The sequence below is a fragment of the Corvus hawaiiensis genome, chromosome 26 (assembly GCF_020740725.1).
Source record: "Corvus hawaiiensis isolate bCorHaw1 chromosome 26, bCorHaw1.pri.cur, whole genome shotgun sequence".
Taxonomy (NCBI): Eukaryota; Metazoa; Chordata; class Aves; order Passeriformes; family Corvidae; genus Corvus; species Corvus hawaiiensis.
Window position 1 is genome coordinate 36,609,558 of NC_063238.1, and position 72,089 is coordinate 36,681,646.

The following is a 72,089-nucleotide window of genomic DNA, read 5'->3' on the forward strand; positions in this document are numbered from 1 at the left end:
CTAACACTCCAGTCTAAGTGAGAAAGACTTTTAATTTAAGAAGAGACATTTAATCTGAAAGAACAGGCAATAATAATGAATTGTTAGTCTGCTGTAAATAATGGTGAAAATAAAATTTCTGTTAAAGCCTTGAACCAGCAGGTATTATGTCCATAGTTAATGTGATCCTGTGTATATGCTTAGTGGTGCCAGTACTCAAAGTTATTTTGGGTAATTAATAATAGGCATGGATGTTACATTTCGATTACCTTTTCTCAGCTATACAGTGTGTAGTCTTATTATGGTTGTGTGTATTTTGGGATTGTCTGCTGTTTGCCATCTTTATTTTATGGCATGATATCTATTTCTATGATGTAACAATTCAGTGTAACATTTCTTACTCAAATGGTCTTGTTAAAAAAGAGATTGTTTAAGAAATGAATAATTATTATTATGGGCAGCAAAATAAAATAAATTGGCTGCAGGAAGTGCTCTCTGTGAAAGAAAATTAGCTTGGTGTCTTTCCATTAAGTGTTTTTCACAGCCAGTGGATGGCTAAGTACCCATTTGTCCTTGGAAATAAGTGTGACAAAAGAGGTTAGAACACAGCAGTTCTTTGAGGAAGTTTTTGCCTAATAAGAACGCCTAATGAGAAAAATCAGGAATACATTTGAGATGGTAATGGCACCCTATAAAAATATGTCACTTAAAAATCTCAAGTTCATGAAAGTAGTTACTAATTTTCTAGAAGATCAAGGAAAAGCTTGCTTTCAGAGACCTGCTTCCCCAGCCTTCACCTCATTTTTTCTTTTAAAAGTAAGTCTACCTTACACAAAAGAGATCCTAAAAGAGGACCTTTTATAAAGTTTATAGACAGATGAATTATGGAACTATGAGCCTTGCTTTACATGTGAAAATTTACAGCTTTGTTAAATGAAAATAAGACTGTAAATGACAAAAAAAAAAAAAAAGTCATTGGTGATCTGTCTTTTCCTCTCATTGTATAAATATGGCTGGGTTCTGTGGGATAGGAATGTGTGTATCCACACACAAATAGAAAATGTGTATGTCAGAAAAATGCATCAAATAACTTGTGCTGCACAGAAATGCTGGTGGGGAAATTTATTTTCTTGGTTAGTCACTTAATTATTCCCTGGTTCACAGACATGAGCATTCCTGTCACAGACCTTCAATCAACATCTCCTTATGAATCCATCGTTGTGTCTTCAAATGAACAGAGGAAGAAAGATAAACACATCAGCTGAAGGTAGCAAAAGTACCTGACCAGTTTATGGAAAATGCAAGATGAAAACATGAAGAAAAACAATTTACAGAGAGGTTGCATAATTTGCCAAATTGCTTCCAGCTGCCAGCAGCTACATAGGGACCACTGGGCTGTGTTGCTCCACAGCAGACCTCTTTTACTTTTCCTTTTCAGAAACTGTAGTTAATCTTCTTGTCTCCTTGCTTATTTTCTGTTACCTCATGTTTTAAGTCTATGGCTTCTAATATTTCTTTCACTCCTTTAATAAGATCTTCAATACAGCTAAGATTTATTCTTTAATGTTAAATATGTTTCAGAAAGGAAAATTATTTATATAGGTCACTGTACATTTTTTCAAAAGAAGCTTTTCAAAATACCTCTTAAATGGCCATCTGTCTCACATAGTTGGTCCTGCTTTATTTAAACTCCTTGCCTGTAACTGAACAAGTAGAGATTTGAATACAAAACATACCAGAAGAGAACAAAGTGGTGCATCAAATTTGGTAAACAAAATATAAAAACTTGAAAGCCAAGTGAGTTGTTTAAGTGTTGTAGCAGAGTTATATTTTTATGATCCCGAAAATATGTCTACAAAATTGAGACCTAAATAAATGACAGAGCAATAAATCATAATCTGCCATTCTGCCTAAATTCATTTCAGTGAAATTACTGTGCAGAGTCATGGGATTGGTCAGGCCCATGAAGAAATTCAGTAAGTTACTACTTTTTTGGACATGTTGGATACATTCATTAAGATTAGCAATTGCTTTTAATTATGGAAGTTGAATTCTTCAAGGGAAGTCATTGATTTATATTGTAGAAATTGCTTTAACTTCTACTAAAATGAGGCTATATAGGATATCTATAGAAAAGAAAAACGCAAAACATCTGAATATGTATTTATATCCCAGTTGTATGTAAGATTATCATTTGAGGGGTGAAAAAAGTTATTTTTCATTAGACTTCTTCAGATATTTAATATTCAACAAAGTTGGCTGATGGTTACTTTAAGTATATAAACTAACATAACTTTATTTTTTGTGGATTTGAAAAGAAAAGGAAGCAATGGGCATGAGGTACAGTATGGGAAAATTTGCTTTAATGTAAGGAAAAAATCCCCACAATTATTGTGTTCTCTATACACATAGAAAGCAAGTTTTGAATCAACAACAAATTAGCAGAAAATTTGGTGGGTTTACAAAACCCTTAACTTGTCAGGCTTTGATTTTCACACTAAATATTTGTGTTCTTCCATGAGATTCAATAAGAGAACCAACACTACCATAACAAAAACAATGTCAATGGCCGTGTTGTCTGAGCAGTTCCCCATTCATAATTTGCCTACTGCCATTCAGAGCTCATCTATAAGTATGACCAGTCATTCCCATGTTATAAAACAATTGAGTGTCTGAAATACGAGTGAAACAGAGATGCTTTGATTAAAACTTGCAGCTTGTAGTATACTCCTAAGAATGTGGTCTGGAAAAGATATGGATTCATATATATATGGATATACCCATATACAAGCTGGCAAAATGGTCAGACAGGAACCTCATGAAGTTTAATGAAGGAAAACATAAATCCTACATCTGGAAAGAAACCTCATGCACCAGTATATGCTGGGATGGCCCAGCTATAAAGCAGCTGTGCAGAAAAGGACCTGGGGATCCTGGTGGACACCAAGGTGAACATGAGCCAGCAGTGTGTCCTTGCGGCTCTAATAGAATCCTCAGCTGCCTTAGGCAAAGCACTGCCAGCGGGTCAAGGGAGATGATCCTTCCTCTCTATTCAGCACTGGTGAGAGGACATCTGGAGTAGTGTGCCCTTCTCAGGAGGGACATGAACACAATGAAGGAAGTTCAGTCTCCAGGGAGAAAGATATAGGGACTGGAGTATCTCTCTTATGAGCAAAGCCTGGTAGATTTGGGATCTGGGTTCAGCCCAGAGAACAGAAGGTTCAAAGGAACATAAATACACAATAAATCTATATAAGGTATTTAACATGATGCAAATAATGGAACATTAATATAAATGTAGATAATATGTAATGAATTTATATAAGTATCTGAAGGGAGGATGTAAAGAAGACAGAGGCAGGCTCTTTTCAGTGGTGCTCAGTGGCAGAACCAGAGGCACAAAATGGGAGCAAAATGAAACACAGGAGGTTTCCTCTGACCACACCTTTTTATTTTGAGGCTGACTGGGCACTGGCACAAACTGCCCAGAGGTGTCATGGACTGTTAATCCTTGGAGATATTCCAAAGCCATCTAGACATGGTCCTGGACAATCAGTCTTAGATGGCCATGCTTGAGCAGGGGTATTGGAGCAGATGACCTCTGGAGGGCCCTTTGAGCCTCAGCTGTCCTGTGATTCTGCAGTTCTGTGAAATGAGAGGGATGGCACAGTAGAAACTTGTTCCCTGGCTACAGGTTAGGAAACCACTCTTTTCACAGAAGTCATTAACATGCACCTAATGGGAGACAAGAACAAGGAAATCAGTTTAAATTAGAATGATTTTTTTCCCAGATGCTATCCTCCATTTTCATATTCTCTAAGTCTTTCTGAAAGGGATGGTATTATCTTTCCTCTTTCTAGTAGGTTCTGAGATATGTTGACATTGATACTTTTTCCTTTCTGATTTTCTTCCCCTTAAAACTGGTGATGCAATGGCTATGGGCAAATGTTTAGGCAATAAACTCACATTTTTTCTGTAGATGGATCCACAGTTCTGGGAGAGAACTATAAGAAATTAATGTGTTGCAACGTTCTTTGTTCTTGGTTTTTTTTTTCATTCTATTTTAAATAATAGAATTTTTTTAGATTGGAAAAAACATGCAAGATTATCGAGTCCAACCATTAACCCACCACTGCCAATCCACTACTAAATCATTTCCCCAAGTGCCACATCTACACATCTTTTAAACACCTCCAGAAATGGTGACTCAACCACTTCCCTAGGCATCCTCTTCCAATGCTTGACAACTCTTTCTGTGAAGGAATTGCTCCTAATATCCAATCTAAACCTCCCCTGGCACAAGCTGAGGCTGTTTCCTCCTGTCATGTATTGAGGTTCCCTTCCAACCTGATATTCCATGAGTTCATGATTATTCTATCATAATTTCTTTGGGGCTGACAACAGTGAGAGAAAGTCATGATGGATCAGTACTGCTTCCCCATTTTCTCCCTCCCTGCCATCAGCCATCAGCCATAGATAATCTGATCACTTGAGACTATCTAACAGGTATTTGTGCATCTCAGCAAACGAGGATTGACTCTTTTTGTCCTCTGCCAGCATGGGCAATATGTTTACTGAAGAGGCACCCCGGGTATTCCCGACGATGACTTCATCAAAACACCACGAAGATGTAGAAAGTTTTAGGATGATTCACAAATCTTGGTCTCCACCAATGCATAACCATGATGTCTGTGTGCATCTACCATTTTGTTATCATCATAAATTAACTTCAAAAGGTCAAATAAAAGTGGTTGTTTACCATTTGTTTACCAAAGTGGAAGGTTTGCTATTTTAAGTTTGGAAACAAAATGCACCAAATCCTTTAGCTTGATATTTCACCTCTGGTCACTGTTTAAATAATAATGCAAAGCAGCACATAATAAGATGCAGTTAGCAATATTTTGGAACAGGAAGTCCAAAATTAATTTCCTAATAATTACAATCTATTTTAGAGTATCTGTTATTTACTTTAATGTCAACAGTAAGAGGTTTCTTTGTCAGACTGACAATAATCAATGCATCTGGCTTTCTCAATACATTCACAGTGTGTGCTGTATTGACTGCAGTGAGAGAAAGTGTTTGGAGTATTATAATTCTGTTTGATGTGCTGTTCAATTTTTTTGTTATCAGATAAACATTCTACTTTGTCTTGACATCACTGAAATATCAGTAAAACTGGATGATTTGATGTGGTATTGAAAAAGGCAGGAGGTATGTTTTATGTTAGATTTGTTGTTGTTGTTGTTGTCATTACAAAGAGAATTAGTGAGGGAATATTTATTTGTGAATGTCTCTCTGTATTGCTAAGAAAGAAGATTAAGTGCAGCCATGCTGTCTGCTATTGATTCCTGTTCCATCTTTGATAGCTCATTTTGTTTCCAGAAGGAAGTCCCTGAGGGGAGGGTTAAACTGGCCAATAGCAGACCATGCCAACTGATTCTTGAAGTTTGAATAATTGGCCAGTTAGGAAATACTGTGTTTTGGTGGTTGGTTAATAAAAGTGGACATGTGGAGGAGAGTGAGGGGGCGTTGACTATTACTCAATGGCTTCCATTGCTAGCTGTGCTACACAGCTTGAAATCTCCTATATTTGGGGGGAGATTTATCTCGTAAAATCTGTCAAAAAATACCACATAACCCTCTGAGCAGGTCTTCACTCTAATCACCCTTTACAATCAATGAGCAGCCTGTTTTCAGTAAAAAAAAAGTGTCTAAAAAAACACAGTAATCTAATCTTAAAGTAGATGTTAACAAGAGATCAGATTAATTGATTCCTTAATTCTATTGACAATGTCGACCCCATCTTCATTAGCTACAATAAAAGCCCCAACAGCAAACTCTGATATAGCCAGGTCTGCTAAAGGGAGTCTGATGCTTCAGTTTGCCAGGAGAAGCCGGGGATGTGACAGACGTATGGAGGTCAGGCCAGGCCAAGCCAGAACTTGATTTCATTCCATTATCTTGTTTTTCCTCAGCAACAAGCATATGTCATAAGTCCAAGTCAGTTACCATCAAATTTATTTCATACCATGGCATAAGGGAGATGAAACCTAATTTATGATCACCTTTTCATTGGACCTTGGCTTGCGTTGCACGTGAACTTTTGCTGATTGGACGACCAGAGCCAATGTCCCTTATAAAACCAAAATATCTGCACAGGTGATATCTCTGCTTGGAACAATTGAAATAAAAGGAGCAGTAAAACTGTCACACAGAAACAGCCCACATTCCTCGATAGAAGATATATTTGGAAAGCTTTTGAGTAAGGTTTACAATTTAATTAAGGCAGAGATTAAATGAAAGGAGAAGTATAAGAAAACACCAGCTACAATGTGTATATACTCCTACTTCCTAATCACACTGCCATGTTTGAAACACCACAATGCAACAGGGTTAAGAAGTGAAGCAATGCTAATGGTGGAAGATGGAGGAATTCATGCTGCAATAATTAATATCTAGATAGATCAAAATGATATATCTTCATGGCACTTCTGAACAAGTAGACTGTAATATTCTAGTTTGCTTAGAAACTACTCAGAATCATCTGAGCCTACCTACTCAGCATTAATTAAAGATTAATTAAAGATTTATGGAAGATTTTGTCTGGCTGGTAAAGGTTCATAGCAATGAAAAATGTAGTTACACAAAACCTAGTTTTGAGGGCTGTATTGAACTAGTTAATGCCTTTTTCTTCTCCATCTTCTTTGTAAGTACAACTCTTTTGCAAAGTCCTTCTCAGAGGGTGAGCAGAAGGCAGAGGTTTTCCCCTGAATTGCTCTGATAAACAAGTAATGCTCACCAGTGTTGTCAGAACTCCTGCACACACTCATTTGATACTTTTGATAGCTGCAGTTCATATAATAACAGACTCATGGAGTACCAGGTTGGAAGGATCATCAAGGGTCATCTGGTTGAGCCTTTCCTGGCAAAAGCACAGTCTAAACAAGGTGGTCCAGCACCCTGTCCAGGCAAATTCTAAAGGCGTCCAATGTCAGGGAATCCACCACTTCCCTGGGGAGATTATTCTCATTGCAAAAGTTTTTCATCTTATGTTCAATAGGAATCTCCCAAAGAGTTACTGGTACCCATCACCTCTCATCTTTTCCACGTGACTCCTTGTAAAAAAAGGAGTCTGATCTTCTTTGTTGCCAGCCTTTAAATACTGGAACATGGTGAGGCTGTCTCTCCCAGGCCTTTTTTTCTCTAGGCTGAACGCACCCAATTCTCCCAGCCTTTTCCCATATGTCAGGCTTTCCCCTCCTTTTTCTCATCTTTGTGGCCTCTCTTTGGGCTCTGTCCAGCCAGTCCACACCCTTTTTGTGTAGCAGGGACCAAACCTGAACACAGTATTCCAGGCCTGGCATTCATAGTATTGCATACTAGGGCTGTTCCTTAGTATTCCATTCTACTGGCTGAATAGAGTGGGATGATGAATTCCTGATCTCTGCTGGGGATGCCCTGGTTGATGCAGCCCGGCCTCCTGCTGGCTTTCTCTGTCCCAGCTGCACACTCGTCACTCCTTCTGAGCTTGTTGTTCACCAGGACCTCCAGGTCCTTTTCCACAAAACTGCTCCCATCCATGCAGATTCCAGCTCATACTGCAATCCTGGATTACGTTTTCCCAAGTGCAAGACCTTGCATTTGTCTTTGTTGAACTTCATATGTTCCTGCTAACCCACTCTTTCATCTAACCCAGGTCTTTCTGGAAATTATCAGAAGTTATACACAAGCAGTGTAAACAACATAATTACAGCACATTTAATGTCATCCAACACAGCTAGAACTGGATAAAAGATATATTTAAATTATTACACATTTGTTTTCAGCTTTAATTGAGCCAGCAGTAATTAATAGATTCATGTGTGTGTGTGTATTAAAGAACATGCCATTAAAATATGCTTTGGAAATGTCAAAACATGTTGTTCCAGCATGGTCCAACACTGATCAGCTTCCTTGACAGCTGGAGAGCTTCACAGGAGTTTCAGTTTGAATGCTTCAGGCCCCTCATCTCTCCTGTATATTTGATTTTCCAGATGGACAACTGTTCCAGGATATGCTGTAATCTTACTGCCCCAGGGTTCGAACAAAACAGGTCAGTGTACTTTAGTGTATTCTGAATTTCATTCAGGCCAAGATTCTGACCTACAGTACAAATCCAGGATGAGAGGCAGTGACCTTCAACTTGCATGAAGGTGGATGCCCAGAGGGCTGCAGATTAATACTGAGCTGGCACAGAATATTTCAGCTCAGTGTGATGAGCCAAATGTGTCAATTCAGGTTGACACAACCCAAAATGAAGACAGGACAAACATACCAAAATTCTCATTGTTAGTGAGTAGACAATGTTTTCTATCAAAAACCAACCAAATAATCTCCACAAAACTCCCCAGCATCACTTTTTACAAATCCACTTTCTCAAATGTTGCTTTTTTAGATGTTCATTTCCATGGCATCTGGACAGCTGGCAGAAAAAGGCAGCAATCAGTAGAACTCAGTGAGTCTTTCAGACCTTGAACCAATCTTGCAAGGGTAGCAGCTTTAAAATTTGTAGCTGTGAATGTTTATACATTTTTGTGATCTTTTCCTGCTTTTCTAGTTTCCTCACTCTCTCTCAGTGACACACACATTCACACACACTTATACTCCCACCTTTGCATGTTGGAGAACCTCTTGTGCACTCTCCAGTCTCACCCTCTCTTTCAAGCACAGGTTCACGCACACAGTCCTCTACAGAGTAAAGCTTCTTTACTTTCTTTACTTTTCCTTAATCTCTTTCTTTTAATGACAGCTAAATCCTGTGAGGTAAAAGATGATCTCTCTGGGAACAACTGAAGTGGAGAACAACATGCAGCTCACATCTCTTCATTCTTTACTGGAGATTAGTATTGTGGTAATTGTGCTGTTCCCATTGGAAGCATAAAGGAGTTATAAAGCTGTAACTGCTTGCTCTTTTCCTTCAAACTTGGTTTCACAAGGTTGAACACAATCCAAATGGGATGCCTTATAAAGCATTCTAGTGCTTTTTTTGCACCTCTTCATGCCTCCAATGCAGACTTCTTGGGATGTAAGGATTTTTTTTTTTTTTTTTTGAGGTCTCTTCTCCTGTTTTGTTTATGTTTGCAAGTGTCAACTGAACATGAAGTACACCAATTCATTCAAAACCAAACTCTATTACATCTATAATTCCAAGAGAGCAAACAAGGTCAGTATCCTCCCTGTCTGGTCTCTGGGATGCTCCTGCAAACATACTGGTTGGTATCTTAGGAATACTTGGCTCACAATGTGCTCACCAAAGCTCTCACTGATGGCGTGGCAGGAAATGACACATCCTTCCTGGTCTTGTAAATCCTACTTCAATAAGCAGAGCTCAAATTGCTGTTTTCATATGACACATCTGGGCTCTCCTAAATGTTCATGACAGCAAGGTTCTAATCCATTGTCTCCTTGTATGGCAGTACCAGCCTGCTACTCAGGATGACTGTCATCTCCACCATCCAAAGCACCACATTGCACTCTCACTATGGCAACGCTGGTCATGGGATTTATAGCAGATGCTGACTGATGTAATGAGCAAGCCCACAACACCTGTAGCCTGTGTCATTCACATCTACTGACACTGCTGCGGCATCCAGCTTGGCAGGACAGTGCCATCTCTCCCAGTGGGCTCCAACCCCAGAACTGCAGTCTGGTTAGAAAAGTGTGTGTTGTAAGATATAGGGCAAGGAAGGCAAGAGATCATGGCTGAGTTGAGACCTGCTGGTCAAATTAAAGGGCAGGAAGGAAATTCACAGGCAGTGGAAGAAGGGACATATATCCTGGGAAGAGTATACGGATGTTGTCTGATTGTGTAGGGTTGGGGTCAGGAAGGCCAAGGTGCTGGAGCTGAACTTGGCAAGGGATGCAAAGAATAACAAACATTTCTAGCCAGGAAAGGAAGAGGATGCAGGGGTTGAGAGGAGCCCTGAAGAGAAGGACTTGGGAGTGCTGGTGGGTTAGAGGCTGGACATGACCCAACAATGTGCACTTGCATCCCAGAAAGCCAAACACGTCCTAGGCTGCATCCAAAGCAGTGGGGACAGCAGAGGAGGCAGGGGATTCTGCCCCTCTGCTCTGCTCTGGTGAGACCCCACCTGCAGTGCTGCCTCCAGCTCTGGGGCCTCAGCACAGAAAAGACATAGACCATGTTCAGAGGAAGGCCTCAAAGACAGTCAGAGAGCTGGATCACCTCTCCTATGAAGACAGGCTGAGAGAGCTGGGTTTGTTCAGCCTGGGGAAGAGTAGGCTCCAGGGAGAGCTATGGCATCCTTTCAGTACATGAAGAGGGCCTGTATTAAAGACTGGAAGAAAGTTTTTAGCAGGGCTGTAATGACAACACAAGGGGTAATAGCTTTAAATTAAAAGAGAGTGTATGTATACTAGATATAAGGGAGAAATTTTGTTATGAAGAGGCTGAGGAAACACTGGCACGGGTTGCCCAGACAGGTGGTAGATGCTCCATCCCTGGAAGTGTTCAAGGTCAGGTTGGATGGGGCTCTGAGAAACTTGATCTAGATGAAGTTTCCCTGTCCATGGCAGGGGGGTGGAACCAGATGATCTTCAAAGTCTCTCACAACCCAAGCCATTCTATGATTCTACGTGCAAGTGGGATGACACCAAAAATTCAGTACTTTTTTTCTTCCCAGGGATGCACATTTACTTCTGATAGCCATAGGTCTGTCCTTCCCTTGTTTCAGAGAATGTCCCCTCCCTTCTTCTTCCAGGCAGCCAGTATTTGCCTGGCTCAGCACTATATTAAAACATTATATTAAAAAAAAAAATCACTTCATAAATTCAGTCCCTTGTGAAATTTTAGAAGTGATTTCTAGAGCATCGTGTATCACGAGGCCTTGGGAGTACTTAAGTTTTATCTTTTGTTCAATTGCCTGTGGAGGTCCTGCCCTTGGCACTGTGGTTAATGGTTAAAAGTGTTTTGTACTGCATTATAATTTGGTCATCTGTGGTCAACAGAAATAAAGTTCATTGTACCTGTCAATAAGAATCTTGTCTCCTGTCTCATTATTCTTTAAGTAGATCAAATTCCAACCTCTGTCACTCAATACAAATACACAAAACCCAGTTGATTTCTTTTTCTTTAGACTGGATGCTGAAGAGCCTTGGTGATTTAGGGAATAACCTAAAAGCTCCTTCAGTGGAGAAGCTGAGCCATGTCAAGGAAATCACAAAGTTTACAAAGTATACCCCTGTGCCCTGGTCCCCAACTTGTGCAATGAAGTAGGAGGCATTATAAAAAAGATAAAACAGGTTTTAAAATTAGTAATTTACAGAAAGAGCACATGGGTATTTGGAATATATAAGAGTTCAGAGGGAAAATTAGTTGCTAAGCAAGATTACTGAAATATCCTCCACTGTTTTTTTACAAGAAGGCAAAAGGTGTCTTCTAGCCAGGTTGAGCGGACTGACAGTTTTCTGTTCTTTGGAAATCCACCTTTTTCTCTACCACAAAATATGGATTTTAGCATGGGTTCAGTTTTGCCCATTTCTAGTGGGGCAATGGGGGAAAGGCAGGGGTTGGGGTTTCGGATTGAGTTTTTTGTTTATTTCTGCATTTTGCATACTTCATTTTCTGCTTGAGGCTCTTTGTTGGAACAGTGCCATGAAATACTGACACACTGCAGAGGCACCAGCTCTGATGAGACACAGACTTGGAGCCATTCTGTTGCCCACTGGTGGGTGTTCCTTGGTGCCAAGCTCAGAACAGAGCCATCCTTGAAGCTATTTTTTCCCTGAATAAAAGCTGCCAAGTTTCTAGCCCATGGAAAACCTCAGCATATCAGCATCATACAGTCTGTATGCTCACTGCTGGAAAAGACAGCTCTTCTCACAGTGTGAAGGAAATTTCTTTCTCTTCTTCCTACTCTGTTCCATCCTTGAATAATGCACCAAATGTACAATTTCTCCTGTTTCGTAGTAGGAATCACTGCCCCAGTAGGATGTAAATTGCAAATCCCAACTCACTTCAGATAGTTTCCCAGTATTGATTGATAGATGATCACAGAGCTAAAGATAAAAACTCGAGAGCACTTTATACCACTCCAAAGACCTCCCTTTTCTCCTTTTACTGTTGTAAACATCTGTAGAATTGTTTATTAATTTTTTTTGCATAACTTACTCATTGTTTAGCTTAACTTTTGTTCTCCAAATATGCTAAACTTGTCTTACTTCTTCCATTTATGTATCTTTTTTGTAGCCTTGCAGGCTGCTTTACACAGAAGAAATAACCATAAAGCAATGATATTCAGAGGTTTACCAGCAACACATAAATATTTATATGCACTCCATACTGAAGACTTTCCATTGAGTCAAATACATGTATAATGCAGACATTTATATATAATTTTCATATGAAAGGCACAAAACAGAGGAGACAGTTTTGTGCTTGCTTTCATTTAATACACTGATCTTGAGGCCAATGCTCTTTTATTTTTCCTTTGAAGATTTGCAGTTGTGTAGGCTTTTTGTCATTGCTTACAGGACTCAGTAATGAAGATGCTTCAGAGCACCAGCCTTCCACCTCAGGAGACCTGGTTCCAGCTATGATCTAGATCACACCCAGGGAGGTTAGTTGGTCTTGTCATGCTCTCTAGTGGCTGCTTCTCTGCTGAGCAGCTGCCATGCTCCAGGGAGGACCAGCTCTGGAGCTGCAGGGATGCTGCAAGACTTTACAGACGGAGCACAAAAGGAAAAACTTTTGGAGGGTCATTTTGGCTTGGTTCTAGTCACTCCTAAACCATGTCTTAATCTCTCACCTCAAAGAACCAGAGAATAAATGTCTTGATGACATTCATGCAAATTTTAAAAATAATTTCAGCTCTCCTCTTCCTGACTATAATGCCTCCATTTGAAATCTGGAGTCAATAATGATGAAACTGACAAAAACATGGTTAACAAATCCATTTTATTATTTGCCTCAGCCTTATCTAAAAATTGCAATGGAAAGAGCTATTGAGGTTAGTTGGAAAGGCCTGACTGACTTCAGTAGCTTTTGAACCATGGGGCCAGATATACTTTTAGTTCTCTCTGGTGCTGAATTTCATGAGTTTGCAAATTTGTATGGGGTCTTCCCAGGGAAAGAGCATTTAATGCATTTTAGAATTATTGATTTCCTGCTGAGTATGTCCTTGAAATACAGAAATAATCCACAGAACTTTATAATGAAATTGGATTTTCAACCTTTAAATATCCTAGAGAAATTTTGGTTCAAATTCTGAGTGACAATGCAGATCAGAATTATTTTCTGAATAAAAAAAAATGCAGTAGAACAAAACTGAGATTCAGCAAAAACAAATGAATCACTCTTGATCATACGTTGAGCAGAGAGAAAGTAAACTACCATCTGAAGGAGCTTTACTTTCTGATGATAGCTTTTACTCTTTGAAGGGTTACTTCAGTTTAATGCTAAAATACAAAGAGCAACATGGAATGGCATCCTGAGGGATTTGGTTGTGGCTCTGGCCCTGGAGAGTGTCATGAGCCCCCTTCTCCTGCCTGCTGTAGCAGCCTGTTCATACACTTCTTTTAATGCAAGGCCACCGATGACTTTGAGCCACGCACCCTCCCCCATTTCCATGCACAGGGGTGCTGGAAGGGTACCCGTGCTCTGCAGGCTATGACCAAATGGGCTTGTTGACTTTCTTCCCACACAGTGGGGGTGACACTGTGGGGATTTAAGAGAGAAAAATAAAAATTATGCTTTCCATTTGTGGAATGTAGGTGGTCAAGAGAAACAAAAGCCCTTGCAGAAGTTTTACATGAGATACACAGATGGCTTTGGGGGTGTGGCAGACTCTGTTGATGCTAAAAAGATGAAGGAAGCCAAAAAAGACTTGTGACAGATGCTTTCAAGCTATGAAGTATTTAAAGAAGATTGCATTAACTTTAGAAATGTTAGAAATGTTTCCTAACGAAACTCAAGTTTTTGTCAGTAGCTGTGTTCCCAGATAAATAAGACATGAGATGTTTCCTTCAAGATGAAAAGGATGTAGGGAGGTAATTAATACTGTTTTCAACTTTGCAACAGCTTCAAGTGCAAGATATTTGAAGTTCCAAGCGCGCTACCACACAAACTTCTGTGGTCCAAAGGCAAACAAAAAGTAGCTTCAACCATTAATAAAAATAACAGTCCAACAGTCCTGACTGGGGAAAAAGCTGTCTTCTAAAAACTCACTGTGATTAACAAGGGCAAATGCTTCAGAGCCCTAAGAGTGTTGCAAGATATGTGACCACCAAGTAGGTGCATTGGGTGGCTGTTGTTTTGAGGCACATTTCTATTAAAAAATTTTCTCTTGGTAAATAGTTCATAACCTTGGGAGAGCTGAAGAGGCTGGAGAAAAGTGTCAGAGCAGCTACTCAGAGAGACTTGCAAAGAGTTGGAGAGGGGTTTAGTTAAGGGCCAATTAAGAGAGGCAGCACTATGGGTTCCTGCCTCAAGAGAGCTGACAAGCTGGGATATCATAAGGGAAATGGAAGTGCAGTTACCTTAGAAACTGAAATAAGAACCTTACTAAATTATTAACATATCTGAAATTTAAGAAAAAACAGTATTTCCAGTTATTAGAAAACTAGGTTCAAGGATCTCCTTTTGGAAACAAAGACAGTTTTACTAACGGACGAGCTGAGATTTTTTCCCTTTTTCTGTGCCTTAAAACAGGAAGGTCTCCAGGAAAGATTCAAACAGCAATTAAAATATTATTTCTTTTCTTTAAACTCATACAAAATGAATGTGTTTCCTTCTTACACATATCTATCACATATCCTCCAGGATTTTGTCTCCCTATCCTTCTTCCCTCAGTTCAGTTTGTTTGGGACAGGCTCCAACTGTCTCGGCTATATGGAGAATTTCCAATGTCACCAAACCAGAGACAAAGTGCAAGTCTCTTTTGGCCTTTGGCCAGGATGATTCTCCTCCAACAAGGTGCTTTGGGCAGCAGTTTTGCCTTGGAGACTGCTAAATGCTGTGAAACAAGGAGACCATTGAAACCTTTGAAGTTGTAAAATAACTATGTTAAATTTGTTCATCAAAATGGAGATAACTTTAGAAGGGGAAAAATGTTACATCAGACCTTCAGGTATCTCCCCAAACAGGAGGGTATTCTTCTTAGAGGTAGTTTGATACTGGAAAAGTTGATTTCTCGTTGCTTACTGGGGCTAAAAATAATTCCAGAGATTTTGCATTGTGGAAATGAGTTTATGAGCTAATAAATGAGGAAGGACCTGGAGTTTTTCCTCTCAAGACCAAATAGTCAAAAACTTGGGCAAGAGAATTGCCCCTGCTTAAAACCCCAGTTTGATGACTAACTACCTCGCTGGGAAAGCTAAAGCTAAGAGGATTGATATAAAAGCAGTTTTGGGCCAATGTGTAGGACTGAAATACCTAGGGGGGAAAATGGATAGAGGAATCTTGTTTCTGCCTGAGAAACACTGGGCTGATCATCAACAAAGAAATACAGGTATCTGCTTGAAAATATTTTCGCAGCTTGATATGTCATGCTGGGAAGTGCACACTCTGAGTCTCTCTATGCAAAAGCTGACTTGGTGCATGAGTGTGTGTCCTGCAGCCAGTGAGTCACCTGGAGGATTTGTCATTCAGTTACAGTATTGGGGAAAGGGGCAAATGCAGTTTATCCTGTGCAGGATTGTTGTAATGCCATCATTCGGGCAGATAATTCCAAATGTTTTGCCTGAAGCAGTGGATAGCTACATTGCTCACTGGTTATTTCTCTTGCTTCCTTGCCTGCTGGATGCGTGTTTACAGAAGCTAATTAGAGTGGACTGTGATATTTACAGTGTTAGACTTTAGAAGGAAAAGGCTTACTGTATAATCTCTGCCTCAAGTATGTTTGAGCAGAGGTTACTTTAGGGAACTGAAAGGAGCCAGCAGGAACAAACTCAGCAATTATTTTAACACAGTCAAGGATTTCTATCCCCTAAGTGGCAGTATGAAATATTCCCATACTGGTTACCTGATACTGGATTATACAGGGTAGAGATTTCTTTCTGTATGCACTGTATCACTTTGGGCCTTAGTTAGTTTCAGACCCCTGGGCTTCACTTTAAATTTTCAATGCAATTATTATATGTAACAGAAATCAGAACTAGAAATGGTCATAGTTTTTCCTTCTTGTCCTTTATATCCCCTTCTATTTAAAGTTTAGGAACCACTTCCTCTCCCACAGCAATTTTTTAATTGCTTTTTTAATTGTTGGGGTTTTTTGCTGTTTCATATAATTTCTACTAAAGTTAGGAGGAGGTGGATGAAACCTGGGAAAACTAAAACCTTTACCTTTTATTAAGCTACAGAAGCAAAAACCTGAAATCCAAATATTTTCTTTGATGAAAAAGAATCCCTGGAGAACATAACGATTTCTATCATCTTCACCAGGAGAAGGCTATGTTTAGCAAACCTAGGGTTTCCCTCAAGGAACACTTGGCAGTGAAGAAGGTCAAAAAATATTAGAAGCCTATTTGGTCCTACCTTGCAGGCATATCAATTAGTGCTTTGTGTCATCAGGTTTCAAGGACTTCACCTGAGTCACTTCAATATATGCCAGCTATGGTGATCCCATTCATAGCCAAACCCTAGCAAACATTCTGGAGAGTGTTATGTTTTCCAAAGTTGCTTTATCAAATTAAATCACACTTTTTTCCCCAGGGCCTTCACAGGGAGGCACAGAAACAAAAAAAAAAAGTGAGATTGGAAGTATTTGACAACTCTGCTGGCACTACTGCTACTGCCTCAAATGGGAAGCCAGCTAGATCTAAGAATTAATAAAGAACTGGAAACACACAAAACAATTCAGGAGATTCTCATTCCCAGCCACATATTTTAAATTCCAGAGACTGTATTCAGCATGGGGAGAAAATTCTGAGCAGTGAGGCAAGGATAAAATAGTTTCCTTTCTTCATGCCTTCATTTGGCCAATCCAGATTTGTGTTCCGAATGTACTTTTTGCTGTGGAGGTTGTAGCACAAAATGACATATCTAAGAGACGGAAAAAAAATCTGCCCCCAAGACCATGCAAGAGAGGAAATTTTGACTTTGACAAATGGGAATTTTCTCATGTTTGTGCTTTCAGCACTTTACTACAGTAAGTTCAGCATCATGGGAACCTGTTTCAGCAAGTTCTCTGCTTGGTTATATTATGTGTGTATAGGCGAAAAATCAGAAAATTTTGGAAGATTTTAATTTTGAGCTGTTAAAGAAGTCAGCTAAGCCACTTCTGTACATTAAGATTCAGATTCTTTTATTTTTAGTAAGTATTTGCTTTGTTTTGCGTGGACTGCTTATGTATTAACATATTTGTTAGACTATGCAACCAGTTCTGGAGCAGCTTTTAATGTATGTGAACTGATTTGTAACAGCAAGGTTAATAATTTATTTAGTTGTCCCAGAACATTCTGTGAGCTTGATTAAGGTAATATTCTGGAGACATCTTCCTTGCCTTCCTGAGTCTGGAGAGCTTCCTTTTAAACATGAAATGTGTTAGCTGAATGTGCAGAAAAAGAGAGGATAAGGCAAAAATCATGTACCAGGCTGTAGAAAAACTCTCCTTAACAAGTGTATTATATAAATATACAATATAAATGTGTATATGTATTGGGAAACAGTCTTACATATTGTCCTGGTTCGAGACAAATTCAGAACAATGTCCGAAATGAAGGTTGTCATAGAAAGCAGGTTACAGCCATCCCTCCCCTATCAGGTTTGGAAAGACTTTTCCTCAGAGGAAAGTGAAAAAAAAAGTTATTTATTTAACGAGCAGAGTGCACGCAGGCACAGGAAAAAAAAGAGAATAATGCTAAATATTAAAACCTGTCACTGTGGAGAGAAAATTCAAAGGCCTTGTGGATGTGGCTCTCTCCTCTCTGGAGCTGGGGTTTGGCATGGGCCCCCTCCAGGCCATTGTGTAAGGCCTCCCGATGATGTGCTGGTGTTGCTGAACAGTCCAGAAGAGAAGAAGAAGCCAAAGTTCCAGGGAAAAACTCTCTTGCCTCAGACTAGCATAAAAGCAAAGGAGTTTAACTCTCTGTCTCTCTTCTGAGAAAAGGAGCTGAGAGCTGACTAAAAGCAGGAAGGTGCTTCCTCCCTCTGTAGCAGCCTGGAATGCAGGGGAGTGTGCAGCTGTGTCCTCGAACACAAAACTGCTCGATTTTTGGGTTTTTTCTCCTTTTCTCTCGGACGCAGCTTAAAGACACAGAAAGGCACAGGATTCATGTCTGGCATAGGGCAGACAATAGGGAACACAGTATCATACAGTCACCTCAGGACACACATACTTTATAGTCAGCAACTGGGAATAAGAGAGAGGGTATCAGCCCCTTGCCTAATGTCTTATAAACAGGTAGAAGAACCATCCATTTTTTTCTTGCACTGATGGGCTACAAACATTGCAGTGGTGATTTCCTTCAAGTCTCTCTGTGAAATCCTCTGATTGTGAAACCAGTTTAGTAAAGAAGTAACAAAAAGAGCTGCTTCTTTGAGGACTATTCCTCTAACCAGTGCATTCCAAAGACAGTGAGAAAGCAAAGAGCCTGAACCATGATCTGTTGCCAAATTTGGCCACACCTGGAGGCCCAGTGAGATCTACCTGAACATTGCAGGAGTTTGCGGATCTAAAGTCCAGCCTCTCACAGCTCTTTGTCTGTGGATGCTGTTCATTGCATGTTCCTCAGCCTTGCTTGAGCACTGAAGAAACTGTAACATCCTGCAGCCTCCAAAGCTTCTTTGTCAGAACATTTCTGTGGTTTTTTTCCAGTGGTTTTCCAACTCTGACACAGCCACTGAGGATGACACACACTGTTGTTGGCAGCAGTGTGAATTAGAGCTCCAGTGACAGCCACCCTGTGACTGAAATGCCTTTGCAAGTTAGAATGTTCAGGAAGTCATAAGCCTGGGGAAAGCACAGCCTGGAGAGAAGAAGCTGTGGTGAGGCGAGAGAGGCAAGGACAACTGGAAAACCTGACAAGAAACATCAAAGGAGACTATATGAAGCTGAGATCTGAAAAGGTAAATTTCAAAGCTGTTTCCATCTGGCTGCACTGATTGCACTGAAGCAAAGCAATTGAGAGTGAGCTGTTTCCAAAGGATAATGAGACCTGCAAAGGCACAAGGCAGGCCAGGAACATTCTGCCAATTTTTTTGGGAATGCAGAAACCTTCCCAAAGTCCCTGCCCAAGAGGGAGAGAGATAAGGAGACTGGGGTAAAAAGAGGGTTAAACACACAGATGCATAATTCCACCATCAAATAATTGTCATACTCCTACGGGAATCTCATTGCCAGAGGTACACAGATGTCGAGTTCCCTGTTCACTTACCCTGAGCAAAGGTAAATGTGAGTGCAGACTGCATCTTGGTGTAAAGGATTAGATCCTCTGCTTCTCTGTATATCAGTTCTGAACCTAACTTCTCCTAAGATGTGAGCTTAAACCTGACTATCCTGACTCAGAGCCACCTTGGAAACTACAGTCTGTCTCTAAATTCTTACTGAGTTTGGCATTTGAACAGAGGGTTTTCCTTCGTATCTATGTGCAGCTGCTGATTTGACTTCAAAGGTGGCAACGCTGCAGCATTAGCAAAACTCTGCCTCTGGTATTGTTTTGGAATTTTGGGGTTCTTCAAGAAAGAAACCTCCATACAGAAGATGTTTCCATACAAAGGAATATGTTTGTCAGGCTCTTCATCTCTGCCCACTGCTGAAGTGCTCTGTATCAAACCTCTAAGCGTGGGAGGCAGCAACTTTAAAATGAGTGAAAAGACTGCTTATTCTCCAAAATCTGACTGTATTACTGTTTGGCATTTTGTTTGATGAAGCTCTAAAGGACAAAATCGAGGTATTCATACATGTTTGGACAATGTCTATCATATTAAGCATACTGTGAAGAGAGGGGAGGTAGGTAACAGATGGGGATAAGTGATGCTTGCACAAAAAAGAAATTGAGCACAGCAGTATTGAAAGCCAAGAGCTAACAAATGAAAAGACATCTTCAGGAGCTGCAGTGAAAGCTGAGCTGTCACGGATTTAGCACCTGAGTGGCTGTGCTTGGATAGCATGGGCATATGTCCAGTGGAAATAAACTGTGGAAGTTCCATTGGGAAAGCTGCAATTTAAGTTTAGTTTATAGTCTCAGGACTACATCTTAAAAATTTTTCTCTTGAGTATGTGCAGAAAACCAGGAGTGATGCAAAGGGACTATAACCTTTTTATCTTTTTTTTTTTTTAAAGGAGGACAATTTTAACTGAAAACTAGGAACTCCATGGTAGCTGACCAGGGTAATCAACAGGCTGAGACCAGCCCACTTCACCACCATCTGCTGTTGAGCTGCACATCCATACTAGCCTGGTAATTTTTCCCAGTAGATTTGGAATCTCCTATTTTTAGTCCTGGGGTAGAAAGACTGCTCCATATTATTCTCAGGATTGCCACAAAACAAGTCTGTGCTGGCCCTATACTATGAGCTCCTTAGTGAAAGGATTTGTCTTCTTTATGTCAAAATCATCCCAAATCCCCAAATTAGCTTTTTAATACCCAAACCCCAAACTCACAGCAAAGTCTAGCATTCACCTCTTTCTGCAAAGACTACATGAAAGACCTGCATGAAATGGGATAGAAGCACCTTTAAGTGCCTCTAAAAGCGCAGACGGTAACTGAAACCTGAAGTATTAGAAATAAAGAAGCAGAGACAGGTAATTGTCCTTACAATATGGCAGGGACCATTTTTGATTCAGCCTTATTTATCAAATTCATCTTTAAATGTAAATTTTATCCATGCTTTAATCATGGACTTTTTGTACTCCTTTAAAGCACTAAAGCTGCAGTCCACATACAAGTGCTTCCCTTTTCAGTAACACCACTTTTGTGATGCTTGTCAAATTTTGCTGAACACCAGGAGAAATGACCACTCTGTTCAGCTATTTTCTCATGTAGTGCTCTCCATGCAATTTGGATTCCCTCCATTTAGCCCTCATCTCAATTGAAACGAAGGCAGCAATTCAGTCACAACTTCCGAGAAAAACATCTGTTCACTGAACCTCAAAAGTAGCTGCAAGCCCTTTGACCTTTAGAAGCTATAAGGCAGAGTGACAGCACCTCCTCTCCCCAGTAATATGAGCTGGGGACAGATCTGATAGAAAAGGGATTTTCCATGTAGAAAGATTTATAAATGTGAGTATTCATGTCTGGTAACTGGTGACAATGCAGAGTGCCAGCACAGCAGATAACTGAATTGCCAAGGATAAAACATCTATTTTTAAGGGTTGCTCCTTCTACTGAGGTTTGACGGTCTTTTTTTTCAAAATTTTCACTGCACAAGTGGTCAGCTCGTTCTGTTGAATCACTGTATCAGCAGAGGCAAGACTCCCATCCCCCCTGAGAATTCTGCTGCCTCACTAGGACAGGGAAGGAGGATGGTGTAAATTCAAGAGGAAGACATAGAGGCAGCCAATCTCAGGGCAGAGGTTAATTGCCTGTTTTTATTTTGTTGTCATTTTTTTGCCCAGTGTACACAAAGACATCAGGGACATGGATGTTTTGAAGGCAACATGTATGGGCTGCCATAGATATTTAGTATTTTTGCAAAGATGATTTTGATTGTAGACCTGTGATATGTTGTTAACTGAGCTTCTGCCTTTATATTTGAATCCTAAACTAAAATTAAATCCTCTGGTTTTGTCGTTTTGGATTCTGAGACTGGGCCAGGCTACCCAGGAGAAGACACAGCATTTAGGTAGGGTCTGTAGCTCTATAATTTACTTCCTTTTGGTCTCTGCAGGCTCCTTAGTTGGCTTTTCCTCTTTAGGATACAATTTCCTTAGTAGAAATGACCTTCTCAGAAATTATAGTGCATTGTTCAATGGCTTTTTTGACCTCATATAAAAATGCTCCTGGTTTGTTGTGTTGGCTGTTCTGCCTCTCAGAGGGAGAAGTTCTGCCCTTGTGAATTCACCACTGTTATAACAAAAGAGAAACTCACTCAGACCATGAGAAGCAAATGCTCTAGATATAAGTATACAGATAGATTTGTGTGTATATCTATAAATATATGCACAAATATACTTGGTATGCAATTATATACCATTTACATATAATCTTTATTCATATTTTATGTATTGATATTTACTTATATTTTATATAAATAAGGCTGAGATTACATATGACAGATCTGTCAGATATTAAATTACCTTTATATATTTAGAAGATAGCAAAAATAAGTTTTCATTTGGCAGACTTGTTTGCCTGACCACTTTACCAGCATAGCTTGAAAAGAACACAACAAGCAGCACATTTTAAACATGTACAAATGCAACATTGCTAGAAAGAGGACAGGCTGGACCACTGTGCCAGCAACATGTACAAGGAATCAAACCAGCAACAAGGGTGTGGATATTTTGTGATGACAGAGGTTTAGCTCTTGCAGAGTTAGAGATAGAAAAAAAATCCAACAGATATAAAAAAAAACATGTTCATTCACGCAATTTTTCTGGTTGCAATTTTCAGAAATGAAGGCACTCAGCCATGGCTGCTCTCACAAGCATTTCACAACCACTCACAGGAATAGGAGTAGAACAGTTACAAATGAATCACAGGAAAACACAGGTGACTGGTGGGCAAGCCAAGTAGAAAGTGATAGATTGTGACAGAGATGCCCACGGCTGCTTTCAGAGTTACCAGAAAGTAATGTGACTTCAGTGCAACTCACATCATGCTTTTTCTGCTGGTAACAGCTTTGTTCTGCAGGAAATGGCCTCAATGACCACTGTTCTTGGGTTATAATGATGAAGTAGATGTGGGAAGTTGTTATTCCCAGGCTGCAGGTGAGGGAAGAAGTAGGACTTTCCCTGCATTTTTATAGCTTAGCAACGAGGTGCAGAGGTCATTCCTGTGCTTGCAAACAGGCACTGATTCCTTTGCCTCTGAGGCATGGACTGAGCTGAGAGAAGCTGGGCGCTGTGGTTTTGTGTAGTTTTTTCTTTGTGGAGAGAAAGGTTTCTGAGTCATTACCTTTCACAACACAGGCTGATCCCCTAACCTTGCTGTAGTTCTTTCTGTCCTTCCCTTTCATGGCACTGAGGTTCACAAATATTAAGGGCATTATGTAATTAGCAGCTCAAGACAGTCTTCCTCAAGTGCTCCTTTCATCAAAGTACACATTTTGCTTAGACATCAGTCTTTGGTCTCTTGATACATTTCATGCTATGCAACGTTTCTTTTGAAGGAAGGGAGTTTCATGCAGTGCTAATGTCTGGAGTCTGCCTGACTGCAGTGATTTCAAAGGGCTCTTGGAGCATCCATCTGAGGGCAGAAATTAACTTCTTCCACTTCTAAAACTTACTTCCACTAAGTCGGCCTGAGTTCAGAGCTCTCAGCTTCCTGCAGGCTGTGCATAGCAATTTGTGGTATTGGCCCCCAGTCCTACAGTTTATCTGGGAACAGGAGGAGGGTTAAACAGGGAGTTCTCAAAAATTCCATTTATGAATAAAACATAAGAATTTATTCTTGTGCATGTAAAATAAAAGAGCAAATTTTTCTGTCATCCATGTAAAATGTTTCTATTAACTTCTGGCTTTGTATTTTTTGGAGACTATTTCAGTGCACCTATTATAAATATTTATGTCATAAGAAGAAATGTTGGGACTCCTTCAAGGAAAATAGATGAAAATGGGTCCACATATTTCAGAAATAAATGCAGAAAGTAAGAATTCAAACTATGCTATTATCAAATCACTATATCCAGTGAGCTTAGTGGGAGACTGTTTCAGTGAGAATGGATTAGTATATTTTTGCCTGAATGTGAGTCCAAAAATTAGGTTACAACAACAAAACAGGAGTTTTAAGTGAAAAAGCAATACAAAGAGTAGCCTCCCAGGTACACTTGTGAATCTATCAGTTAGGCACCTTATAAATAACCTGGTTCATTTAAAAGACTACTTTTACACTATATAAAATACAATCTCCATAAAACCCACGATAAACTCTCAATTTAAACTAACACCATTAAAGAAATTTAGCATAACACACTGAACACAAAACTTAATGAAACTGTTAACTGTTTAAAATAACAAAATTAAGATGGTTTCCAAAACAAAACAAATAAACAGGAAATACCAAACAAACAAACAAAAAATGATTGTCCTCATTAAAGCAGGTGTGTGTGAAATATTTTATGTAAGTAAATTTAATTTCATGTAAGTTTTACCTGTGTCAAACAAAAAATTGCTAGTTTTATTAGCAGAAAATAGATGAGAGTAGTCCATAAATCATTACTTTGAATTATTTTATCTACCCTGCACTATGTTCTCTGTAAATAAAACAAAGACAAATCTGGATTCAAAGAGCCAAAGCCTGCCTTTAGATGTGGGCACGCATCTCACTTAAATGTCAGGTAGAGTCAGGTGCTCAGATCAGAGGAAAGAATTTAACAACATGATGAAACATTGGGGAGAGGAGGCTTGTGGGGGAAAAGGTCTGAGGGTATTTTTAAGGGAGTAATTTTTAAACCAGATTTGAAACTGGAAAACATTGGAAAAATCCTCCCATTTCAAAGAAGAATTTTCCAATGCTTAACATTTTTTCTAGGTTTTCTTAATGATTTTCTGGTCAAGACCAAGCAAACTGTCCCAAAAGAGTTCAAGAAACCCATATCAGCATGAGTGAGGTTAATGCCAATTCTGCTTCAGAAAGTGGATGATCCCCTCTCAATTGCTTATTTTCCCTTTCCTTTAAGGTTCTTTTTCCTGCTGTCTGCTTCAAACCAGATGGACATCTCAGTACAAAATTTGCATTTGGCTCAGCCTGGTCTGTGATATAATGATATACATCCTGTCCAGTTTAACCTTCATTATTCAAATCAAGACAAGCTTCGCAGGTTAATACTGGGTGATGATAACTGTCAGAGTCACCTAAACAAAAATGAGTGTCAGAACAAATTGAATTTTGGAACTGAATGCTATTGAATGTTCAGTTTGTTTCAGGAAGCAATTTCTTGAGACTGGTATAGTCTGTTTCCCTGGATACCTTTGGCTAATACTGATCCAGCTGGATGGAACCCATCTGAGCTACCAAAAAACCTTCTTCAGTGTTTCATCTAGTTTATATATTATTGTGATCTTAATCTTGATAGTCACAAAGCAGAAGGTACTGTGGTGGTATCCACAGTAGTGAGCAAGAGGATCAACTCTTTATTTTATGGAATTTAAAGATCTCACTCAGAGCTATTGCATTAAGAGTTTCAACACAACACCTATTCAGCACATATTGATATACAAGTACGCCACACACCTCAATTAATTTGATTTCATAATGCCTCTCTTCAGAGGAAGATTCTTCCCACTAACAGGCAGGGAGACCTGGATAATGCGATGTTTCTGTTCCTCCAGAAGATCGTGGCACAAACAGGAATTGCAAAGTGGGTCCAGAGTGTGCCAGTGCTGCACCACGGCTCTGCCCAAGGACTCTGTGGTCAGACCCCGCATGAAAAAAACAGCTTAAGTTTGAGCACTGTTCAAAGTCTGGCCTATTTACCTGCAATAAGCAATAGACTTCACAAGGAATTCTTGCCTTTTTTCTGTCTTTTAACAGGTTTATTTTGTGGCCATGTTAGCAATTATGACAAGAGGCTTCAAATGGACCCTCCAAACCCAGGTGCATATTTTCTATACTGGAAAAACAGTAGGAAACATCCTTAAAACCAGTGAGGGTGAGCACATGCAAGTGATAATTCTGGAGGTGACTACCTTGCACCTTTACTATGTACTCCTTCCTTGCAAAATATCTGTGGGAGAATGAATAGGGAAATGGATTAACAAGAATAATTCACAGAGCAATCGTAAAATTCACCAAAATCATAGGTGATATAAAGTCCTCCAACACTATAAAGCACTTGCATGAAGCCTGAAAAAAGTTTGAGTTTCCCAGCTTCAGAAGACAGAAGTGAGAGCAAAACCAGCTCTTTTCAAACATTTAACTGTACCTTGGGAACCTGGTTATGATCAAGGATAAGGATGGATGGAAAATCCCATTTGCTTTTCAACATCTGCTTAACTTGTTCATGAGTGTTTGCTATCAACAGTCTTTGAATGATCCAAGAGAAAACAACATTTCCAGTTTCATGGATATTTTACTTCTGAAACCAGATAAGATGATATATTCATAAGAACACAGCACTGGAAATAACCTCGTCAAACTCTAGTAACCCATCCCTCCCAGGCCCATCCAGACTGGGATCCAATGTTGCTGTTAATTGAGTTGTATAATCTCATTTACAAGCAAGTTAAAAACTAAAAGGGTTTTTTTTGTGTTGCAGGGTGCTTTTTTGTATCCGTTCTTATTTTAGTCTTTCTGTATAATACAGACACAAGAAGTTCTTTAAATAACATGTCTGGCAACTTGTGTTACAATTTGGTCTTTCTTGCAGGCAGATTTCCAATCCTGACTTAAAGAAATGCAGAATGATAGAGAGTTCACCCCTTTCTAGAACAAGTATTTCCAAAGGTTAATTATAAAACCCAGCAACTAAACACACATACACACAAAAAAACCCCCTGCATACCTGATTTCTTGCCTCATTTTATCTCACTTTGGCTTCCAGCCTTGGGATTTCCTCTAGCCATTTCTGAATGCCAGAGTTGTGCAGCACCAGAAATCTCTTCACTCTGAGGTACTTATGCACAATGATCAGGTCACCTCTTAGTCATCTCTTCAAGTACATTATGGACTGAATTGCTTGAATGACTCCAAAAGGCATTATTTCCATATCTCGGGTAATTATTTTTTTTAGTGCTTTCAAAAGTATTTACACACTTCCCTCTCCTACTGATTCTTCCTAAAGACAAATTCCAGATCTTAGTTTATTTACCGCCACTATTTATTGGTGAAACAATTCTGCCTTTCTTTCTCATAAATCAGGACACTTGCAGAAGATCAGAAATTCCATAGCCCCCTGCACTCCCAGTGCCTCAGGTAGCCAGCCCATGTGAAGAAAACCCCTTATGTAAGGTGACAGCCAAGTGACCACGAGGTTGATTTGTTGCAAATATAAAGTGCCAGAGACCTCCTCCATGTCAGAAAATATTTTATGTAGAACAAAGCATAGAAGAACCAAAGAAAACAAAACCATAGCATTGCATAAAGCAGAGGTAAGGTTTGACCTCCAGACCCTTCAAAAAGGAGTTCACTGTATTGTTACAGAAGAAAATCTGCCATATGAAATCTACCTCTACTTATCATAAACTTGCTCAGAAGGAAGGCAAGAAGATTCTTTGGAAAAGAAACCATAAACACCCTGGGTTTTGGGTTTTTTTTTTGTTTCCAGACATGAAAATTAGAATATTCTTTCTCTATTTCAGCCTAAAGTGAGTGATGCCTGCTTTACTTTATGTCCTAAGTTCTACATGACAGTGTGGCAGTTCAGCTGATAGATTGCCTCAGCAAAAAGTTGACTGTCTTGAGAAATTACAATCATAGGGCATTAATGTGGGCTATTAGTACAAGACCTCTCTTCAGCTGCGACTTTGTTCCTCCTTTTGATGTGCACCCAAGATACTACCCAAAAAACTCCAGGGGTTTTTGTAATTACAGAGAGTGTAATCTGTGATTCTTATAGATTCTTGCAGTGAGAATTTTGATGTCAGATTCATTTTACCTGATTGCTGGTGTTTGTAATGCAGGTCCATCTGAGCTCATTACACAGGGACCACTTTAGAGTCAATAGAAGAAATTAGCGTTCTTAGGGCACATCTAACCCATTTTAGCTGTTGGCTGCAGGATAAATGCTGATACCTCTTCACTGACTTTAGATTTCTGAGAGTGGTCAGATGCTATGACTGATTCTTGGAAACTTGCACCAAGTAGGTGGGTGTGATATGTTCCTCATGTTGCCATTTAGCTTTTTATTAACTTAGAAACAGTTTTGTTAACTAGAAACAGTTCAAGGGAACGGTTACCTTTTTCTGGAGTGCCCTGTCACTGCAGACATTATACGTGGTATTTGCTGCCTCTCTGCATTGAGGGCTCCAGGTCAGCGTCACACTGGTATGGCTTGTTCTGATATTTCTTGAGGAACATGAGCACAGTCCTATGTGAGCATTTGCTGTCATCACAGCAGCTGCTGCCTTCCTTGTCTGGGTGTGGTGATGAAACCATCAAGGCTATTTTTGGCCTGACTCTGGTGCCAAGACCACTTCTCTAGATGCAGATGTAGAAGAAAGTAATGGTACTCTTTACAACCATTGAAAGTAAACAGGTTGGCCAAAATTATGTGAGCAGAAGAATATGTCGCCCACTTTTTTCCTGAAATAGTCTTATGGTCTACACCTGTTTTACATCATGCCAAATGTTGCTGTAGAGCTGAATTTTGTATCTGTCCTGTAGGACTTAAGAGTCTTTGTTTTTTAGGAACACAACACGACATTAAATTTAGTTTACTTGCAATAGCAGAAGTTGGTTCCTTTTTTGTCTGTGTGGGCATTTTTCTTACTCCTTACTACCTAAATAATATAGAAAATATATGCAGCTGAGCAAGGCATTTTACTAAGTGCCTTTGCTCTGGTTGGTTGTAATGGCTACACACTAACAAATCCTATAAATAAAACTGGGTTTCATCCAGGGATGAAAGACACTAAATGCTTTCTTGCTGGAGTGTGAAATCGATGAAGACTTTAATCTGATATGAACTGGCAATCTGACGGGTTTAAAAGACCCCAAGTGAGCCAAGGATGTAGGACACAGCAATGAGACGAGAACAGGAGAAATAAACCATGGACTCAGAAATCAAAAGCAACTTCTCACAGATGTGAAATGAAGAAGGGAGAGACTGAACTACATGTTCTATTTCAGTTGTTCCTCCAGTATTGTACTTCTTTTTTATGTCTTCTGCTAACTTATGTCTTCAGAACAGGTAAATATAATAGAGTAAAATCACTGAGACAGATATTTTGCCTCCTGCCTAATTTCCTCTGGATGGTGGGTAGGCTGGGATTTATAAGTCCAGGGGGTTACCAGGAAGTACCAGGTTGCTATGAGAAGTTCTGAAAAGTTCTAAAAATAGGGGAAATCATTTGTCCTCCAGTGGTATCTATTTCAGCTCATTTATGAAAAGCACAGATTACTGATGAAGCTAAAAAAAAATTACTCTTCCAAAGCTAATGCCACACTTTGGAATGGAGATGTCCAGATGTTAGCTGGGTCATGTGAACCACAATTGTGTACCTTGAGATACCTGTCACCTATTGAAATTTGGTGGAAACTGTGAAATCAGTGAGTTGAAAAGTTATTGAAGAGTCAGACTGACCCACATGAGTGTGTACACAGAGCAGAACTGCAAAAGCTTTGCTTACAGCTCCTTAAAGCTAAGCCAAGCAGCAAGGAATGATGTTACACACTGCAAGCCATTAGTGTGTGGAAGCTGAAGATATTTGAATATCCTACAAAAAAACCAAACCAAAACAAAAAGAAACCCAAACTCATCACTTCAGCACTAAGATTTTAATCAGTATAAAATTTCTCTTCTCTATTAAATTTTAAGTACTTGGGGATCACTTTTATTCGGTTTTGTTCCAGTTTTTTTTCCTAAAAATTTGACTAGGAATGTCTATGCGTATGTGAATGCCCCTCAGTTATCCCAAAATAACATTTGAACTCCTTAGGCAAGTTCAATAATGTCAATAGAGACATAGAAATCCTAAAGAAATTCTTGTGACTTTTATGAAAATAGGTTACCAGGCTTAACACAGACCCTCGTTAAGTGATTTAACTGAGGGAATTCCTGCATCAATATTAGGCCCCAGAGACTTAGCATAGGGGAAAGAAAAGACCTTATAAATGTTCCATCTACCAAGAAAACTTCAAATGGATCCTGAAATGAGCCATAAGACATATTTCATATGGACTTATAAGTTCCAGTACATGCAGTGATATTTATCTTTTTGGGTTGTTCATAGAGGACACAGAGTATGCAACTCTTAGTCCAGGAGGTTGTTAAATAACTCTGACTTACTGGATGTGGGAAGAGAAGCTGATTCTAATAATTCTGAAAAGAAAAGTTTGGGGTAAGTACTTTTCTTACCTAACTGTACCAATTTTTCACATCGTACTTTTAATTAAAGGTTCATTCACTCAGATTAATTCTGGTTTTAGAAGTAGAATATAATTTTATTTATGGTGACATGAAAGTAATCTCCTTGAGGAGGCTAGTTTTACATTTAGGGAGTTTATCTGGAAGTAGAATGAGACCTGAAATTCTGAGAAATTCTGTGGATCTGATAATGTGTTTTCTATGAAAATCAGCAAAAATGCTCCCATTATCTTCATTGGCCTTGGGATCTGGCCCTCAGAAGATGGTGCACACAATGTAAGTCTGGGTTTTTGCCTGTTTTTTTGTCATTTGAATCTAGCCAAGAGACACTTCTTGCCAGCTCCCAAACTAAATGACCCGTCACCATGAACCGTTAACATTTTCTTTCCTTATTAATTTAAAATGTCACAGCAGAGCTGCCCTTCCACTTCTTCACTTGTTAGTATAAAAAACCCCCAAACAATATGTCTTGTTAAAGCCCAGGTGTTTTCCATACCAGCTTTTAAAACAGATTGTTCAGTGTGCCAGCCCTTATGGTGTTGCTCCCATATAATTTTTCTATTGCATGAACAGGGAAAGTTTTGGTAAACTGGAAATAACTGTACAACAACATGTATCATACTATGATTTTAAATACTAATGATAACATCTTAGTGTTACAGAGTATGTTCATTGAAAGCTATGTAAATTTCTTTTCAGGACTATGAAATTCAGTATCATGTAATTTGGTTTGGTAATAAAAACACAGAGAGATGGTTAATGTTTAGATGCTATTGTTTGAATGTGAAAGAGACCTGAACTTCCTTTTCACACAATTCCAGGTTTAATTTGCATATATAAATGCTTTTATTAAATTAAAACAATGCAAATAACTTTACATTGGTCCAAGAATAGAATGGCAGCAAATATAACACTGAGGAAAACAGCTAAAAGGGGAAGCACTTATTGGAAACAAAAATAGGTAAGCTTTGTCATTTAGGTCATTTCAATATTTAGTATGTTTTCTAAAGTCAATTCATTATTTCAAAATTCCAGCTAGCAGCCAAAACTCATTATATTCCTCATTAAATACTTTGAATTTTATTTTACCATGCTTTGTAAAGATGCCCAAGTACTTGGCTAGAAATTAGCACACGAGAAAGTAGTTGTGGGATTATGCCTATTACTGACTTCATGCAAATCTTGCTTTATGAAACACTTCTAAAATGTCAACTACACCAAGAGGACATAAAACTTGATTGTGAAAAAATTTCCCTAAGAAACTGAATTTGCATTCAGGACTACATGATTGCATTTTATAGTATCAATAAGGATTCTTCCTTATGGAAAATAATTAGTCCTATTTGACTGCAAGCTTAATTTTCCTGAAAAGTACAGTTAAAGAATATAAATAACTTGGATAATGCTTAATAATGGAAACAATAGATAAAGGCTTAATGCTTTTTTCACTTGAAAAGTTTAATTAAAACTCTAATTAAATTAAAATTAAATTTAAATTAAAATTTAATTAAAATTAAAATTAAAATTAAAACAGACAGATGCACTAGTTTTCCTTTTTCCCAGTCATCTGAAGACAGATTCTATACAGTAAGTACTTACTGAGTAGGAAAAGAGTAGCAAAAGCAAGGATCAGCCATCCAAAACGGTAGCCGTGTATTCAACTACTTTACTCCAAAATTATTGTGCTCCATGAGTAAAACAATGCTTCATTCCAAAATTGTTAAAATGTGTTCACTGGAATTAGAACACACAGAGCAACAAAGTATTCGGTCTATTTAATATTTAATCAACTGACTAAAGGCTTCAATTATTTTTTCCAATTACCAGTGTCCTTGATCCTGCCCCAAAAAATGTCTCAATGTGTGTCACAGTCTGGCCAAGCACCACTCTGTGCCCAGTGCCTTATTGTGAATGGAGCCAGTTCTCTGGATTTCATGTACTTCCAAGCTGCCTCTCATACCAGTGACACTAGACCTTGTGTGTAAGCTTAGATCAACTTTCTGGCAGCTGTCACTGGAGTATCAACCTTCAAAGTCACCCTACCCAATCCTGACCTCCTAATCATTCTCCATGGTCTCTTGTACGTGCTTCTTCAAAGGGCCAGTGCGGTCTTCAGTGAAGCTGCCTAAACAAAAATATGGTGAAGACTTAAAACATGCAGAGATACTTGGGAAATTTCTTAACTGCAGTCAGTCTATTCTTTAAAGTACTCCTATTAATAATGAAAATGATAAAATGCCCTTATTTTTTAAAAAACCCTCTCTCCATATCCGATTCCACATTTAGTGGGACACCTAGATTTGTCAGTATCCAAACAAATGAGTCTCTCCTCTCAGTTTTCTCTTGCAGTCTTGGACACTGCAGCTGTCTGCAGCTTTGCCATTCTTTCCTCACCTCTGCTGAAAATAGCACATGAAATTTTAATAGAAGAACTTTCTCTTCATGTCTTGGACTTCTCCAAAAGTATCAGCGCAATACGTTGGCAGTGGACCATGTGTAAATAGTCCATTTCTAGGAAAATGAGCTGATTATTATTGGGGGAAATCAACTTTCTGTTTCATATCTTGACTACTGAGTCTGAATTAACGGAGTATTTTCCATCTACAGCCCAATGTAGTGGCTCTGTGGTGACAGCCCGCACCAGCAGGTCAGACATTTCCCCTTAGCTCTAAAATGAACAAGGTGAACCTGTGGAATGACTTATCAGTTCATGCAATTTTGTTGGTTTTGTAAGGAAACAGGCATCTTCTCTCTAAGTGGTCCATCTTCCTTCATCAAAATAAGAAATACACATGGTAAATAGTCCAGTTCACTATTTCATATATACCCACCCCTGCACTCTGACAAGAACTTCTGAAGTTGCAACATCTAGAAAACGACTGAAATGGAGAGATAATATTTATATCAATATATATCTGCTTCCCCTCCCTTTTCTAACACGGAGAAACTCTGTCTGAGATTTGAAACAGAGCCCATTCATTTTTATGTATCTGTTCACTTCTGGATAGGACTGGGTCTGGAAGTTTGAACTAGAAAAATATAACTTTATGCTTATATGCCCAAACAGAAAGGAAATATTGTTATTTTTCAGCACAGTTATACAGACAATGAGATGAAAACATATGGTGCTCATTGCTCTTGTGGGAACTAAATCATTGACATTTTATCAGTTAGCAATGTGCTGGGCAGATCACATTGTACTGTATTTTAATGACTGTGTGCTGATGACCTTTCTTAGACTAAACAGCAGATAAGTTATAGGGTCTGGCTACCTTTAGTCCTCTCTCTAAGCAAAAAATTGGACTGATATCAGCATGAATGTCTCTAACTTAAAGCCCAGGAAAGGAGGAAAATTTGGATATTTGTATTTATTTGTACTAAAAATAATATAAATGTAATTCATACACAAGTCATGTTTTGTTGACACAGCTGGAGGAATATAAAAGGACTTTATTGTAAATGAGAAGTAGGGATCTTGTAGTTCAAAAAGAGGTGGTCTAAGAAAGACAATGTGCTCTTTTTTCTCACTGTTTAAAGCATTTTATAATGCATATATCATTAAATTTTCTCTTGCAGCCCTTTAAGAGTGAATCTTAAAGTTAAAAATAGAGTCCTAAAGCAAATTACATCAATTATACAGCAAGGGGAACTTGAGTCTAAACCACCGAGACATAATTGAATTGATGTTTTCCAGAACTAATCATAGGAACTCCCATAAGCAAGACTTTTTTTTTCTTTTCTGAATATGAGATCATTTTAAAAAGTCGTAACTGGTGCTGCTAGGACAGTAGCACAGAGAAGGAGAACAGGCAGGTCCAGCACTAGCAATTAGATGATCTGAGCTCCCATTTGCATGGGGCTCATACTCCTCACATGAAAGCAGTAGAAACAGGTCAACCTGCTTCCACCAGAGAGCCTGAACACTTCCAGAAGCTGCAGAAGCATTTAATGGCATGTGAGGGTTTCCAAATTATTTTTAATATATGCAGCTATAATGGAACATGCTTCTAGTGTCATTCCATTAGGCCACTTCTCTCAGAACGTGCTAAAGAGTGAGGATAAATAGCTGCAGAGGATGCAGGCCACATCTTTGAAAGAAATCTGAGATCTTCAAAAGGCCAAGAGCCCAAAGTCTCAATTTATATTGCACTGCCATAATTTACGCAGGTTGCACAAATGGTTTCCAAGCAGCCCTAAGCATCTCTGCTTTCCAAGGAGAGATTCTTAGGGCATGCATTTCCAAGCATCTCTCCTTTTCAACAAGGAACTATTGCAATGCCAAATGTAAAACCTCGACATAAAATCTGGGACATAAATGGGAATGCAGAAAGATGCTTGCCCAGAATGAACTTCATCATGTGGACTTGTTCCACTTAATAAAAATCAGGAACTGTAGGAGCTGAATGACAACTTTGCAGACCTGAGTATGTACCCTTTCCTTGGTGCTGGTATTTCTTCTCCATTTAAAAGCTGTGAGATTCTTCATCAGCTGCAGATGACCCCAGTTTTTACCTTGCCCCAAGGAGAAGGTAATGTTGTGCTTCATTGGGACTTTCATTTTGGGTATTTCAAAGTCCTTCAGAAACATAAAGGAATTTCACCTTACAATCTTCTCTGAGGGTGAAACTCCTACAAGGATTTGATGACTGTGATTCAGGCAATAGCAACAAACTGGTAGAGAACAGGAGGATGAGGCAAGGGCACTATTCACTTCAAAATGTAACACAAACAGCAGAAAAATATTCCTCAGGCCTAGGCAACCACCACAAGTCTTGCATTTAATTTCTTTTTCTCTCCAGGCTTCAGAAAGCAGTTCTTCCTCTGAAAATATCTGAAGGACTTTGGTGTTTCTTTCTCAGGATGAATGAGAAAGAAACACATTAGGAGGCAGTGTTTTTATGTCACAGAGCCTTTTTCCTATAATGTTTTTGTTCTAAAATCCAAAGCTACTTTCTGCTACATTCCTATGGATTTGAATCCATGTCCATCCCTGCAGAGCAGGGCCAGCCACCCATGCTGCCTGTTGGTAGGCACAGGGATCTCACTGATCACTGCAGCTGTGATTGCCCCTGGTACTTCCAACACACAGAGGCACCAAGGGTTAGCCACCAAAAAACACCAAGCACACAACTTTACTACTTCCCTGTGCCCCTTGGGGCCTATCTCCCAGCTGTGTCCATGTAAGGTTCACAAAAAAGGCATGTGGAGGCACAGTGTCTGCATCCATTGCAGACACTACAAATAATCTAAATTCCGTTTAAGTCCCAACGACAACATTAATCTCTGAATTTGCTTAAAAATGGATTAACAGTAATATATCTCCCAAATGGCTTCTCTCCATGTGAAAACTGCTCAAATTTTTCAAGGGTTTTTTTTTGTTTTTGGTTTTTTTTTTGGGGGGGTGGGTATTTGTTTGTTTTGGTTTTTTTTTAAAGGTAGTTTTGAGGATCTGTAAAACACTCTTGCACTCTGTAAAACAAAAGTGCTTGATCTAAAGAACTACTGGCTAGAGTGGAAAATTCTTTCCTTTCAGTATTCTTTCCATCAGGCCTGTGGAGACACACTTACTTGACAATTTATTCATAGGAATATAAGTACAGCTGTAATGTTTGACCATTTACTGTTGATAAAAACCATGAAAAGGACAGACACCTACAACATCTTTCATTTTATTTCAAAAACCTGTCATTCCTGTAAAGACCACATCAGTCAGATAGCCTCAGTGTGAGGGTCTCACCATCAGGTCTTGGGCTAAAATCATTGCTGCCACCCTCAACTGGGTACAAAAGGAAGGGCAGTAATTAGCTTCATTAGCCATACAACTGAGGAATGGGGGTATTTAAGTCATGACACCTAACTAATTATAAAGCACTTCATGTCCCTGTTATCTGAAAAAATTACCTACATTCAGATGAGATGGAATAGCCAAAAGATTATCTAGCACCATGGATTATGGCTCTAGCCCACTGTGATAGGAGTCTTTTCTCTGTTTCTCTCCTTCTCTCTCCTGCCATTAATGCTAGACTGTTTGCATTACACATTTATCACTGGTTACTCCTCCATTGCATGCCAGATTGAGCATGAACCATCTTAATGCACACAAATAACAAGCTGCTGCTTGATTTGCAGTGTTTTAGAGTGGCTGCTGGGCAGACATCCACCATAATGCTAAGAAGCACTTAAAGTAAGATCAACGACTAAGTAGACCAAAACCACCTTTCCAATGAAGCACACAAAAAGCATATGATAAAGTGAGGGTGTAAATGTGGGCCAAGTATGGAGCTTTTTTTTTTACTTTATTTTTACTCAGGCAAATCCATTGAGCTATTTGGAGTAGCAGCTTTTAGCCTATCATCAAATGCCATCTTTCTTTCCTCATCTGATTTAATATAAAAAAAAAAAATCACTGGAAGCTTTCATTATAGAAATGTATTTCTTGACAACAGGAAGCAGCCCCCAACTACCACCTGAAATATTCAGATTTTTTCATTAAAAAAAGCTTTCCCTAGATAGAAAACATAGCAGATCACAAATACACATTTCTGCACCATTTAACTCTTGCTTGCATAATAGCTTTGCTCAGTAATTTGCAATGAAAGATGGTCCAGAAATGCTACCTATCATTGGTGCTACACTGCAAGTGGACAATCACCCTTATTTCAACTAATATTTGACACACAGAATATTCCCTGTGGTTTCTGTTGAAATCTCCCTTGTTTCTTTTATTTCTGTTATTCATTCCCGCTCTTCCAATGTGAATGGTAACCCTCTGGGTTTGTGGCATTTCTGGAAACAACAGGAAACTGGCTTTGTTTGCTGTCAGCCTTCAGACTTCCAGAGGGAGTTGTTACCCACCCCATGGCCTTTTACCTACTAATGGGTAGAGCAGCACTTTCTATTCTGCACAGGTGGAACCGAATAATAACCTGTGGGAGAAGGAACAATTTGGTAAAAACTGTGTGAAAGCACTGTGCAAGGCTGTTGCTATTACAATAGCTTTCTTTAGGGGAAAATTTAACTTCCTTGAGCAAAGATGGGTCAGACTATCTTCCTGAGCAGCAAAGGTACACCATATTGCTGCCCTATGCACCAGTTTTGTTACAAAGACAGAGAAATTGGAGTGTGAATTGGAAAGTGTTAGAAGTATTTTGGTCATCTGCACTTTCTTCAGAAATGCAAGGGCAAAAGTACAGAGTTGGGCATTTTTCCTTAAAATGCCTTACTCACTGCTGTGCACCATCCTCTTTGTCAAATGCGGCCATTAGCAGCCAGAAGCAAAACGCAAGACCCTGCAAGTAGGAAGTACTAGCACTGCCTTAGAGATTTCTTTTGTTGCTTTGACCTAAACAGAAAATGTGTCCACCTTTAACCTCTCTTCTCTGTAAGTATTTTTGCCACCACTGGTCTTTGAATGAGATAGGGAGCAGAAAGTTATTCTGGTGAAACAGGAATTTTTTACAAACCTTCTATAGATGCTGGGTGTCACTAGAAACTATCTGTTAAATTCTGGGGGGGAAATGCAAAGGTACACAAAATGGAGAAGAAGATTTCTAAACACAGCAGAAGAGTTCTTGTGGAGAGCTCCTCTTCTGTCTTGTTGAAACCTAAAGATATACTGGGCATGTGCTCCTGACTGTATTACCTCGCCCAGCACAGAATGAACAGGGAACATCAGTGTTGGATTTCTGTGGCAAATAAACTTCTGGGTTTTTTATGTGTGAAGCTAGTGAGAGACCTGACACTGTTTCTCCATATGTTCCTGTTGAAAAGAATAATTTGCATTTCTAATGCCAAACTTTCCCCTCATGTAACTAATATTAAATTGTAATAATTTCCCTGTTTAGCTGACAGCAGCTATCTTTGCAATCTGTTGCAACAAGGTGTCAAAGCATCAGCTCTTAACACTCCTTTCAGCTAAGCTGTCTCAAAACAGCAAACATGTTGGGCTGGAAATTGTAGAACATGTTCAAAAGCTTCAAATGTAAAGCTGCACAGGGGCAGCTACAACTGCTACAGCTAATTCCCTCTTCTTTTTAAGGGGCTAACAAAAGAAGAAGCAGCTTAATGGCAAAAGTAACCAGAAGTGATAAATGTCAGCAGCATCAGCTCTTACACCGTAATCTGCAGAGGCCAAGTGAGAGGATGTCTGAAGGCTGGTGACACCCGGCACAGCCACATAGCCCTGTGGGATGTCACTAGATTACTGTTAGAATCCATCAATATTTCTGTCTTTCTAGAATGTGTTTCCTACAAAATCTTCAGATGAGTCTTGCTGAAATAATTCTTTTGTATGGATTTACAGAGAGCACAGACCATAATATCCTGAAGTTTAAACTTGCGTGCACCCATCAAGACTTTCATTTATTCTGGCACCATGTGTCTCATCCAGGGTTCAATTAATTCCATAAGGCAGGTTTGTCTAAAGCTTATCTGTCCCTTCTAAAGCTGCACTTTTTCTCACCTATAATAAAAAAGAGAATAACAAATTGAACAGGGACAAATAGTTATGGAAATCAGGAATCTATTTTTAAATGGATTAAAAGAGGACAGTTTGGGGAACCTGGAAAAATGATGACAGAAACAGAGATGCTTAAATCTGGGTCTAATAATAGGAAGAAGTAAAGTCAGAGAACTATGTTCTAGGAATGAAACTCTCTAAACTGATAATTAGAAAGGCTCTAACAGGAAGGGAAGTTCTGTAAGAAGGTCCCAGATAGTCATGGAGATTATGAAGTTGAATTATTTCACCAGAAGAGATTAAATCATGGTAACTTGGAGTATGATTTGTTCAAGGGGAGATTGTAAGATAGGAAGAGGATGAGATAGGAGCTTGAAATTAAACCATACATTATCAGGAGAAGATAATTTGTTTGGCTTCCTATTAAGGAGGATGAAAGGAGACAAAACATGGCGAGTTTGTTATGCTCTGTTCATAGCAGTATTTAATTAGTTCACTGAATGCTTCCCAGCTTTACTGTTGCCTGTAGGCAGTGGAAAGAAATATTATTTTCTTGCTTGATGTCTAACCTTGCTTTTGGGAGACAGAGAAAATTGGTTTTCTTCTGAAAGGTCAGAGATTAGCTGCCACTGGGAAAAGTCCCCTGGTGTAGTGGGTTGGTCCAAAGTATTCATTACTATTTACCTTCTGTGAGATAAGAATTAGGAGAAAAGCAGAGCAGGCACCAAACTTGAAAGAATATAAAGTTTATTAACAGACCTAAAAGAAGAAAAAAAAAAATCATACCACACCTTCAGAACACTTCTTCTCCCCCACCTTTCTCCCTTCTCCCACTGACAATGTAAAAAGACAACCCTTGAGATGTTCAGTCTGTTTACCCACTTCCATAATAACTTTGTTCAGTCCATTTAGGAAGACGAGTCTCTCTTGCCCATGCTATGAAAGCATTATCACAACGAGACAGCCGCCCGGGTTGGTTCTCTGCTCGCATGTGAGTCCGTTCCCCCGACTTGCAGCTTTTCCCACAACTGCTTTCGAGGGTCCACTCTTGAATTACCGGGGTACAATTTTAAGGTTGAGCCGTTCAGAAACAAAAGTTCTCTTCACCCATCTCTGGGAGCATTTCATCTCTAAGAATAGAGGCCCTTCTCCTTCCCTGGGAGCAAAGGGTCCTCCTCATCTTCATCTCTAGGACTATCTCTGGGAGCATCTCTAGGAACTGAGATCTTCTCCTTTTCCATTTGGAGTCCTCATCGCTTCCATCTCTCCCTGTTCAAACTTCTCATGAAATTACAGCTGCTTCAGCATCTGCCTATCTCAGCGCAGGAGCTTTTGCTCACAAGTACAAGTTGAACACTCCACCCCCCATGCCTTCATGAAATTACAATGGGTACTCTGATACCTCACAGCTTTACAACAGATTTTCAGCTTTAAGCATCTCCTCTTTCTCCTCCCTCAGGTTTTCAGCTCTTCACAGCACTAAAAGGGTTAATCTCACCTAGGCCTTGCAGCTGGAATTTTGCTTATTGCTGTTGGTCACATGATCCTTTGCTGGACAGCGGTGCAGCTTTAGCTGAATCTTGGCTGCACCAGAGAGGGGGAGCCCGGCTGCTCCAGCTGCCCACAGCAGGGTTATGGGGGGGTTCCGCAGGTGGAACAGGGCCCATCGGCCCCAGGATGGCCGTGGCCCGGCCCGGCCTGGCCCGAGCAGGGCCTGGGCCGGGCCCGCTGGCCCCCACACGGGGCCCGCAGCCACCTGTCCCAGTGCCAGAAACGAGAGAGAGCTCTGCCCGGGGTTTGTCTATTCTTTAGTGTGGATCACAAAGGCCGTCACAATTTTAAGTGGCTTAAAGAATTGTCCATATTCAAAGTGGCCAGCTGATAGGTTCTGTCAAGTCACAGAGGAAGCTGTAAGCACCCCTTTGCAAGAACATCACTTCCGAGACTATGCTTGCTAACCCATGACACCTGGGCAGAATAGTTTGGTGCATCAGTGACAGCCAGAAGCTTTCCAATGTTAGTGCTGTCTCACTCACATGTTAAACAGTGTTCTCATCTTGAGGTAAGAAAATGTTTTCCTGTAACCAGAATCACAAAGACCTTGGGTAACTTGTAGCCATGTGGACGGGTCTTGAGGTCCTTGATGGTCTCACCCAGATAGGTGGACTACAGATATTCACTTGCACAAGTTCATTTTGTACAGAAAAAACCCACCCTACTCTGCATGTTACATTGCAGGAAAGTGGGACATTGATCAGACACATACAGGTCAAAAGGTAGGAGCTCCTTGATCTCCTGAAAAGGAAAGATGATGGGTTTGTGGGTGTTTTGGGCCTTTTTTTGTTTTGTTTATTACATTTTTTCTTCATTTTTCTTTCACAATATTTTCTTCTGAAATCACAGGTAAAACTTTTTCCCCTTGTCATTAAAAAATCATTATCATGTGTTACAGTGGGGATACTGTAACACGATGTAACAGACAACAAGGCCCATGGAAAAGAAATATATATGGACCGGTTCTTGATAGATGTTTCAGAGATGTTTATTTCTCCAGCCGCATGGCCGGAGCTCTGCCGAGGAACTGCTCAATCACGGGACCCGAGGGTCCTTGCCCGCGCAGGGGAACACAAACCAACCAATGGGGAACGAGGCTGAGCAGGGGCAGGGAAACCCCGTGCCTCCCCCCCCAGGGCCCCTCTCCCAGGGCTGCATGGCAGGGGGGGAGGGACCCCGACAATCATGTCTTTGATGGATCTAATAAGAGCAGACAAATAGTGAGGGAAGTGGATATTCTGATTTTCCAACTGGTTGGCAATACCAAACATAAAGTCTCTTGTACAAGAAGAATATTTGGGTTCATCTCTCTTTTCCACTGACCATGATAGGGAGCAAATAACTTCAGTTTACTTTTATTTCCTAAGTATATGAGATAAAGTTAAACAGAATGCATGACAAACTTGCAAAGTCCTTTCTCTCTTATGATTTGTCACAAAGTCCATGCCAGCCACAGCAAGGTAGCAAAAAGGTTTTGATGTATTTTCAGCTTAAAATAGGCACACTGGGACTTAAATTTTATGATGGATGAATTGCCACCTTCTTTCCACTAATTGTGTGGGGAATGAATGGAGAAGTTTCTCATTGAATGCCTAAAGTTTGAGCTATTGGGCTGTCAATCTTCATCAGGTCCCTGCTTCTGTTACCTAATTAGCATAAATTTTATATTATATTCTTTATATTATATTCTTTTGGGTTTCTAGTGGGTCACGTATGAGAAGGAGACACCATAGGGTTTTTTTCATAATCACAATCTCGCCCTTCCTTTTGGGTCAGAGCACAAATACTCTTTATTTTGAAATTCTAAGCATCCCTGGGTGGTGGTTGGATTCTCTCTTTAGCTTTACTGCACACATCTTTTCTCAGTGCAATTATAAGGAGGTAGGTTTGCACATATGCATAGGCCATAATGGTCTGTGAAAATCCAAAATACGGAAATCTAACAACATATTTTACAGAGGCCTGTAGTTGAGACAACATCAAAGTGATCTAACAAATTTTTTTGAAAAATAGAAGTTATAATTAAATCTTATTTTGAATGTAACCAGCATGACATTTTCACTTAAATAAATCTCATGAGACAGAATGTGTTATATTGAATTAACACCTTTACAGGCTATGTGCTTTTTAAAGCAAGTACATGAATTAAAAATATCCCAAGAGACCAAATCCTGCCTTTCTTGAAAGTGTAATCTGAAATTTTGTTTTCCAAGTTTTCTTCTGTGCCAATGATTTGATTTTAGTTTTATTATTTAATCTGTGAGGGGCTGACTTTCACATTCTCTGTCCATGATGAAAAAAGCCCTGAGTAATTTCAGTGCTTCATCCAACCTCTGTGGCTGATTTTATAAGTTCTTTCTATTGATGGTGTCCATTGCCTCTGTTGTAACCACCCCGCAAGAGTCAGGCTCTGTGACTGCCATGCTGCAAGGTCATGGGTGGCTTGCACATTTGTTTGGAGCAAGACAAGAATAATCTCAGTTTGCCTGAATGCCGTATCTTTTCTCTCTAGAGCTTGGGATACTGCATCCTGGTACCTAGGTGTATGTGAGCAGATATGAGAGAGTCCTGAGGCAAGGGAGGAATGGCTTAAAACCCACAGAAAACATTTGTAGTTACTATGGAAACACAACTCTTTCGGGCCTTCTGCAAACCAACAGAAAGTTTCTTTCTGAGATCTTTGAGGATCCGATCTTTTTTTCCTGCCACTGTAAGGCAGGAGTGGTTTTATTCAAAGCATGCAACAATTTAGCTGACATCAATAAAGACATTTTCCACACTCTGTTTCTGCTGATGTTGTTAATCCACAGTGTTTGCAGCCTGTGTGATGTTGGTCTTAGTGGGATGTAGATAGGTTTCAGTGGGTGCAACCAATCAATCCAAAAACTAATTTGATGCAAGGGTGTGACAAGTATTTGAATCTGGCTGTTTCTGGTAGTTTTTGGATTATTATTCTGTTTCCTTTACAATGCATTTTGAATTTTTAAAGGTTAAATATGCAAAAAGAAAAAAATTAGTATTTCATCTTTTTATTATTTTATGCATTAAAAAGAAACTGGAACCAGAACTTTGCTAGAGTTTAGAAATCTGTTACATTCACTTAGAAATTCTCTGTCATCTTCTCTTCTTTTGATGTTAATCACAAGCAGCTAGAACCAGAATAAAATGAAGATTTAAAATATAAGAAACATGGAAAGTTCACATATTAAAAGCAAAGTCAAAGAGCAAAGAAACCACAATGACAATGATATAATGAGAGGAATATAATTCCTCTTCAACTAGGGAGATAGAAAAATGTCCCTGTGGCACTTTCACATAGGAAGAGAGAGAATCACAAATCATTCTGAGTTGGAAGGGCCCCACCAGGATCAAGTCTAACTTTTAAGCAAATGACCCATACTGGGAATGAACCTGCAATCTTGGCATTGTTAGCACTGTGCTCTAGCCTACTGAGCTACGATAGTGCTGTTTACTTCTGGGGGAACAAAAATAGCATCTAAGATGTGCTGGAGACTTAAGAAATTAAGTTATTTTGAGCAGAGCTAAGTAGTCTTCTCCCCAGTTTCCTCTGGGGTGAATGCTTACTGAGAAGAAAAAAGAGACTTAAAGATTCCAAAAGATGTTACAGACTAGCACAGCATCCAAAGATTTTGAATATTAACTGCTCTGACTGATAATATCTGGTATGCTACAACCCCCTGGTCCTTTAGCTGTACTAAAGTTAACACATTCAAATGCATACCTGTAAACGGATGAAAAGGGAATGAAAGAAGAGTTCAGGATGGATAGTAAGAGCTAAAATACTAGATTTTGCTTTCATTTTAGAAGCCCTGTGTTATCCCATTTGGTTTCCTACCAAATCCTCAGAAAGGCACTGGTCTCCCATGCATTTGGCATCACAGCTGCCAGCCTTGTGCATGTCTCAGATACTTTAGAACATCCACAGTAACACCAGGTGTTTAGACAGGGAGGAACACGAAGGACTAAAATATTTTGGGAGCTGAATCCCACTATGGAGCAAAATGGTAGGGAAAGAACTTCCTTGGCCCCAGAGGCTCCTCTTCCTTGCACATGGGATGTTAATGCTTAGGCTCTCAGTGAGGAGCTTTCTGTGCTTCAGCAAAAGAAGTATTAGCAAGGAAGGAATAACAAAGCTGCATCTCAGCATCCGAAAACACAAGTATGAACGTGAGGATCATTCCTTTGTGTTCAAGCATCAGAGAGCATAATCGTGTCAAAAACACACTTTGAGTTACTTTTGAAGGATTTTCAGCAGCTGTACAAACTAGGACAAGGTCAAAAAAATGGGCAAAAATATTAATTGTCTGATAGTGACTTTGAAACATTTTTTTGAGTAAAGTGTAGAGTGAGTATTGAATCAACCTTTTGAGCAATGTGGTTTTTAATCTGTCTCTTTTGATTCTCCCCTTTTTCCATACACTCAGTTTGGTGAGAAAAGACAGTCCTGCACAGCATTGGTTTCAGGCTTGCTGTACATATGTTGAGTCTATTATATTGTAGGGGCAATAGGTTCATGTCCAATCAACCTTAGAAATATGACTCTGTTTCTAATCATTGCTATCACTGGGAAAAACACACACACAGACAAAAAGATCATGAACCATCTTGATCTTCTTGATGGAAGGGCCAGAAAGTGGCATTTGTGTTGTCCAGCCATCACGTTGTCAGTTGAGTGACCGATGACCATACCTGCTCCCTTGCTGTTCAGCAAAGAGCAGTAATTTCAGCAGTGAAGACGATTATGTCTCTCTTCTGTGTTAAAGGACACTTTTGAGTCTGATGAGTCTGTAAAACTGTGTGGAATAAAACTTTAAAAGTCATCTACTCAATGTTACTGGTATTTCTACTTGGCAATTTTCCGCTTAATAAACAGAGAAGTCTTTCCAAAAGAATAGCTATTGAACAAGAGCAGCGTTGTTTTTCATTTCCACCACATAAAATGCACTGATCATACTGTGAAAGTTTGCCTGCTGTATTCCATTAGCAATAATCTGTACCATCCAGACAATGCAATAGCTTCTGTTGTTGCTGCTGTTGAGTGACATTTTTAATCTCCATTTCCAACTAGAAATAACATTTTGAGAGCCTCTTGAGTACATAAAAGATTTCTGGTACAAGTATCAGAGAAAATAGACTTAATCAGCAGAAACTATTTGCAGAGTTCTGTCAGCCTGCAAAATAATGAAAATTTTATTGTAGTCATTGTTTAAACTTCAGAAGTAGAAAGCTGGTCTGCCAGTAATATTCAAAATTTGACAATCCTATAAAGATTTGAACATTTCACCAACATTTGAGAGCCTTCATTAACTCTTGTGTTTACTTCATTTAGTAAGCTGTACTCTTGCTGCAGTCCTAATGAACATGTGTTTGGAAGTCTCCTTGACTAAACTGAATTTCAAGGTATTATAAACCTTTTGGAACTGAATTACTTCCAGTCTATTTTGAGAATTGCCAAACACTTTAAAATAAATACCTTCCAGGAGGATATCAGTCCTTACTGTAGCCAACTGTTTTTAAAGAGCTATATCTAACTGATGATAATGAACTAGAAAAAACACCTCTAACCTTCCAATACAACATAATAAGTCCAGAAACAGCCCCAAAATGAAACAAGCAGACATGCACACACATGCACACATACACATGCACACAGAAAAAAAAAAATATCCAGGGCCAGCAATAGAGTTTAGGCAAAATCCAGCCATGATGATGTCCATCCCCAGTGCATATTCACTGACTTACCTCTTCATATTTGAAATGGCAAGTCAATGAATGGTACCAGGATGACACATTAAGACTTATCAGTAGCTGAATGTCATTTCTTATTTAGTACAGACTGGATGCTTCAAATCTCCTCTTTTTCTGTGCACCTAGAGAACATCAGCTGAGTGTGATTACTGTAGTATTTTCTTGTCACTGAAAGGAGAACATTAAACTTCCATTTCTTAGTCTGAAATTATTTTCTTCTTTTGGCTGATATAAGAAGGTGTTTGAGATCTGATTCAAAGACAAGATATGATCGGTAGGTGTTCTTGCTTGGATAGCCTGGTGAGGGCACTAATTGGGCTATGGGCTTTGAAATACTCTTTGTGTATTTTCCAGAATCCATGGAAATTGCTGTTAGCAGCTCTACTAACCATGAGATGGAAACTGCATGTGTTAAGTGATTTTTAAATGACTTTTGTTTAGGAGAATGATTTTTAATTCTGTTACTAGTTTTTAATGTTGAAAGTATGGTAAGAAGATGTCTGATTTTTGAAAGAGAAGTTTACAGTGAAGATTAGATTCTCAGAGGCCTTTACCTCAATCCATCCTATGAGATCAGAAGTACCTCAGCAGTTCCCACTTCTGGAAATCAAGTTGGATGTCTCTTCTCCACCTTTTGCTGTATTTGAGCGTCCATCCCTTAAAAGCTCATAATCTTTGGAGCTTCAATGAGGAAGCCTTGCTCAGCAAAGCTATTCAGGGGGCTCATTCACGTTCAAATCATCAAATGAAGTTAATGAAGCTAGAACTTCAGGATCAACCTGTATCTATGATTCCTACTTTGTTATTTTGGGGGATTTGGTTTTGTTTATTGGTGTTTGGATTGTTGATTTTTTTTTTTTTTAATTGATAATAAAATGGAAGGATTATTTAAAGAAATATAATATGTAAAGTAACATCTGGATGGTTAATCTTTCTCTCCATTCTTAGAGGCTCCAAAGTTTATCAGTGTTTTGGAACATTTAGCTGGTTTATGCAACTATTTTTTTAAATGAAATGGGCCCATGATCTACAGAAAATAGCTTTTCTTTTTTTTACCCCACACAGTGGATGTTCCTTTCAGGGAAAACCAGCTCTTGCTGAAAGAAAGAATAAGGAGGGTGCAAAGAGATGAGTACTGAAAATCCACAAACAATGTTTTAATATGAGATGCTATGGCAGATACACCTTTGTAAATCAGTAATTACTTACATTTCTGTGTAAAGATAAACATGGAGGAGACATAATGACTTTGAGGGTTTGTCAGTGACAGTTCCTAAAAATAATATAAGAGTCATAAACACAACTACAAACAGTCTTCTTCATCTGTCTGACAATTTGCAAACTCCCAAGGGATTTCTGGTATGTTCTGCCCCAAGCTGTTGATCATCAACCCAGTATAAATCAGATCAGATCATTAAGAAAGGCCCATAATCCAGGGAGAGTACCAAAATGTAGGATATGATCATTAATTTTGACAGAAATATGAACCAGGGGAACAGAAATAGAGGTTGTTGGATTTTTTTTTTTTTTTTTTTTGGTCAGGAATAGCATATTTGCTGAAAAAGGCAGTTTCAGAATAACAGAGAATAAGTATGAATTCCATTCAAACTGGGCAGGGGTTTTTTTATCAAAAAAGGTATTTCTTTTTTTAAATTTATTTTTCCATATTGTGGTGGAAACAGTTTGGCTTTTTATTTTGAAATGCATTTATTTTTAAAATACAGCTTGATTTTATTTTTAGGAGGATATTTTAAAAAGCTTAATAATTAAGAAATTGTTTAAATTTGTTCAAAACTGATTTCTTGGGGGTTATTTTTGTTTAAAAGAGGAAAAGTAAGATTATTTCATTTTAATGGAATTAAGTTTGTTTGTAGATTATATATTATTCTCTCAGCTTCTGAAGTTCACCTGACAAATCAACATCTTACTAATGAATATCATGTCCTGTGCTGCTGAATGTTACACACTTCCACCTTGATTACCCACTTCCAGGAAGGTAATACCTGGAATCCATGTGGACTAATTCATGTTCAGCAACAAATTTAGAAAATTTTTCCTGATTACAATAGCTTATAGAGAAGGAGCAGTCATGTTTTGTTCTGAAATGATTTGTTTTGGTTTGTTTTAATACTGTTCATTTAGGTAGAATTAACAGTTTTTATCATGACTAAAGCTGGGAAGGAAACTGTAAATCACTTGAGCTGAACGTATAGCCCTGAATCTTGAACTCAGGTTTCTAATAATAGGTTATGAATGATGCTTAGTATTTATAGAATTAAATGGAATTTAGGTGCCAAACAACTATTCTTTTCTCATTGGTGTAATAAACTTTTATTTATCTCTCACCAGAGCAGAGAGAAGAGCTGATAACATGTTAGCTGTGTAATTAAAAGGTCTTGATAACGAATAATTTACTATTCTTGGAGATGTTTGTGAAAATTAAGTCTCACCAAGTGCATAACTGTGCAGCCACTCAAGTGAATCAGAAAATACACTCTGCAAGTAGTTTTAGAATCTGGCTCAGAGCAAAGAGAACTTTCTTTCTGGATGACAGTCTGTTTTCACATAGCTAAAGGCTGTCATTCATGTTTGTACTGAATATTATTCATCTAAACAACACTAACATGGTGACAGAGAGAAGTACAAGACAGTACCTTCATCACTGGGAAGGTAAAACATGCTTAAGAATTCACAACCCCACACTATATATTTCCAACAATTATTGTACATGATTTTGGATGCCATGTTTACTGAGCACTGCGTGTTCAAGAAAAATAGTTATGGGAAAAGTTAAGTTACCCTTCATTTTTCAAGAAAATTAGACCCTTGAGGGTGAGGCCTGTTCAAGTTGTGTTAAACTGGAACTCCAGTTAGGTTGCTGCAAACAGGCACATGTTTTTGGAAATGCTTGGTTTGGATAGAGGTGGGTCAAATGGAGAGCATCCCCATCTGACAGGGCAGACTGTGAGCTGCTGCTGCGTGCCTGTCCAGCAGTGGAGCACTGACAGGCCCTGGTGCCCAAAGAGGCAGAGAGCTTGTATGGAGAAAGGGAGAAGCAGCCCAGGGGTTTGGCCTTGCAGGTGCCTTCAGCAGGGACTGAACGCTGAGGGTCAGCTCAGAGCTCAGCTGCTCCCCGTGGGTGTTTGTCCTGGGTTGCAGAGTATTCTATTACCATCCTCATGAGCTGTTGAAATCAGCTGGGGCAGTGTTTCCTTGCCTCTTCCCCCCAGACTGTCTTTCTGTTAATGGCCCATCATTGTCCTGCCCCATGACTCAGAGATAATTCCCTCTGGACTATATTCTGTTAATGAGCCTCATCAACACTTGGCCTCATGACTCATCACTCCATTGTGAGATGCTCCACCCAGAGGGAGGAACCAAGCATCCCATTGTGGATATAATCTGAGACTCTGACCACCAGAGGCAACCCTTTCCACTGGATTTCCAGAGGACAGGAGCTACACAGCCACCACTGGACCTGAGGAAGAACAGGCCCTTTTCCTACAGGATCACTGCTTCAGAGGACTGCAGCCACCATTCTACCAGACTGCTACCACCACCCTGACTAACAGGGTGTCAGGTTGTATCTTGACTCTGTCAGTTTGAACCAGTGTTTTCTTTGAGTTTTTTCCTTTTCTTTAATTTCTCCATTAAATTGTTATTCTGACTTGGTGCCTCCCACTGGTTTGTTTTCAAACTAGTACAGTATTGGAGGAGGTAACTCCCCACTGCTTCTGGCTCAGTCTCAACTTGTTCATACACACATCAAGAAACCACAGCCCAGTTGCTCAGCCTGGAGAAGACTTCAGGGAGCCCTTATTGCAGAGGGCCTAAAGGGAGCTACAGGAATGATAAAGATGGGATTTTCACAAGGGCATGCAGTGATAGAACAAGGGAGAAGGCTTTGAAGTGGAGGAGGGTAGATTTAGTTTAGCTATTAGGAAGAAATTCTTTACTATGAGAATTTCTTTAATATTCTTTACTACTTTACTGGAACAGGTTTCCCAGAGAAGTTGTGGATGCCCCATCCCTGGAAGTGTTCAAGACTAAGCTGGATGGGGCTCTGAGCAACCTGGTCTTACAGAAGGTATCCCTCCCAATGGCAGGAGGGTTGGAACTATATGATTTTTAAGGTCCCTTCCAACCTAAACCATTCCATGACTATGATCCTATCTACAAACACCGGTACTGCTGTTTTCTGATCCAACCAGAGGTACCAATGGCGAGTGGAACAGAACTCCACAAGGACCCTGCTCCTGCTCTGGGAAGCAGATTAAACAGCACTGCTGCTCCACTCAACATCTTCAAAGAGTCATCTGGCCTAGTCACAGGTATTCCTTTCTTTTCCATTACCTCTAACCTGAGTTTGAACAACTTGCTATTTGCTCCACAACCATCTGACCCCTCACTGCTTTCACAGAACTAATGTTGTAACCAAGGCTATAACTCAGCCCCTTCTCACCATCTTCTGCACTGAAATGAATTATTAAATTTTTCAATGTCAAAACAAGAGTTCTCACTCATTCAAATACGGTCTCTGCCATTAACTCTCAACCTTATTTTTTTTTTTGTCCCTAAATTCCTTCCTTTACATGACCATGTTGAAAGTTGGGGGAGCAGGAGTCTGGGACATGAATGAACAGCATTTTATAAAACTGACAGTTCCTAGGCTGTTCTCATGTTGTGTCAGCCATCTAAAGCAGGGAGTATAGGAACACTTGCTTAAAGGGATGGCTTGGCATCTCACCATGAAGTCCAGACTGCCCATTCACGCTTCCTAACCCAAATGTACCAACATTCACACACGGCAATTTACAGTCTCTTTCCTGTATCTCTAAAACACATTGCTGTCTTATAAACCTGAATTGCTTACAACCATTACTGTTCCTGCCAAAAAAAAAAACCCTTCAGCCAAATTTACTAATGTCAGATGAAGCATCATAAATATTATCAAATTAGTGGTATTTCCTTACCATGCCTGAATCACAGCTATTCAGAAATGTTTTGCCTTCATTCTTTTAAAATGTGTCACAAGACTCAAAAGTCTCAAAACTAAAAACTGTTGGGTCTGATTCATTTTTCTTCTGTAGGAATTAAAATTCAAAGCACGACCTTAGAGGGACTCTAAAATTGTTTCCTGATTTAATCTTTAAACCAGCATTCTGTTTGGGTTTTTTTTTTTTTTTTTTTTTTTAATCTTCTGAGGCAATATCTAGAATAATGAGACTGTTGAAAACATGTGAATAATATGACTGTCACTTCCATACTCTTTGGCTTGGAAAAGGTTTTGTTTTTTAACACAGAAGAGTCCAATCTGTCCCAAATACAATTGTTGCAAGAAGCAGGGTGAAAAATCTTCCCTGCACTGTAAGTAAAGGACAACCTTATCTCATCTTCTGTCTCACAAGGTTGTCTCACAAACTGTTGTCTAGTCACTGAGCAGGTCTTCAGTCAAGGAAGAGCAGGTGTTAGACCTGAAATTAAGAGAACTGTTTCATCCCAGATGAATATGTGGCATTGGATGCAAGTGGAAGAGCCTGAGAGATCAGTAACAACACCACTAAAATAGGAAATCATCTCATTTTTCCCCTCCTTTCTCTCACATGCACTGACACAAGCTCTGAACAATATCTCAGGCAGCTAAGAGATCTGACAAAATTGAATGTAATGTGAATGCTGGAGTAGCTCTGATGAAAAACAAAGGTATCCTAGAGTTTGGTGTGAGGTAACTGGTGGGATTCTCAGTAGCACTTGAGAACACTGGATCCCTTTGCAGTTCCAGGAATGACTCAGGTTTTCTCAGGATACGATGAGAGAGTAGTTAAAACAAGCCCTGAACTGTTGAGATACCCTGGCAGGGAATGTTAACCCATAAGATAAATCCTGGGCCCTCATATTGCTGTGAAGATAATTAGCACTGGGTTTTTTTGGTTTGTTTTATCTTCAACAACTCTTTACTGCATAATATTCACAAGTTCTTGACAGAGGTGAGAACCTAGACTTCTCTCCCAGGCTGGTACCCAGCCAAAGTCACACAGAGACCTATAATCTCAACAGTTACCTGGCCTCTGGCAAATGTTGGGAGCCAGCTACCCCTCTTCCAGGCTAAAGAGAGAATTGTTGTACAAAAACCACCATGAACCTGAATATCACTGAGACAGCAAATCATATATTCCTGCAAGTAAAAATATATAGTCAGGTCTATACAGCATGAATAAAAAGCAAGACCTTTTGAATAAAAGGCCTTTTGGGACAATGTGTGAGATGGTATATTCTAGTCTGCTTAATTAAGAGGTTTTTGAACAATAAACAGAGGCATCCAAAAGCCCATTCTATGGTGATGGAGAACTTCAGCTTTCTTTAGAAAAATTTTACACCAGTATAATCTTCCATCAAGTGTGGAAATGTACTGGTTTGGGGGTTTTTTTGGTTTTTTTTTTTGGTTTTTTTTTTCTCCCCTCCTTCCCCCCCCCCCGGAGCTAGAGAATCAACTAGAAGAATGACTGTTTCAGCTTTCTTTCCATCTAATTAGGAGGAACCGACTAAGGATCCAAAGGTAAGTGGTAATTTTTGAGAAAACAGCTGTGAAGAATAGCATTCACTTCTTTTGGAATGTGTGAAAAGGGTCTGTAGAGTAAAGCTAGGAAGGATCTTGTCTGGTTGGTATGCAAAGAAATAGGTAGGATGTCTGGGGAATACAGTCCAATTCAAAGCAGGCAGGTGATCTGGTAGGGATTGTATCACATATATAGTAGTAAACTCCCCAAATACAAAGGACAGGTAGGAAACAAAGCATGGTGATTGTGACTGAATTAAGAGACCTTAAAAGTTTTGAAAACAGCAATATTAAAAAATTGTACAAGGGACTAAGAATGAACATAAATGAATAACATATTGTGAGAAGAAGAAAAAAGAACAAAACAGAAAAATATACAAAGTTATTCTTAGTGAAGGAAAGAAAAATCTGTATAAATACTTCTGAAGCAAGAGAAAAAAACCAAACAAAACCAAACAAAAAACAACAAGGAAAAAAGGAAAACAGAAATTCATTACCAGATGGGAAAGAAAATCCTGGCAAACAGCTAGTGACACACAGTAGGCTACAGTGGAGTTTGCCTTCTCTGAAAGGCTTTATTACAAAAGTGGCATATGACCCAAAGTCAGAATGAGGTTCAATAAAGACAGAGTGAAGAAACAGATGAAAAGCATTAGGGATTATTTAAGGAATAAACAGCTCAGCAGTTCATCTGCAATTCACTCTGTGGTGCTTACAAGAGTAGCTGGCTAAGTCACCTCATCATTTGTTGGTATCTTTGGTACCACATAAGGCATGGGTGGTAGTGAGAACTGAGGAGAGACAAACATCTGATCATCTCTAAAAAGAAAGAAGGATCTCACAGAGAAATTCAGGTGGCTCAGCCTCATTCAGGATGTTGGAATGAGACTTTAACACATTGTAATTACACAAACTATTATAATAATAATGTGGAAAAAACAGCCAGCATTGAGTTTTCAAAACAAGTAAAATCAAATCATTCTAATTTGTTGTTGTGGGAGGAAGACAAAGGAGGTGCAGATATTCTATTAAATTTGCATTGCAGATAACTTATAAATTTGAATTTTTAAGGGTTTGACACCGTGTCCCTTTATTCCTGTAAAACAATATGGGAAAAATTTTCTAGATAAAATCATTGTATTTGCACAAGTGATTGGTGAAAGACACTTGTAGAGTATTTTACTGGTAGGTACTGGACCCTGTTTGTTTCTCTGTGTGGCATGTCAATTAATAAGTTCTGGAATAAAGCACATAGTGATGAAATATTAGGAGGGCCTCCCAGTGGAATAAAGTTAAATTGTGCACAACACCTTCCATTGCAAATTTGATGTGGGTCAATGAAGTCACAGTGGTGCAGAAAGGCTGAGTGCATGTTGGTGTGGCATTAACAGCTGTGCTGCATGTGAAGAAAGAAAAGGGGTAAATATTCTCCTTGACTCAATGTTTATGAGGTCCCTCCCAACTGTAGTCCTAGGAAGCCTCTGTGAAGAAAAGGGAAGAGAGGTATGTTTTTTGAGGGAATGTTAACAGACCTGGGCCTGTTTTTCCAGAAAGGGAAAAGTGATGCAGAGCTGCAGAGTTGAAGCCGCCCACCTTCCTTTGCCTAAAGCAGATCGTATCTATCCTTTTGTTTCTTAAAGGTTAACTTGATGAGGATACCACTGCTTTCCCAAGACATTTATTGCAGCTCTCCACTTTTTTTTAACACTGCATTTTTTTTCACAGCCCCATTATTTTTAGGTTAAACACCATTTTTTCTCCTCTCTTGTAGGCTTTTTTTAAATCTCTGATCATTCCTTTGATTTTCCTTCTTTGAGTTCTGTGCAACTTCCCTAAGCACATTGCTCAACCCTGATTAGCCTCCCTAATATATCTCTTTTAAAGAACTGCCAGTTCTCTTTAACACTTTCTGTGTGCATTGGCCTCCCATAAACCCTAATCTGTCAATTCTCTGACTGTATTGAAGTGCACTGTCTTGCACTCTACTGTTTTATCTCTTTTTATTGTTCTTTCTTTATGGTCTCAGGGTTGAAAAACCTGTCGTTTCACTGGCTGTACTAAATTTTTCATTCTCCAATCATTATTCCTTCTTTATTAGAAAAAGATCTCATAAAACCTCTAGGTATTTGCTATTTTAAATTTCCCCACCCAAAGCAAGACAAACCAACCGAACAAACCAAAACAACAAAAAACCCTTACCAAATACAGAAGTTCTCAGTGCATTCCAAGGATTGGATGGACAGACCTCTTTTTCCAAAAGTCCCCGAGTCAGTGACAGTTTGATGTTTTTAATCATTTAAAGCCCTATTTTCTGGACAACTTCACCAGTTTCTTTTAAAGAGTTTGATCCACTTAGATTTCAGTTTGAGGTCCTGTACAAGACTTCCCCTGTGACAGCCACAATATTCTCTTTCTTTCTTAATCACTCAGACATTTTCAGCAGTTCTAACCCGCTAGATTTCTATTCTATACTTCTGAATATGCAAAAATATAACCTGAACATAAGAAATGTGGCTCTTCAAATGGGTAAAGATTCGGAAATCTGACACAGGTTTTAGCTTGGATGAATGACTGTGAATAAAGTAAATGTCTCCATTTTTTCCTTGGTTTCTACTCTGCCAATAAAAGAACTATTTTCTGTTATTGACCTTTGAATTTTTCATGTCCACACACATCTACAGTACTTCATATCAAAAGATCCTATTTCAAAACCATTCTCCAAGTTTTAGCAACCGGAGCTGACCTTGCTTTCTTTCTGCCTTTCATCCTCACGATGTACTTCAGTTTAATTAAAAAGTTAACAGGAAATCTGGGGCTTAAAGAAGCAGAAGTATCAGCCAACTTCTAGTATAAGGAGGACAGTGATAAATTATTCTATGTATTCAGGAGAGGAGGACAATAAATATTGCATAGAATCATAGAATCACAGAATGGTTTGGGTTGGAAGGGACCTTAAAAATCATCCTGTTCTAACCCCATTGCCACAGACAGGGACACCTTCCACTAGACCTGGTTGCTCAAAGGCCCATCCAACCCGGCCTTGAACTCTTCCAGGGATGGGGCATCCACAGCTTCTTGGGCAACCTGTGCCAGGGCCTCACCACCTTCACAGTAAAGAGTTTCTTCCTAATATCCAATCTAAAACTAGCACCTTCAGTTTAAAGCCATTCCTACTTGTCTTATCACTACATGCCCTTGTGAAAAGTCCCTATCCAGCCTTCCTCTAAGCCCTCTATTTGGAAAACTATTTTAGCAAGAGACATAATACTTACTAGAAAAAATTTTTGACTCTTAAGACAGATGAAATATAGGGATGGAATTTGTGGAATATGCTTTACTAAGAGCTTTTAAAAATGGGTTAGATAAATGTCTGTTGGCAGTCATCTATTTGAAAGATTAATATTGTGGTGACATATGAACACAGAGCTACACAAAGGTCATGGAGACCATTTCAGAGTGCTGTAAATACAGATATAATTAATGGTTCATGTCATGCCATCTCAAAAAATAAGTAGCCATCCTAGAAACAGAAGACATTGCCTCTTCAACATAAAAAATACTGAAATAAAAAAGAACCCTTTAACATTCAAAAGAGATTTCACTGTTGTGACAAAGAGATTTCACAAAGGGTAATAAAGAAAATGTGAAATGCCAACATACCAAATAAAATGTTCCTTAGACTATTCACAAGATCCTGATTGAGTATGAGCTCATTATATAAACAGCACCTTCAGCAGAAGGCAGAAATCTGCACAGAAAAAACAAGGAAAAGAACATTCTGCTGTTATTAATAACTCTAGAGGGCAAGATCAGCATTGTACTTGAATATAATCTTCAAACACTTCAAAGTTTATGGTTAAAGAAAAATGGCTAAAGAAAACATTTATTTGGCTGATTTGGAATTTCAGTTTCATAATATTGGGAAAAGAAGTTCTAAGACCTGAAAACAAAAGGATGTTGAAAGACTGCTGTGGATATATGACGAGGTAAGAAATAAAGCTTATTCTTTCCTCTTGTACTTTCCCATTGGCACAAGTAACAAATACATATCAGTGTATTGTGGCAGGTTTAGCAAATGAGACTCAGGCTGCATGATGTCCTAATTTTCTTCACCTACTTCACCTAAGTAAGAATATGGAGATACCAAAATATTTGGAACAAGATGCAAAGCCAACATGTAATGTCAAAAACAGTGCTTCTGGACTCATAAAAACTGATCCATTAAAGACTGTCAGCTGATTTAATTTGACTGAAAATAAGCCTGTTTTCTTTAGCCATTTTTCCTCAAACTCTTTGATGCCAATCTCCACCATCAAATGGATTTTCAGACTGAAAATCAGAAGTCCTGAGAATAAAATCTGAATAGAAACCAGAAAAATTTTGCTGTCAACCTTTTCTTTTGAGTTACATTTAACACTATTTGTTTTATTTGCTTATCTACAAAATGAAGCTATTTTACTGGCAACCCTTTGGTATTTGGGTATCGGAAATCATCATGAGCTGAATTATGGTCACTGGGCAGGGGTTCTGCTTTCAGACACTGGCTGCTCTCCCAGCTCTAGTGAAGGTGTGAAAATTTGTCTCTGAAACATGGTCCTTCGTGACGCACATTTTTAGCCCTTTTGTTCTTAGCATTTTTTTACTACTTTACCTTTCTCTCTATTCTATATTCTATGGTCTATAATGCAGTAATATAAAAGCACATATTATAGGCATACAAGTATATGGACACATGGTATAGATGCATTTCAGATGTATACTAATATATGACAAATTCTGTTTACATAAAGTGGTTATAGAATATTAACATTGACTTCAGCGGCATTAATCTTATTTTACTGCAATGTTCAGAGGGCATGATTGAACTTTTCCTTCCATAAGAATGAATTCCACCATCAGGAAGCCACTTTTAACAGAATTCTTAGAGATAGATAATGCTAAATGCATTGATTATAAATGCATGAAAAGAACTTATGACCACTTACCCAGGGATCCTTTGGGAGAATGAATGGAAAAATCCAGTATTTTTTCCTAAGAGCTGAAAAGTATTTTAAAGTCTTTTCACACAAATAAGGGCCAAAACATTGGCTTGTCAATGTAAATCTATTTTTCTATCCAGCCTTTTGCTTTTCAGACCCAACATTTAAATCATCTTGTTGATTACATGGAATAATGTGTGCACTAAATAGAATGTTAATGTTGTTTTCTGTACTCGCTAGGAAGAAATGGTTCCAGACACCTGTCTCATTTTCTCCAAACACGTCATCTGGAAAATGGTATGATTTGTGGAATTGTGCTCAGAGGGTGATACAGAAGCCTGTGGTTAAAAGGTGCCTTAACTCAGGCTTGACAAAGTAAGTAAAGTGTTTTTTGTCACATCAGGTAAGGTTGTTTCAGTTTATTCAGGGAGGTTTTGTTTGATAGGTTGGGAAGTTTGTTTGCTTGGTTGGTTGGTTGGTTGGTGTTTTTTTAAGAAACAAGCAAGAAGGTCGTGGCCTTTGTTTCTTAGAAGGTGAGTATCAACATCAAAAGAAAAAATGAGACAATCCTGACTTACCTACATGACAGCTGCAAATGACCAAGAGTAGCTCAGACACTGGAAATTGCTACAGACTTTTACCATGCAAGGCAGAAATCTTGGAAGTTCAAATTTGCCGGTTTCCTCCAAATAAGAACGCATGGGTTAATACCCATATACATGTATATCACACTGAGCAGGCACTTACCTCCTAATCCCTTAGCAAAAACATTGACCTGCTGGACAAATATATTCAAATTGGAATCACAGCTTGTGACAGGAAGAGCACTTGAGCAGGTAATCTCTGTAGCTACATATCATGTTTATTTGGTGAGAATATGGGAATGATAAAGCAGGATGGTTGTGGAGGCTCTCCTAAGCATGGTGACATCCCATTTCAAGCACAGCTGGTGGCTTTGTGCATACCAAGAAGGTCTAGGAAGGTTTCTGGTCAGAATACCTACCTCTTAAAGGGGCTGTAAGAATAGTTCAAGTGTCATTCTGAATAAAAATCCACAGCTAATGTGACAAAGAAAAGTCTCAGGAGGAATATGTCATTTCTTTTGTGTTTACTGATAACTCTGAGTAGATTGTGACCTTGAATACATCTGTTGCTTGAAATAAATACCTTGTTGAGGTATTTAAGTAGAAACTGACAATATTTGCATTTATAAATTCAGGCTGATATTTACACTATTGAAACAATTAGCTAGCTTAGAGTTCTCTTAGAATCACAGGTAGATGAAATTAAATAAAATAAAACAGAGACTACAGCATGTTTCAATTAATATTAGTGGTATTTGCAGTAAACAGAACAGAAACATTTACTTCAAAATGCACTTGACTTTCATGTTCTGCCTCTCCTCCCCTTTCTCTCTGAATTGAAGACAGTTGTGTAGATAGTGAATTGAAATTTTCTTCTGGTTTTCCCTACTGCTGGTATTTTATTTATGACATTTCATTTTCATATTGCATCTTGCTTGAATTGAACAGTTTTACAGCAAGCTGTACATTGTAAGCTACTTGGAAATAAAGATTCCAACCTATTCCAAATCAATCTATATGATGAAAATATTAACTGAAAGTATTTACTGCCTCTTTGCTAATATAGCACATCTTGTCACTGTCACAGATAATTTGAAGTGATCTGATGCAGTGTAATAAAAGATGAAAATTTCAAGGGGGCTCAAGAACATCTTCACAAACTGGATGCGAGTGTGTGTAGAATGTTATCCTTACAGCAAGAACTAGCAATTAATGTAAGTCCTCAGAGTGTCACAGAAGATATTATTAGTCACATTAGGCAGCATTATTTTGGATAAAATGAAGTTTATTTGATCTGATAAAAAGCAAAAAGACATTAAATTACATTTTGAAGGGTTGTCCAAACTAAAAGACGCTACAAACACAAAAGACAAAGATCAGTTCCTGAAAGATAAATAAAATAAACAGAAATCAATGAAGACAAGAGTCTCAAAGCAAGAAAGAGAATGTTAAAAAGAAATTACAGCTAAGAAATCTCAATGCAACAGGCTATAGGAAATGTGACATGCAGTAATGGGCCATGGTGGTTAAACAGACTCATTTTCAAGCTAAAAAAAGATAGTTTGGTGGATTCTTTTGAGATCAGAGACTAGACTGCTGATCAGATGACAGGTGTCCAAGGGCAGCCCTAGAAGAAACCTCAGGGTGTCACAAAGTCTCAGGACTATTTTGCCCAAACAGCTCAAATTTACATAGGAAATAAAAAATGCAAAATATTTCCTCTTTATGCAGCACTCCCCAGGCTGCACGCTGATTCCAGCCTGCTGTGGAGTGTAGTACTGGACATCAAAGTCAGATGGTTTCAGAAATGACACCAGAGGAAACTGGACAAGATTAGCTAAACTTCACAGAATATTGTGTTACATAGTTACAGAAATAATGTTGTCCTAAACTTATGCTTGCAGTCACATGCAACTGATAGGAGGTTATTTTATATGAAAGGTACTATTTAATACACATATGAAGTTTAAAGTCCACATGGGAATAAAGACAGAGGCGCAAAATATTCCTGGAAGCTTGAAACTCCTTTCTCATACAAAAGAATAGCATAGAAAACCTACCCCCAAACCCACTCAAACCAGCAGATTCTCTTTATCATCATTCCCTTATCATTAAGAATTTTTTTTTTTTTTTATTTGAGTCTCTGAAATTATTAAGCCGATATTGAATACACCATGAAAGTTTACTTTGAATGCAGCCTCAGTTAGACATTCTGATTCCCTCTCAGTCCAGCACCTCCTGTGTCCCAGCTGACAAGAATATGGATTCGGGGTGGTTTTTTTTTTTTTTTTGAGACACTCTGTCTGTTCTGCAGGTGGCCATATCCTAGAGCCCTTGAACAGCTGTACAGCCAGAGAACGGTGTACAAGGCACAGAGCCCAGGAATGGCACCGAGGAGATGGTGACTGTGTAGGAAATGAACAACTTGAGCTGATTTGCCTTAGGATGGTGGGATTTGGGGTCGTGGAGATCCTGGCAGGAGCAGCTGTCCCTGAAGGGCCACAGCCCAGGTAAGGGTCTGACCTGGGGGAGGGAGATGGGGGAGGAGGGGGGAAAGCATTTTAATTTTGCCTCTGTTTCTCACTACTTGATTCTATTCTAAATCACAATAAATTAAATTACTTTTCATAGGATCACAGAATATCCTGAGCTGGAAGGGACTCACAAAAATCATTGAAGTCACACTTCTGGCCCTGTATAGGACACCCTAACAATCCCACCATGTGCTTGAGAGCATTGTCCAAACACTCAAGCTCTGTCAGGCTTAGTGATGTGACCACTTCCCTGGGGAGCCTGTTCCAGTGCCCAACCACCCTCTGGGTGAAGAACCCTTTCCTGATATCCACCAGAAACTTCCTCTGACTCAGCTTCAGGCAATTCCCTCAGGTCCTGTCACTGGTCACCACAGAGAAGAGATCCATGTCCTCCTCTCTGCTTCCCACTACAAGGATATTGAAGAGCATGATGAGGTCTCCCCTCAGTCTCCTCTTCTCAAGGCTGAACAGACCAAGTGACCTCAGCTGATTCTCCTCCAGACTTCCCCTCCAGACCCTTCACCATCTTCACAGCTCCCTTTTGGACACTCTCTAATAGCTTTATGTCTTTCTTATATTGTAGCTCCCAAACTGCACACTTGAGTTTCCACAAGTCAGGTCTGTTTCATCTGTGATTGTAAATGATAAGTGATCTTCCTGTCTATATCTTAGCCCATGAGCTTTTACCTCCTATATAGTCCCATCATGCTGAGAAGGGGGAGCGGGTGGGTGAATGGGTAGTAAGGTATCTGGCTGCTGGCCAAGGTCACCTCACCACAGCAGTTCATGAAGAAATAGTAGATGTCTCAGATAGGTGGATATGCTACACCTACAGATTTTATAGTTACTAGCAAAAATCATGTAAACACTTGTCATTTCATTATTTTGGATGCTGTCACCACTCACTCTTCTTTCCTTTTATGGTAACAACTCACAACACCCGCCCCCCCCCCCCCCCAAAAAAAAAAAAACCAACCAACCAGCCAACCAACCACCACCAACAAAAGAAAAACAAACAAACCCCACAAAAACCCTCAAAATCATCACTCACTCGGGTAAAATTTCAGCAAAATTATTCCTGTTTAAATAGTATCTGTTCAATCTCTGCTCTTCTGTAACTATTTAAGGGCACAGCAAACAAAGCAGAAAGGCAAACAAACGCCAACCCACAACAACTCCGTCAAACCCAGCAGATGTGGAAATAAAAGAAGAACTAAAGTGCAGATGATGAAAATCAATGTGTAGATATCCATGGGTAAGTATAAGACTCAGTTTATTACAGATTGGAGCTATATTCTGTTATTTTCACCCATCCTAACATCCATCAGGAATCATAACAAGGGGGTTATTTAATCCTGAGCTAGTATCTTAAGTGATGATACAAAAGCACCCCTGGTATAATTTAAAAAAAAAACCAAACCAACAAATAAGCAGGCTATAAAGAGTTCTCCTGTTCTAGAAAAATGGTTGGATAACCTGAATCAATAGCTATTTACCCTAATAATAATCATTTATATTGATTTCTTCCCTATTATTATTATTGCATTTGCAGTTTAGATACAAATCCCAGCAATTATCTACCATATCACATTAAAAAAGGGATTAATCTCATGCTACTTACTGTATCTCTAGTGCTGATATCTTTGTTGTAGCTGTTTAGGCTTCTCTTCTAGTAGACACAGACTGAATAAATGGAATTAATGTTGTTTCAAGTATGTCACATTACATGGAACTCAGTGAGTATTACATGTTTTATGATAAGGGAATTGTGTTCTGATCTTCCCTGTTTAATTTGACAAGATCTCTGTATTGACACATGTACAGGGGCTTGGAGTGAAATTCTTAAAAAGATTTTTGTACCGGGCTATTAAATGTCATCTTTTCATGTTCAGCTGTGAGTCTGAAGCATAACTTTCGCAATGCCTTTGGACGAGCATTGAACAACTGCTCTACATGGAGTTGTTCCTTGTTTCCCCTTCCCTATATGGTACACGGACAGACAGATGCTGTTTTCAGTTCTCCAAACTGTGTTTTACAGAAACCAGATGTCTGGATTAAAGCAATTTTTCATAATGTCAGGGTTTCAGAAGTGACCTTCTCTGTCTAGGAAAAGGGTAACAGATCTCCATTATGTTGCCCTTCAAAGCTAAACAAGAAATGTAGAATAAACAAAAAATGCTTACTGCAAAAAGCACTAATTTTTCCTCTTAAATCTAAGTGTCAAAGAATAAAACAGAACTTCTTTTCCCTTGTAAGATGTAATATTAACATACCAACTAAAAAAATCTTTGTCTTATTAGGAGAAACCTGTACACATTGAAGAAATCTGGAATTAGGGAAACATGTTGGTTCCTTGGGTTGTGCTTGACTGAAGTTGGTGAGGATAAAACTTCTCTTTTCACCACTGCTAGTTCTGTAGTCTATTCACAAAGAATTTTTCCACTTTACAGCACAAAATTACCACTATGTGGCCAAGAAAAACAGCAGGCAAAGCAAGTAGGTAAAAGCTTCTTTGTCTGTGATTCAGTTTTTAGCATCTTCCTGTAAAAGGGCTGTGAATAAAATCTGAGTTTGAAAAGCAAGTGAGTTAGTCATGTGTAGATACAAGAATATTTTTTCCAGAAACTTTGTGAAGAAGCTATATATTTCCAATTCATTAGGCAGTTCTTTTTGTATGTTGGAGGCAACAATGACTTTTCCCTTCACTGAAAAAAAAACTTTGCTAAAGATGCTTAAATATTTCTAGATATAATATTATGCTCAAATCCTATTAAAAATTGGCTGTTCTTAACAATTGATCAATCTACCTAACTTTAATCATGTCATCCTCTTGGTTTTGCAACAAGTTTAATTTTCCAGGTCATGGCATTACAAAATTCAGATAATACAGATGTTTTCTGAGTGTACAACATAGAATATTTATTTTAAAGACAGTATCTTTTTTCTTATATTCTCTGGGGATTTTGGTAATAGAATTTTTCTTTCCAGCAACTTAAAGCAGTATAATTTTACCTTACAGTCAAATAACACAAATCTATTTTCTTTGTCCTACAAGTTCATAAGCATAGGACCCTCCATGGACTAAGTATTCTCTTACATAAAAAAGAAATATTGGAAATACAATAGGATCACTTTATTTCCCCTCAAGAGGAATCTGGAATGAATGAAATTAAAACTTGTTTTTATAAACAAAACTATGTTTTATTCTCTAACTTCAGTTGAGATTTTTCTTTAAAGTGAAGTACATTTCAATATCTTGTATATGCCCTTTCCATGTTCTTCTTTATAACCATTAGTGACTCTTCTCAATACTCCAATTTATCCCTCTAATGCTAAAGAACCCTTCTCCTCACTCAGCCAAAGTTACTTTATAGAAGACAAAGTGTTAGGCAAGTGTTAGCAAGGCTGTATTCTTCAGGTATGCATAATTTAAATTTAGTGTAGGATACACAGAGAGAGCTGAGCAGCATTAAAAAAACTTCAATGCTGTGAAGAATTGCTCCTGCAATGAGTACCAGCCATAGAATCCAAACTGTGAGGACTTTAAAATACAGAATCAATAATCAGTGATGTTTTAGAGAGAAATCAGAAAGGCTAAAGTTTTACTAAGCAGTAAATAGCTCCACAAATACATAACAAGGGGTCTGAACTATGTCCAAGGAACATGGACTATAAAGAATAGTTGCTAGTACATGAATGGAAATGTCAAAATGAAGCAACAGAAAATATACAACCTAAATGAAGGAGATTTACTCAAGGGAGAGAGCAGACAGTCTCTATGCTGTGGTTACATTATATTTAAGGAAAAAAAAATCCTAAAAATGGCAAAAAGTAGCAAAGCAGGCCAGAAATACAGTTCACAAATCTGGTTTTAGTGTATACTCAAAGCAATAAAATCTTATTTTATTAAAACAAGTGTTTTTCAATAGTCTTGAATTTGGCACTACTAGAGCTCTAAGAGAATGTCTGGCTCAGTTGTCATAGAAACAATTATTTACTTCCATCTGGATAATCTTTATCAATACAGACCCGAAGCCAATTGAAAAAGTGACTGAACTTCTGTGATTTTAGTAATTTTTTTTTTAAAAAAAGGAAGACAATTGCCCTAGATCTTACTACACTTAGATTAATGGGGCAATTGTGCTTACAACACCACAGAATAACACAATGGTTGGGGTTAGAAGGGACCTCTAGAGATCATCTAGCCCAGCCCCCCTGCTCAAGCAGCTTGCACAGGATCACATCCAGGAGGGTTTTGAGTGTCTTCCGAGAAGGAGACTCCACAACTTCTCTGGGCAGCTGGTTCCAGTGCTCTGCCTCCCTTGAAGTAAAAAAGTTTTTCCTCTCCTCATGGGGTCCTCCACCACCTGTGACAAAACGTTATTGTCACTGCTCTGGAGGAGCCTCCTGGACTGTGTGTGGCCTGCAGATGTCAGGGTGGTTGGAATCTCCCATGAGTCCAGGGCCTGTGATCGTGGCTATTCCCAGCTGTCTGTAAAAGGCCTCATCCACTTCCTTTCCCTGATCAGGTGGCCTGTAATAAACACCCAGTTTCACCCATTTTAGCCTGGCCCTTAATCCTTACCCATAAACTCTCAATGAATTATTAATCCCCCACCTAGACTACAAGATATTCCAGTTTCTCTCTCACATAAAGAGCAAATCCACCACCTCACAGAATCATGGAATCACTGAACCACAGAATATTCTGAGTTGAAAGGGACCCACAAGGATCATCGACGCCAACTCTTAAGTGAATGGCCCATACAGGGATCAAACCCATGACCTTATCGTTATTACCCAGCCATCCATGGCAGCATTCCAGCATTCCATGTGAGCTATCCCACCATGTCTCCGTCATTGCAATAAGATCATGGTTGTGCTACTGCACACAGATCTCCAATTTTTGCTGCTCGTTCCCCATGCTGCGTACATTGCTTTAAAAGTATTTAAGAGAGATAATCAAGCATGAAGGTTTGCCAGGAGGGGTGCAAGAGGATCCACCACAGCTATACATACACTTGAAGTGCTTGGCCTTCTGATTCTCATTTGGGGAGGCACCTAAAGAAATTTTGTTGCTTTTCTGGTTGGCCAGGCTCATTCCCAGTTGGATGCAATGCTGTGCACATTGTCTCTCTGGAACCTGGCCCCCAAGTCCTTCATTTTAAAGCTCACCTCGCAAAACTGGCCTGCCTGCTGCCAAAGATTCCCTTGTCTCTTCTAGGCAGGTGGATCCCATTCCTCCCTAAAAGCTATAGTCATCAAAGAACATCCCTTTGTCATCAAAGTCAAAATACTCATGACAGGACTCATGAAGTCAGATGTTGATTTCCATTATATATCTCTTTCTAGCTGCATCCTGTCTTCTAAGTGGTAAAACGGAAGAAAAGGTAATTTGGGCACCATTTTTCAGTTGCACCCCCAGGGCTTTATAGTCTTCCTTGATTCCACCTAGGTTTTCGCTTGTAATGTCATTCATGCTCACATGAAAGAGTAGCAGTGGATAGAAGTCTGCATTCTTGACAAGCTGTGGCACCCTCTGGGCAACATCTCAGACCTTAGGTCCCAGAATGCAGCATAACTCACGTGACTGTGTCAGGCCAGCAGATGGGTACCTTGGCTTTAACCCAAGACTAAAAAACAGGAATATCTGACTGGCTCTCTGCTTCTGGAATGCCTTTTCAGGTGCAGATTCTGCTATCATGAATCAACTTTAGTTTTACTTTTGCTTAATGACAAGACCTAATGTAACAGTGAGGTTATCCCTGTTTTAATAAAATATGATTATTAGAGATGACCTGAATCCAGAGAGCCTATGGATGCATTTGATTAAGACATGTCACTTTTTCTAATCAACAACAAGAGAGAGTGGCTGGGAAAATTTATAGCTAGGTCCTGAAAGAATAGTCTTCAGTAGGAGTCACAGAATCACAGAATCACAGACTGGGTCAGGTTGGAAGGGACTACAGTGGGTTCTCTGATCCAACCTCCCTGCACAGGCAGGGTCATCCCAGAGCACACGGCACAGCATCATGTCCAGACGGTTCTTGAATATTTCCAGTGACGAGACTCTACAGCCTCTCTGGACAATCTGTTCCAGTGCTTGGTCACAGCACAGTAAAGAAGTTCTTCCTCATTTTCAGGTGGAACTTTCTGGGCATCAGTTTCTGCCCATTGCCTCTTGTTCTACTGCTGGATGTTGGGGTCTCCTCCCCTGCCATGTAGCCCTGGGAGAGGGGCCCTGGGGGGGGAGGCACGGGGTTTCCCTGCCCCTGGTCAGCCTCATTTCCCATTGGTTGGTTTGGGTTCCCCGGTGTGGCCAAGGACCCTCAGGTCCCGTGACTGCAGGGTTCCTGAGGAGAGCCCCGGCCATGCGGCTGGAGAAATAAAGACCTCTGAAACATCTACCATGAATCTGTCCATATATACTTCGTTTCCACGGGACTCCTGATTTGAAATATGCTTGTTGCAGTAATCCCCGCTGCAACAGCTGGACACCACCGAGCAGAGTCTGGTCCACCCTCTGACACCTCCCTACAGATACTGATAGATGTTGATAAGGTCCTCTCCCTGTCATCTCTTTTTGAGGCTGAACAGGCCCAGCTCCCTCAGCCTTTCTTCATAAGAGAGATTCTCCAGTCCCTTAATCATCTTTGTTGAACTCCACTGGACCCACCCCAGCAGCTCCGTGCCTGCCTTGTACTGAGGAGCCCAGAACAGAGCACAGCATTCCAGGTGAGGACTCAACAGGTCTGAGTAGAGAGGCAGGATCTGCCTTGACCTACTGGCAATGCTCTTCCTGATGCACCCCAGGATACCTTTGGCAAAGAAACAAAGTTCATATTTATACTCTTGAACTATAACAAGAAACCTTCCTGCATAGGAAAATTCCCACAACTAGCTGGCCATCTCCAGCAGCAATATTGCAAGGCACCAATGTGTGAGTTGTAACACATCCCACTTGCACAGGGACATTTATTCAGTGATGCAATGAACACAATCTGGAACTCACTGAGTCATCTCATTAAAACCTGTGTTGTCACTTTTGCAAGTTGACTAGTCAGACTAGATCTCCACTTCAAAGAAGCAGCATTTTAAATCCTAAAATGAAACAAATAACACTTATCACTATGTTAGATACTTCAAGGATGTCTGCGATGGTCTGACATGTAGGGGATTAAGGAAAAGTGAATGTTATGTTTGTCATTACAGAATGATATTGCAAGAGTCACTTATCGACTGAGCAGTCTTATCTAGAAATAATTTGATTCAGGGAAATGTTCCTATTAATTTCTATTGTAAATCAACTATATGGATCAATGATTGTCTAATTCAACTCTACTCCAGCAATACAGTTGCTTAATCCTCTGTGCTGGTGGATAAATAGGGATTGGACTTCCCAACACATAAGGCAAACACAATTTTAGTTTATTTATAAAACAAACAAACAAAGCAAAAAGCTGGTAACTGAACAGAATGACATAAAGAATTTGTTCTTTAATTATTTCCTAAGCAAATGAAGATTTATCTGAAGAGTCCAGGCCCTTGCAGCACACAGACTTGGAGTGACTTCAATCCCTCTGCTGATTTGGATCTGCAAGACAAATTCAGGTACTCTTGAGACTCTTCAATGTCTTTGTTATCAAGTGCCCTCTATAAAATGCTGTGCAAGAGAACATTAGATAATCCATCTGTTTTAATCACACAGGTTTGAGATTTCCCAAATGAATGCAAAATTGATAAAAATTAAGAAATGAGCACTGTAGCAATAGATTTTACACTGTAGTGATAATAACATAGTGTACCCAAACATACACTTATGTCATCACTGGACTCCAATAAGAACTATTACTTAATTCAACCACTCTGAGGATATGGAAAACATTATTATGAAAGCTGTTAGATAACAGGTCAGCATAATCTGGCAGCATATTTTTGCAGCCCAGGAAGCCAACTGTGTCCTGGGCTGCTTCAAAACCCCGTGGACAGCAGGTTGAGTAATATACAATATATATTCTCCCCCTATGTTCTTCTCTTATGAGACCCCACCTGAAGTCCTGCGCCCTACTCTGGGGCTCACAATATAAAAAGAACATGGACCTATTGGAGTGTGTCCAGAGGGTCATGAAGACAATCAGAGGACTGGAGCACTTCTCCTAAGGAAACAGGCTGAGACACAAGACATTAAGACGCAAAAGACACATATTCTAATTATTTTCATACAGTAAGAAAATTTGTGGTGTCAGGTCTGTCTGTTGGTGGGAAAGCACTGAAAAATGCTTTGCCAAACATGCTTGTCTTTGTTCAAAGAGCACAGTCCATTAAGCCCACCTAGAAAAACATTGTCATTACATATGTGATTCTGCTCACACTGGCTTTTGCTGTGTTAAAATTAAATGTGCTCAAGGATGTATATAAGATATATATATACCAGAATTCAGTACATATCCTGAGCAATAAAGCAAAGTATTGGTTTTGAATGACTGAGCAGCTGTAGACTGGTGTAGACTAGAGTTTAAATGAAAATACAGCACTATTCTGTATGCTTCAGAAACTAGATAGGGACACTGGGATACTTTACTATCTAAATGTTTATAAAGTCAGTGTAAAGAAGAGGCTTTGCTGAGAATTGTAATGAAAAAACCTACTTATTTCCTAGATTCAGTTTTCAGATTCACGAGACATTACTGGTTTTAAAAGCATGAGAAATGCCATACTGAGTTGTAGTAGGATTGCACTGCTCTGATATCTTGTGTCAAACTACACAAGTTTGGGAACGTTTATGAGAAATTTGCAGCAGCTGAATGTATGGCATAATAACCCAATGATCAGATTACCATTCAAAGATTAGCTCAGGGCTGGAAGCAAGAGATTTACTTCTCTCTAAGTCTGTGCCATAATTGAAATGAACGATGGTTTCTATAGAGAGAACCGTTACCATTCCTTTTCTAAATCCCCTTTACTTCCAGCCTAAAACTGCCTCCTACAGCAAAGGGTTCTATCAGATAATTACAGTACAAAATGGAACTTATTCCCTCTTTGCAATTTTCAATTCATCACACTTCAACTTAATTTAACACCCTCACATATGTTTGCTATGAAACAAAGGGAACAGAATTCCTTTTCTGACCTTTTCCAGTTTATAAAATATGTGCACATTTTTTTTATGACTTAGTTTAATTATTTCCATTCTATATTAAACAACCCTGTTGTTTTCACTTCTTAGTTTTATATTTATTCCTGGTTATTGGACCTTTTTCAGTACTTCTCAGGTCCTCTAGCTGTGCTACAATATCCTCTTTGAGATGAGATGAAGAACTATCACTACCCTGGGCTCTGCAGCTTCTGTGCTGGAGCACGAGGTGATCTTCCAAGAGCGTCTCCAAAGCTGCTCAGCAGATCAGCCACACACACTCACACACGTGTGCACGCACAAATGCACAGACAGCTTCAGTAATATGGGTCAATGGCAAAGAGGCAGGAAGGGTCTCTGCATTGAGTTCCAAGGACGGAGGTTTATTGCACCCCCACCGTGAAGGGATCAAGAGGCAAAGACGTGAAAAACTATGGAAAGCTCAGGTTTTAGTACGGAAGTGGGGCGCGCATCAGGAGACAATGATCTGAGGGCACAGGTACAAAAGCGGGACTAGGGAATGGGAACCAATGGAGAAGCTCTGGGGGAGTGGTGAAGGGCAAGGGCCAATGGGGGGAACCTGGAGTGGAGAACTTTCTATGTCATGGAACATATAAGGTACAAGGGGGTGGGACAGCCAGCGGCCGACTAGGAATGAAGAACTGGGGTAGATTACCATAACAGAAGAAAGCACTGGGGCAGGCTTCTCTTCTCACCCTAACCTACAGAAGTCTCTGGTACTAGGGACTGTCTTACCGAGCCTTCTCTTTGTCCTTTGTACCACAGGCTAACCGGCCATGACAAAGAACAACATACTCCATTCAAAATGAGGTCACTTATTACATAGCAAAGTAATGATTTTCTCATTCTTTGCTTTCATTTGAATTTTTCATTTTATTTGGGTTTTTTTCTGAACCTGAAGTTGAAAGTAAATCTCTACTGAATTTTCATGTCAATTTAGTATATAACTAGCTCAATTTTATTACTGTATTATGCACCACTTTACATTTAGCAACAGTTGGTTACATCCAGCATTGTCTTGATGGCTAAACCAGCTTATTTGAATTTTTCTAGTTTCTTTCAATCATCTCTAGGTTTGACTAAGCTGTCTATTTTTTGTCATCTATGAATCATTCTGTTTCCTTACTAAATAATTCAAAATGAAAGGTTTTCGTAATACTTAATGTAAAGTGCAAGTCCTAAATGTTACATTTGGTTAGATAATCACTACATTAAAGTTTGATTCATCCCTTGTGCAATTTCAGTGACACAGTTAGGATTTTACCTAGGAAGCTTCTAGCCCAGCTGCAATGTTACATGTGTTTGTGCAAAAACCAAATTAGTAACTGACTTGCGTCCTGATGCAATTTGATATAAAGCCAGAGATACTAGAACTGACTCAGATCCTAATGCAGGGTGCCATTTGAAGTTAATGGCTTCTGAATATTTTCAAATAACATGTTGAACAAACAGAAAAGGATTCAGAACTGTTTTGAGTTGCTCATCCCATGCATTTGTCCCTAATCCAGATTGCCATGTTCTTAAACATGAAAACATGGTTCTACTGGGACAGAGAGTTACAACTACATATACCAGAAACAAAAGAAAACCAACAACCATTTTTCTTTCACTTTTCAGATTGCAGACAAAAGTAATGTAAGAATTTTAATAAATATTTGAGAGCAAAACAACAGAACTCCAGACTTCTACTTAAATTATTGACAGGATTACTCCTACAGGTTTTGCATTGTGTAGAAACTGTTCAAGTGCCTTGTGTGTTAATTTTTTTGTAATGGTGTACAATTCCTTAAAGAGATGGGGCTAGTGTAGTGGAATTAATGTTTTATAAAAGATCAGATTTTAATATTCAGATTGGAAAGCACTTGGAAATTATTTATTGCAAATCAGCATCATAAAACTGCATCATTTCAAATGGCAATCACATTATTCAATGTAATTTTGAGCAACAAGTGAATGCTTGCTAATGTGCTTAGGATGCAAATTGGAGGCCTTTATTATTCAGGTAGAACAGTTTTACTAATAAAGACTTAACATTAAATAACTTTCAGCCTCCAAAGTGGTCATATGTGAGAATTGAGACACTCGGACTTGCTCAGAAGAGGCTTTTGCCTACCATGAAGATTTTTTAATCACATGGCATTTAATTAATCATGTCTTGGGGGATTTGAAGACTCTGACTTTGGAAATGCTTACAATAAGGTACAAAATAGTCTTGACATGGCAGTCACAATACCGAGGGCAGTCCTGAACTTCAGCCCAAAGCCAGCACATATCCTTAATTTATCAAAACTTCTGGCTGCCAGGTTTCAACACAGACAGCAGAATGCAGCTGAGGCATGTGCGCTTTGCAAAGAACATTTTCTTTTCAGTCTGCACCCCCCAACTTTTCTACTGTTTC

The 72,089-nt window shown here is 39.2% G+C and overlaps 1 long non-coding RNA gene across 1 annotated transcript; it reads left to right on the top strand.

Annotated features, from left to right (window-relative positions):
• Positions 1-1,147: 1,147 nt before the first annotated feature.
• On the top strand, positions 1,148-9,983 carry LOC125317174. Its single transcript, XR_007199958.1, has 4 exons — positions 1,148-1,246; positions 8,013-8,071; positions 8,414-8,473; positions 8,768-9,983. It is a non-coding gene; the product is annotated as an uncharacterized LOC125317174 (long non-coding RNA).
• Positions 9,984-72,089: the final 62,106 nt, after the last annotated feature.